The sequence below is a fragment of the Herpailurus yagouaroundi genome, unplaced genomic scaffold (genome assembly GCF_014898765.1).
Source record: "Herpailurus yagouaroundi ecotype Mexico unplaced genomic scaffold, PumYag 28, whole genome shotgun sequence".
Taxonomy (NCBI): domain Eukaryota; kingdom Metazoa; phylum Chordata; class Mammalia; order Carnivora; family Felidae; genus Herpailurus; species Herpailurus yagouaroundi.
The window spans coordinates 80,253,537-80,325,625 of record NW_024412376.1 but is presented as its reverse complement, the minus strand read 5'-3'; positions in this window follow the sequence as shown (position 1 = coordinate 80,325,625).

Here is a 72,089-nt window from a genome sequence, read left to right as displayed (position 1 = left end):
AATAAGCAACATCTAACAAAGATCCAACTATCAGGCTAGGTTCCAAATTCGTTGGAAAATTTTGGTATAGTGATGTTTAGAAAACGGCCCCATTAGAATTTGGAGAACACATGAAAAGGCAATTTGCATTTAAAATTACAAGAGGGGTGCCTGGGTAGTTCAGTCAGTCAAATGTCTGACTCTTGATTTCAACTCAGGTCATGATCTCAGGGTTGTGAGATGGAGCCCTGTGTCAGGGAGCCTGCTTAAGATTTTCTCTCTTTCCCTCTTTCTCTGCCCCTCCCCTGTTCGCATGCATGTGTGCAAGCACTCTCTCAAAAAACAAGATAAAATATAAATAAATAAATAAATAAATAAATAAATAAATAAATAAGTGAAATTACAAGATAGATGATTTCTGTGTTTGCAAACATGTTATTTGTTCTCATGTTTAACTTAGTCTACCCCACATCACTAAAATGTAAACTCCTTGAGGACAAGGATTTTATACTCTTGTTACCACTCTAAATTCAGCATGTGGAATAGCCCACAAAACAGTGTAAGACTCAATAAGTATGTATGCACTGGATGACTGTGCATTGTGTATGATTGAGATCATGATTAGAGGAATCCTCATAGTTTACGTCACATCTTCAGTGAAGTGTTCATGCAATATTTTACTTCTGAGCCTGTCAGATCAATAAAATTGAAGTCATTTCTAACATTCTGAGAAGACAGAAATGAGAAATATGATGACAAACTCTCTGAACTCTGGCTCTACCTTCTTCCTCTAAACAATGAGCACAAAATTAATTTTCATATTGGCCACTCTTAAAATTCCCTGCAAAATCAATACTACAGAGTGAGAAGACTAAGGTTAGATGATTGATTTATCAACTTATTTTAATTTTTCTGGCAAGAAATGGTCTTTTTCAAGGCCAGTGATGACTACCTAATCTCTAACTCCTTTCCTTAATCTTTATTCTCCCTCTTGCTTCATTTAACCTCAAGGACCACCCAGTATTGCTGGATTAAAAGCCTTGAGCCAACTGAACTCCGTCAGTTCTTTTTTTTTTTTTATTTTTTATTTTTCAACGTTTATTTATTTTTGGGACAGAGAGAGACAGAGCATGAACGGGGGAGGGGCAGAGAGAGAGGGAGACACAGAATCGGAAACAGGCTCCAGGCTCCGAGCCATCAGCCCAGAGCCTGACGCGGGGCTCGAACTCACGGACCGCGAGATCGTGACCTGGCTGAAGTCGGACGCTTAACCGACTGCGCCACCCAGGCGCCCCTGAACTCCGTCAGTTCTAATGAGATAGAAATGAGGGCAGAGATGATACCAGGAGCATTGAGTCTAGGACCTTTGAGGAACAGAGGTAGTAAACAAGAACAAGTTCAGAGACATAGAAAATCCAAACATGGTTATAAATCCAAAGTCAGAATACTATAGAGAGAATCAGAAGTTTGGTTCAGAGGCCAGAAATGTAAGGGAGAAGATCATGGAAGGAGAGAGAGGATGTTCCTGGTTCATGTTCACCTGACTCAGAGCCTCACCCTTTCTTTTCCTCAGGTCCATCTCAGAGGGATCGTCTAGAAAGGTGTTTCTGTGCACACCCTTTCTCTCTGCCTCCAGGTTTTCTTATTCTGTTCCTGATCTTTCATAGTTCTCTAAGGTTTATTTTCATCCCCTGTACTGCACCCCACTGAAAAACCTTATATCCTAACAGTTGCAGGTATTCCCATAATGCTAATTATAGCAAAGTGCCTCTTTCTATCCATGCTGATTGTTTCTTCAATCTGTTTCATAGCATTAACTGCATATAAAACATCTCCAGTTAGAAATACTATTGAATTTCAAATACAATAATATTACAAAATATATTTGCACTGTTTGTTGTTGTTGTTGTTGTTATTTTACCTATTTCCAGTGTTGTTACCTGCATCTGAGTTATCCTCACCTTGTGTTCAGATTATTGCAAAGCATCCTCATCTGCTAATTCCTCTTTCAATCTCTTCCACTTCAAATCCAATTTATACCTAACTTTGAATCAAAGAGAACTCAAGTTCCATTTTTATTATTCTGCTGACTTAAAAGAAAAAAAAAACCTAATTAGCCTTCCATTACAGTGGTTTCTTAACCTATTTTGTATAGGAACTCTCGCTTTTTTGAGTTTTCAAAAGCACTAATCAGAGACTGTGTGATAACTAGACCCTGTTAACAGAAGCCCGATCATGGATTCTGCACTTGGAGGACCCACTGAGCCCTCATCTGACCATGACTCCCTCCAACCTCCCACCTTCTACCTCTGACAAGCAATCTATAGGCCAGGGTAGTTACCCACCGAGAGGTTTTTGTTCCCTAAGTGGAACTATGCTCTAGATACCTGCCTGGGTTCTGCCTGTGTGAGCCTCTTTCCTGACTCCATCCTTCTAATAATGAGTCATGAGGCAAATCTGTGCATATCTAGGTCCAAAGAGTGGCCAAGAAATAGCTGTTTTCAGAAGGTGTAGATAAAGTTGAAATGTGTATGGTTAAGTCTCTCAACCTATATGAAGAATGGGGTTAAGTGTAGGATGAAAAGGGGTATGGTTTGTAAGTCCCTTACTATCTTTTCCTGAGATAAACTCTAAGGGTATTGTAGTAGATTTCTATGACTGCATAAACAAATTACCACAAACTTACTAACTTAAAACAGCACCAATTTATCATCTCAGTTCTGTAGGTCAGAAATCCAAATGGGCTCAGACAGGTTCTCTGCTTGGGGTCTCATATGGCTAAAGTTATGGTGTCAGCTGGGCTATGGTCTTATGGAGGATCTGGGGAAGAATCTGCTTCCAAGCTCAGTTATGTTTTGGCAGAATTCAGTCAGACTGAGTTCCCTTTCCCTTCTCGCCATCATCCGCTGGCCTTTCTCTCATTTTCTGAAGGCCACTTGCATTTCTTCTCACAAGGCCCCTCCCTCTTCAGAATGGCAACAGTTCATGGACTCTTCATCCTTATGACTTTCTCTTCAGCTAGCAGAGAAAGCGCTGTAATTTTAATGGCTCATATGATTACTTTGGTCTACCAAGAAAATCTAGGATGAAAGCTGTGCCATGCAAAATTACCTAATGAGCAGCATCTCCTCACATTTACAGGTTCTGGGGATTAGGGCTGGATGTGTTTGGGAGCTGTATCAGAGGACCCTGGACAGAGAAGTGAGAAGTCTGATAGGAAATGAACAGAGCCTGAGGCTATCTTTCTATTGTAAGCAATTTTGGTGGCAGCAGCCGCACTGGAGTCTATGAGGTGAAGTCTACTGATCTACTGATACATCTAAGCCTAGTGATTGAGGAATAAAGCCTGTTTTCCTTAAACTGTAATTACTAAGCATGAATACAGTCAATCAGACATTCTTGGCTTATCCTTGGGAGATGGAATATCATGCTTAGCTTCCTTCCCTTCTCCCATTCTCCAATCCACACAATTTGACCATGCCCCATACAATTTGACTGTTTTGCCCCTTTCTGCATCGCTTGAGACTACCCAATTGTCTTAGTCCATCTGGGCTGCTATAATGGGTAGCTTATAAACAAACCACCAAGACTGGGTGGCTTACAAATAATGATGGGGCGCCTGGGTGGCGCAGTTGGTTAAGCGTCCGACTTCAGCCAGGTCACGATCTCGCGGTCCGTGAGTTCGAGCCCCGCGTCGGGCTCTGAGCTGATGGCTCAGAGCCTGGAGGATGTTTCCGATTCTGTGTCTCCCTTTCTCTGCCCCTCCCCCGTTCATGCTCTGTCTCTCTCTGTCCCAAAAATAAATAAAAACGTTGAAAAAAATTTTTTTAAAACAAATAGTGAAATACACTCTCTCTCTCTCTCATGATTCTGGAGACCAGACATTCTAAGATCAAGATGCTGGTAGATTCAGTGTCTGACAAAAGCCTGTTTCCTGGTTCATAGATAGCTGTCTTTTCTCTGTGTCCTCACGTGGTGGAAGAGTCCAGGGTGCTCTCTGGGGTCTTTTATAAGGGTAATAGTTACATTCATGAGTGTCTACCCATATGATCTAGTCACGACCCAAAGTCCCCACCTCCAAGTACCATTGTATTGGGGATCAGCTTTCAACATACACATTTAGGGGAACACAAACATTCAGTCGATGGCACCAACCTTTCATAAAATCCTTCTCCCTGTATTACACCTCTTGGCTTACACATCTCCCCTCATCCCTCATATAGAAGGAATGTGCTGAACTTGTTAAATATTCAGATGAAATGAATTAAGGTTATTTTCTCAGTGTTTTTTATTTTCCCAATGCTACATGAAAAATGTTTTGGCATTAAAATAAGTTCAGGCAATTTTTGCAAGATTAAAATATGTTTCTTTAAGATGTCTCAGAGTCTTTAGAATAGGACTACATATGGTTAATATCTAAAAGGGAATAATAATGAAAAGTTCATCAAATTTATTGGCCTTTTATTTCAAGAGTATCTTATGCAACTAGTGTTCCAGAATATATATTTCTTAAAAGCCTGGCTTAAGAGCTAGTATTCACCCAACTCTCTTTTAATATAAATATGTATTATTTATATGAAGCATATAAAGTAATCCCACATATCCATATGTATTTAAAAGGCTAGTCTTTGTCATGACGATCCCCACTGCAACTATGAGCAAATGATCAGGCTATATTAAAACTCCTTTCTGATATGCCAATTTCCCACTCACCTAAGGCCTTCAGAAAAAAACAAAAACAAAAACAAAAACTTTAAGTCCTTTTCACAAAGTTTTATGATGGGCTGAACTCCATGTCTGTTAAGAAAAGATCTGGAGTAAGCAGCTTTATATCAAAACATAAAGTATTAAGATTTCAATTATTAACTGAAATCTACTGAGGGAGAACACAGACTCTTTTTGGCTCTGGAGGGCATTTAATTCTTCATTGCTATAAATGGTTTTGATATCTGTGATGTTGATCTTATCAGGTCTTCCTAGCTTGTAACTTCCATGCAGATGGACACAACAGCTTTCTTAAGTCTTTTTTTTTTTCTCAACTTTTTTTTTTTTTTTATTTATTTTTGGGACAGAGAGAGACAGAGCATGAACGGGGGAGGGGCAGAGAGAGAGGGAGACACAGAATCGGAAACAGGCTCCAGGCTCCGAGCCATCAGCCCAGAGCCTGACGCGGGGCTCGAACTCGCGAACCGCGAGATCGTGACCTGGCTGAAGTCGGACGCTTAACCAACTGCGCCACCCAGGCGCCCCGAGCTTTCTTAAGTCTTACAGAGTATCTTAAGTATATAATATCTAAAAATGTTGATGATAACAATGAACAGAATGACTTTTGCTCCATCACAAAGATGCTGTGAAAATTAATGACAGGCAGTTTGATAAATGCTTCTGAGTTCCTTTGGGGACGACCATACAAAAAATACTTTAGATAGATAGATAGATAGATAGATAGATAGATAGATAGATAGATATAGAGATATAGAAATACTTTATATATATAAAAGCATTTGTCTTAGTACCTAAGCACTTGTATATTAGATGATCTTAAAATAGATAGTCAGTGAGGCATTTACCTCTGAGATGTAGGCAGATAAAGTTTCTGATAGGTCTGAACAGCTGAACATTAAGCTATCAGGCTGGGTCCAGTGGGTAAATCCTGGACTTAGTCATCTTGTTTTTTCATTGTTTACAAATGTCAAAGTGATCTAAGTTCCAAGATGTAACCTATGGAAAGTTAATGAGAATTGAGAGTTCCAGAACCCACTCCTCTTATTATTTTAGCTGACCTGCAGGTAACTATGTTGCAGAAAACTTTATCTAATTTGTAATAATGCCATGGAACTGAATTTTCCATTAGTACTCTCATACATTGTATTGTCCTCAAATACTTTTGCTTTTTTTTCTAATTGAATTTCTCACTTCTGAAGCCAGAGTTTCTTTTATCAATACTGTTATTAGCATTTGCATTCCTATTTTTAACTCCCATTTCAAGGCATGCCTTGAAAACATTTTGTTGAAAGCAGTTATTTGCCATGTTAAGAGTGTTGTAGTTCAGCAAAATTGAAAAATACATCTACTGCATTAGTAACATAAGAACAAAAATGTATTTTATCACTTTGAGTATGTAAACACACAGGGAACAGAAAATCAAATAATAGAACTAAGAGGAGACACAGTCTAATGGACTCGGCAGAGAATTAGAAGCCAAAAATATCTGAGCTTCAACCCCGGCTCCAATACAGGGTTCTATGTCCTTGAGTATGTTCCTGTCTCTTAGTGTGTGTGGGGTGGGGGGCAGAAAAACAGAAAAAAAAAACCAAAAGCCTAATTGTAGTAGAAACAGGGGAGGGTTGTCAGAAATAAGGCAGATATTTCAGTATTATCTAAAGCAAGATTTCCACTTCAGCTATGACTGTTTTTTTTTTCCCATGTTTTTGTCACAAACTTGATACTGTCTCCATTTATGCTTCTGTAATTCAAATTGTTTGTCTCCATACCTTTTGAACTTGAATGCTTCCCTGGGCATAAGTAAGTCATTTGAAAGCCCTGAATCAAACAGCCTTACTCTTCATTCTTGTACTACACCAGCATGCAGTGTATATATTCTTTAAAGAGACAAGGAGTTCGGGAACCGGAATATGTGTGCCTTGTGGTCTCAAGTTTCTCTAAGGGTTTAACCGGTTTGAATATATTCTATTACATGAAATCACCTTCTGTGATGTTTGGACAGGAAACAGAATGCATGGCCCCTCATCAGCAACCTGTATAAACTTGTCATTTTAACTAGTTAGGGACCATTTGTGTGAGGGCTTATACATCACCTCACGAAAAACAATAATCTTCTCACATGAGCAAAACATCCGAAAATATATCTTGAAGGCAGAATCGTGTACTATGCCTCTGTATTTCCAGAGTCTAGCAAAGTGTTTGATATGTAGAGAGGGCCAAATAAGTGCCTGTTAAATTGACCTGAATATGTTTCTCTTCATAACTGTGCAAATAATAATATTTCCCCAGGAACCAGTAAGGGGAAAATGAATGGGTAAAGACCATAATTCTGCTTCTTTACCATCCTCTTTCATAGATGTGGCAGCTGCAGCAATATCAGCCACCATCCCATGCAGGGACTGCCACCATAGTCTGGACTCTATCGCAAGGGAATCCTTGTCCAGATGCTGTATCTTGGGATCCCAGACAGACCGCTGTGTGTATCACCTCCTCTTCGGTCCCCTTCTACTCTTCCTATAGGCTCATCTTACATAGGAAGGTCTCCTCTTCTCGTCCCACAATGGGCTTCTTAGAATTTCTTTGGGCGGTAGTGGAAAACTTCCCTCAACTATTCCAACCTCTCTCTACCTTGTGAGTTAACACTACCAACCCTTCACTGTCCTCTTTGTTAAATGGACAGATTGCTAACTCTGCCAGAGTCCTCCTGTGGCCGCTTCAACCCTTTTTGTTGTGGAGGCTTGCTGCAGCATGGAAGATACAATTTCAGTAAATCACTACAGCTACTGCCCTACAAGTATCCTCCTATTTGAGTTTTTGCATAAAGACGCCACCACATCTCTAGAAGATAAAATATGTACATACTTCTAAATTAAATCCTTTTTAAAATTCATGATGTTCTTGAGGTTCTATATATAAACTGGAACTATTAGGGAATAGACTTTCTTCCCAGAATATTCCTTTGTTGGACCTCTTTCCTTCCCTGTCTCACCCAAATGAGACAAAGGCAAAATGGTACTGTCTCCCAGGGAGTTCGGTTTTATCAAATGTGCAAATGGAAAAGCCCCACATAAAACTTCCTTTCCTAGACAGAAAGGTGAGTGTGATACCTGTTACTTGTAACAGGAAGTAAGTCTGTTTGGGGAGTCAACTGCTGTGTACAGGCAATGAAAATATGGAGGTTCCATATTTTCCTGGCAGTCCAGCCAGGTCAACTCCTTAGACTTTAGTCAAGTCTAAGTCTCTCAGCGCATGGTAAGCTCAGTGGGATGGAGGGACAGAAGAACTCCAGAGAATCCTAACGATGCCAGGCTGCCATCGGGTACAGTTAGAGCTCTGCCCCCTCCCCCCAATCTAGCTCTGCAGCTAGGTGTTGGCTTGGGTGATAAGAAGTTATGGGTATAAGAAACAAGAGTAGACAGTATCTCTAAGCTTGGTAGGCAAAAAGGAATAGATTAAAAGAGACAGCATTTCACTTTGAAAAACATTGATATAATGGACTCTAGCCACAAATTCTCTTTAGAAGAGCTTTGACATTTTCCCTTACATTCTATACTTTGATAAGGGAAGTCCTTTTTTATTTACAGGCTGGGACCTAAGATAGGGAGATAGCTATGTAAGAAAAAAAACAAAAACAAATGGAATACATATGGCATATTGGCTTTTTCCTGAGTCTGGGACAATTGATTACTGAAGCATTCTACAAGTAAGGATATGAATGATTTAGGTATGGGTCCAGCCTAAGACTGTGTTAATACAGATAGAGAAGTAAATGTGTGTAAAAGCTACAGAGAGTAAAACCCCAAATGCTCACAAGCTGTGAAGCATATTCTGGATTAACGTGTGGCCCCAAAATTCATACGTTGAAATCTTACCCCTCAATGTGATGGTATTAGGTGGGGCCTATGGAGCATGATTAGATCATTAGTGTGGAGCTCTCATGATTGGGATTAGTGGCCTAATAAAAGAGACCCCACAGAGCTGCCTTGCCCCTTCTGCCATATGAAGACACAGCCAAAAGACTATGAACAGGAAGCCAGCTCTGAGCGGATATAGACTCTGCCAGCACCTTGTTCTTGGACTTCTTAGCCTCCAGAACTATGAGAAATAAATATTTACTGTTTAAGCTACTTAGTCTATGCTATTTTGGTTATAGAAGCCCCAATAGACTAAGACAGTTTATATGGACTAAGGGAGAGGTCTAGAGCCAAAAGGAAACAGAAATTCAAAACCAATGCTTCAATGTCATCTAAAACATTCTAAACAAAGAGTGACATAAAACTAGTACAAATCTGACAAAAATTAGCAAAGGACACTAATCACAGTACAATGGGCCACTGAAACACTGTGCAAGGCTTCAAGTATATTATTGCCAGAAAAAGTATCAAAGACTTGAAGAAATACAGAAACAGTAACAAAATGATAAGTGGTACCCGGGTTCATAACTGCAAAGAAAGGGGAGAAAAATTAGCTTTATGTTCATTAGAAAGGAAGAGATTAGGAGGGATAATTATTGAGGTGTCTGAAACTCTGAAGAGTATTGAGAAGGGAGAAGCAGGAAATGGCTCACAAACTAAAGAGGACGTCAACAGAAAGGAACAAAGAACTGTGCATTAAAGGGAATTCAGAAGCAACGTATTTACAGAGTAATTGGTCTGCAGAAAAGGCTACAGATATCAGAAGGGCAACATCTAAACCCTGAGTGTATTTTTACAATGAGTCGGATGAGTGCTTTTGGGGGATAAGTTGGGGGTGGGGGACACTCTACAGACACAGGACCTGCATGAAGGGATTGGTGTATTTGTCAGGACAACGTGGCTGTTTTCCTTCCTGAAAAAGGGAGCTGCTTTCCCTCATTAAGTTAACACACTGATCTGGCAGAGTCACCTACTGGAATCCCAAAGACATCAGCTTCCATCTACACTTTTCATTCCTAATATGCTTAATTTGGCTTAGTCCACTTCATGGCAAGTTTATAATATCATCGATATGTGGATGGCCTGGTGTCTGTATGTCAGATCCCGAGTCACTTGCCTACCAGAAAAAGCATAAACCAGATAGGATGTCAGCTGGACAAACCTCCAGGTCTGAAATTCAGGTTCAGTCCTGATAAACACCATATTGTACTGAGAATTTATCTCAGCTGGTCAGTCCCATAGAGCCGCTGACTTTTTTCCAATCACCTGGCTAGCTCTTATTCTCTAGAAGCAGGGTAAAAATTCAAAACGTAATCCATACAAACGAATTTTTCCATAATTTGATTTATTATTGTTACAAAATATTTTGATAAAATGTCTGAGTTCAGGGCAAACCAGTACTTGTTCTTCTCTAGGAGGATGTATGCCCTAGATTCCACTTTCCCTGAACATTGAAAGGTGTCCAATCCCAGAGAACATGCCCACCATGGTGACTACTCGAGTCACCTCCATCCCTTTGTAGGGTGGAAGGTCAGCCTCACTGAACATCATTCTCCTTTCAAACTAATACAACATTCCTGCATCCAGGAGATCTTATTGTGTTAAATTTCTCTTCTAAAATGTCAGTCGTGGGGCACCTGGTTGGCTCAGCTGGTTAAGCGCCCGACTTGATTTCAGCTCAGATCATGATCTCAGGGGTCTTATGAGTTTGAGCCCCACTGACAGTGCAGAGCCTGTTTGGGATTCTCTCTCTCCCTCTCTCTCTGCCCCTCCCCCACTTGCACTCGCTTGCTCTCTCTCAAGGTAAATAAACTTTAAAAAAGAAAGTAAAAGAAAAAAGAAAAGATTTTCTTAAAAAAGAAAATAAAATAGTCTCATTCTTTCCCTTCAACGCATAAATATGTCTGAATACCTCCCCCCAAAGTGCCCCCTCTAGCTACAACTGTGGTCCAGCTCTTTATAAAGAAAATTCTCTCTGGAAAAAAAAAAAAAAGACACAAACTCATGGTCCCTGCTTCTGCACGGTCCCCAGCACCCACTAATTCCCCAGCCTCTACAATTTGGCTGCTGGCCTCAACACTAAACCTGTTTTGGTAAAGGTCACTCATGCCCACCTAATAACAAAATCAATGAACATTTTGTAGTCTGGGGTGTTCTTGTAGAATTTACATTCTCCTTCACACTCTCGCTTTCTTTGGCGTCGAAAACATCAATGCAGGGTGCCTGGGCGGCTATAGGTAGGGCATTCAACTCTTGATCTCAGGGGCCTGAGTTCAAGCCCCATATTGGGTGTGGAGCCTACTTTTAAAAAAACAAAACAACATCAAAAATAACCGTCAAGGCCTCTCACTGTCTTTCTGCCTTTCTGTTTGTTCCTCCTTGTTTTTTCCCATGATTCCTCTTACTCTATGTGCTCCTTCAAGTTGGTGTTTTGCAAGATTATCTCACTGTTCTTTGTCTTCACTCTCTTATTTCCTCTAATCTTCCTTATCTGATATCTAAATATCATCCACATTCCAAACATCCCAAGTCTCTTATTTCCATTCCAAACCTTCCTTGGGTTCTAAACCTCAAGTGAAACTGTCCACAAGACATTTTCTGACTGTCCTTCACATACCCCAAGCCTATTACTTGTAACCCTGTAACTCATTGACCATCATTCCCTTTGCTAACCTTCCCCTCGTCCTTCTACTTGCCTCTGTTAATGAAAACTCATAAATGGAGAGAGAATTCTAGGTTATTCTTTTTTATTCAACATCCTTACCCAAGTGGCCAAAAGTTCTATGCATTTTATTTTAAACATTTTTTTAGATTCAGTTTCTATTTTGGCATCCCAGCCTTAGTTCCTATTTCAGTTGGATTTCACTTGACCCATTGAAACAGCTTCCTCACTGGTATCTCAGACTCCAGTCCTGCTCCTCTCCAGTCTGTCCATTAGAAAAGTTTTGCATAAATCAAATCTGATCACATAGTGTCCTGCTTAGACCAGGCTGCTTACTGCATCAACACTGGAAAAAAAAGTTCTCTAAACTCAGCTTACATATTCAGTCGCATCCCTCGTGTGCTCCATCCAACCTTCTCTGAGTCTTTAAATGTCCTTGAGAACAAAACACTCTCTTGTGCCTTTATGACACTGCAAAAGTCCTCTTCTACTGGAATACCTTTCTGTCACTCCAATTATTTACCTGGGGAAAGTTTTGCTTAGGCTTGAAGGCATAGTTTAAACATCATTTGTGGCATTCTCTTTGATATTCCTCACCCAACACCAGTCAGAGTTAGGCATCCTTTGATCCTCCCAAAGCACTTTGTGGAAGTCTGTAAGCTTATGACATGTGGTCTCTGCATGGTTTGCAACACCCTATTCCCCATTGGATTCTAAGTTCCCTGAGGTCAGGGATGTTGTCTTATCTTTTTTGGCCTACCCCAGTGGAGTAACTGGTTCAGACAGATACCCAGGAATTACTTAGTGAAATCAATAAAGGGCTTTGTTAACTTTGGTTGTGGGATGTTCGAGTTCCCACGGTAACAATGGTTGGGAAAGCATTCCAGGTGGTTTCTTCTACCATAAAAAGTCAAGAAGGTGGGACTGGACACCTTTTTCTAAGCTAGCCAGAAAACTCCCCATGAATTTAAGACACTAGGAAAGTTTTTAAATCTACACTCACCCTTCCCCCAGAAAAGTGCAAAGAATTCAAGTTTTTGAGCAAATGCTTACTAACCAACCCCAGAAGGTATTTTAGAGGTGTCTAGATCTGAATTTTCTTAGAGAAGTTTAATAGTAGCAACACATGTGGTATATGTAGCATTTTTTCCTAAATGTTTCCATCTTTATCTTGGCATATATTTTCACAGATCTAGCCAGCAGATATGAGAATATACTGAGATTTCATTTAGCATATGAAGAAACCAAGGACTCAAGATGTTAGGCAATTTTCTCAGAATTACACAATGTGTCACCAACTGATTGGTATCCAGTCTCCTAAATCCATGTTTCATGTTCTAGCAACCTAAATTTGTTGTCTCCTGTCTAAAGGATCCTCCTCTCTCATGTCATTTCTTTTATTAATGCATACATACACATATCTTACAAAGGTTTTAAGGGTCATAAGAGAAAATTAACCACTTTAGAGTGAGGGAGACTGACCATGAGTTCTTCTCAGACACATGCAAATAGTCACATGCAGGAACACATAATAACATGAGTACTGGGGCCTGGAAGATCTGGGCTGAGTCCCAGCACCACTGCTTTCCAGCTTGGTCACTTTACTTCTCTGAACCTCAACCCCCTTGTTTACAAAAATGGGAATAACAACAATTACACAATTTACTATGTAAGTCTTGTGAGACAACGGAGCACGTGGAACCATTTTGCCAAGTATAAACATCATACGATGATGCTGAAAACTTAGTGAGTGTTCACGGTGTGCAAGGTGGTGCTCTAAGTGTATTTTACTGATATGGACTCATTTTAATCTTCACAATGATTCTACAAAGTAGATACTATTATTTTTCACACTTTATGATGAGAAATTCAAGGCATGCAGGACTGAAGTGACTTCTCCCAAATGACACAAGAAATGGAGCTGGAATTGGACACAGACAGTAACATGGCCAAGCTCATCTCTGGCTCCCAAGCTAACACACTGAAGACTCCCAAGTTCTGGGATCCTCAGGTGTATGAACTCACTTCATTGCTTTTTCTGTGTATCATCTCACTCAATCCCTCTACATCCTTCTAAGTTTATCCAGGCAGGAAATAAGCATAACAGAGCTCCATGCTTGGTCTTCCACTCTATTCTGAGCCCAGCAGTCAGAGCAAGCTCTATTCGCTCAAAACCCACTAATGCTTCCCATTTCATTCAAAGTAGAATCTCAAATCTTGGCCATGGCCTACAAGGCCCTATATATAGGGTCCTTGACTGCTTGTTTTACCATGTCCTCCTTCCTCTCTTCCAGCCACAGTGGACTCTCTGCTGTTGCTGAAAAGTGCCACACATGCTCCTACTCCACAGCCACTGTCTCTGTTTTTCCCTCTGCTGGGAATGTTCTTACTCAGATGACTACAGGGCTCATCCCTTCACTTCATTCTGGTGTTTGCTCAAAACATAAACTCTCAGAATCTTCCTTGACTATTCAGTATAAGATAGGAAGTACCATTCTCCCCAGCCACTCTCTAACTTCTTACCCTGGTTTTATTTTTCTTTGTGGCACCTAGCATCACTGGCCTCCATTTATGGCACCTGAAACATTTATCTTTTTTATTATCAGTTTCCTTCCATACACACACACACACACACACACACACACACACACACGCATATAAACACCCTCTCAACACCCCCCATACACACACACACACACACACACACACACACACACACACACACACACATTAGAATACTAGCTACTTATCAAAAGTCCTTGGTTTTGTTTCCTGCCATTATCCCCCTAGTACCTAGAACAATGCCTGAAATATAGCAAAAACCTTAAAACAGACAAGTTATGAGAATAAATTACTCTTTGCCCTCACAGAGTTTAAAATCTGGTAAAGAGGCAAAGGAAGATTATTAAAGAAATAGCTGACAGTGACAGGAAAATCTTGGATGGTATATTTTTTACTGCATTTCCTTAGAAATTTTTTGAAGCCCCAAACACAGTTCTAAGGCTGAGTAAATATTACCAAATAAATATATAAATTAGCTCTCTCCTACAGAAGTGCCTACCTTTTGCTTCCAGCCAGATAATGGTTTACTTTATTGCTAGTGGCAAATAAGGATTAAAATTCATTTGACTCAAGCCAACTGTGGACCACGAAGTAGAGTTGAGGCAAGGGCAAAATGATTCTTTTCATTCCTGATCTATTTGTTTAATTAGAAGTTACAATGCACTCCTATTATCATACTTCCTCACTCATCATTTTTAATCCAGGAGAATGTGTGATTGACCAACTGACCTACTATTCTTTCCTTTTTCTCTGAAACCTTTATCTACTTCGCTATTTCAAACTCCCATTAGGCAAATAAGGTAGGAAAATAGGTGTTTTGATAAGGAAATGCTAACACAGAGCAATGCATGTGTGGAAGGTCGGAGAAATCTCTTCAGAGAGACTGTATACAGAAGTTTCAGGTTTGTGACTAGACAAGAGGGAGAGATACTAAGTTTTGTACTGGTCCCAATTAAAAATTTACCAGTATTCACTATTTTTGACAATGCTGAAACGTAATATGGTGGTGCTATCACCATTTCATGGAGAAATTGCTCAGAAACCAGGGAACTGAAACATACCGCCTTGCAGTTCTCTGGCTAGGTCAGGTACCTCAATTTCTTTACTTTCTATGAGGCTTTAGGAGTCAGTAGAAAAAGCATGGGTTTTGGAATCAGACAAAACTGATTTTAAATTTGGGATCTACTACATATTAAACACTGTGTGATTTCAACATGTCACCTAACCTCCCTGGGCAAGTTCCCGCCCATCTAAAATTGCATTTATAATACCTAATCACTAGGAATTTGGGAGAAATTTGGTTAAATTATGTAGCAACATATCCAAGTGGTTTTGGGACACAACAAGCTATTACCTTTCTCTCTGTCTTAATAGGAAAAACAACAACAAAATACTTCCAGCTAATTCTTGATAAAGAATGCAACAAGGAAAATCTCACTTGATCATTTGCTTTTTAAATGACAATTTCAAATGCTTCTTCTGAAATGTCTAGGGATTTGGGGATCTCGGGACTCTAATAAAAAGGGGTTCCAATTCCTACCCCCAAATGGCAGTGTACCGAAGCCACACTTAGCCTTCATGCAAGATTCATGACAATCTGGGGACTGGCTGGGCTCTGACACCGTATTAGATATGTGAAGATCCAAGCTGCTCTCTACATAACTCAGGGCAGAATAGGGATTGCTTTGTAGGTACCCTGGCTGTTTTAAAGTTTTCTTTTAACCCAGTGACTTTGAAATTTCTCAGTATTTTTTTTTTTTTTGTGTGTGTGTGTGAGTGAAAAGAGAGTCAGACAGAGGAGAGCTGACATTCCCTAGGGACAAATCGTGTTTTCGGCTCCTCTTTATACCAAAGTTCTTCTTGCATTTTATCTTATATCTCCTCCTACAAGCTAAAGATATGAGCAGTTCTTCTTTTCTTACCAAATTTAAGGGATGGATGCTGCAAGGACACCCATCGTCCATTGGATCTTAAATGCTTTACTCGATGTATAGAAGGTAAGTGCAGGAGTTTTCATTAACCCCTAACCCTGAATTTAGCCCTGTGTTCTGCTCATGTCTCAAGAGGGTGGGAGCCCCTGAATGAGCTCCTTTGATTGCCCAGGATAATACTCCCAGAATTCAGTTGTGAAATCTATACCAGGAGCTAGCAAAAATTGAGACTGTGATTCTAAGAGGAAAAAATAAAATGGATGTAATTCTACAAGGAAGGAGAACACCACCACCTGTAAGGATGGGCCCAGTACCCAACCCAAATTATTCGGGGTTTTTCTGAAACCACTGTGTCCCACGTCTATGGATCTCTTATATGAGCAATTGTCTTTCTTGCTTTCTACTATAAAAATAACATACTTCCCAAATTTATGATTTTATGATTCAAAGACAAAAGTAGAAATGTTTACTGGAAGGGAATTCGATAAGATTGTTTTAAAATCATTATGTAAACATCTTATAGCTTCTAATATTTATAGTTTTATTGGATTTTATGTTTAAAAAAGAAACTATTTTAGGCGATACTTTTAAAATATACATTGAGTGTATTTCTTCACAGAAGATGGTAAGTTTCGTTTTTTGAAAGTTACCTCTGAATCCATATGACAATTTCTATAATTTTTCTCAGTGTCATTTGTATTGCTAGAAAGTTAATTTTTTTAATTTCATTACAAATAATCAGAATAACAAAATGTAAGAAACTCAATTTTTCAATTTATGTTATGTGGGGAACGGGGCATCTGGTTGTCTTACAGACTTGTGCTCTGGAAATTAAAATTATAAACTCACAGAAAATTTTTTTCAAAATATGAGTTTATTTCATATTAAGCAGGAGCCTACTCATAGAAAGAAAACAAAATCAGAGGTTGTCTACCTAGAAAATCAAGCATTCCATGAAGGATCAGGTAAAAGTAGGATCCAGACTTCTTTTATTTTTAAATTTTTGGTAACTAGGGGGTTTCAAAAAGAAACATTTCCTTTCAGTTATTTAATTTTGGGGGGTAACCATGTAGCTGACCCCCATCACTTGCACACAGAATCCACACAAGGTGATTTGTGCAAATGTTAACCTGCTTTCCCCAACCTGCCCTTTATAGAAGGTTAGAGAGATCAGGGGTGACAAGTCAGAGCTCCAGCGCTGCTATGAAGAAGGAAAACTCTAATAGAAGTGAGGAAGAAGAAAAAGTCATTAGAAAACTCTGTGAAGATCTATTTCAAAATACTGTACTTGCTACTGATCAGGACTCAAAATATGGAAGAGGTATCCTCAAAACTGCCACTCGAGAACTTTTTAATAAAAGTTGTCTTGATCATTAGTAAACCTCCCAGGTTTTTATCTACTCTTTCAGTGTCTACTATGGTTAACCAGGTGCTAACCACACAGAAGTGAAGTTGGCTCATTGGCCTTCCTCGAGAAGCTCACAGTCCACATATAACACAGTACTCTGAAAAAAGTACTGTGCCAGACACTGGGTGGAAGAAAGCCTCTTAATCCAGCCTCAGGAGAGAGGGAAGATTTATAACTAGATTACTAGCTCTCTATAAACATAGACCATGCCTCCATACTTCAACAACTTCAGTACCAAGCTTTCTATACGACCTCTAAAAGCTTCTCAAAGACTTTGGTGACAATCTCAGCTGAGTCTCACAGAATGAGCAGGAGTTATACAGGTGATGACAACAGCAATTTCTTTTCCAGCATGTCCAAGAGTAGAGGCTGCAGGGTAAGGTAAATTCTTAGAACAGTAAAACAAGTTTTAGATGTGGGTGAAATGCTGAGTGTTGGTGGGAAGAGTGATGAGGCTAGATGGATACGTGGGATCATATCTTGAAAGACTTTTTGGTAGACCATGATAAGAAATACAGATACCTTATAGAAAAATATCAAACTTCTTATTTTAAGAGGTTGAATGCAGCAATAACACAGTACAATGTGTGCCTAGATTACTGCTATAAGAGCACAGTGGAGAGTCAATGTAATCAAAGCTGGCTGTCCAAGAGACCTTATCAAAAATGCGATCCTTGAGTTTGGGATGAGCAAAGTGAAGAGAGATCATACTGTAGGAAGAGCAAAATGCACATCTTAAGATGGGGAGGCATAAAGTAGCACAGTATTTAAACAGTGCAATATACCTGCAGTCATTAGTGATGAAACCAGAGAAATGAGAATAAGCAGACAATGGTGGTTTCTGTAGGCTAAACTAACACATTGCCCTTTACGCTGAAGGGAATGGGGAAACATCGAAAGATTTCAAGCAAGGGAATTCCATGAGAAAGTTTCCATTTCAGAAAGATCTGCATATGATATGGCTGAGAAGTAAGAAAACCAGTGAAAACGGTTCTCAAAATGCCTACCACCCTAGAAGACGTTTTGGAAATTTGAGGTTTTTGTTATCATGGCAGTTCAGAGGCATTATGGCATTTAGAAGATGAAAGTACAGGGATGCTAGAGACTTTGCAGTGCCTATTGTCCTGAATAAGGGAGATGGTTCCTGTACCTGACACTACTTTCTAATGACCTATTAAACATTCAAGTGTGTGAAAAACCTTTTACTGATTATCTGAATTAGAATCTAACATCATTTCACATATTAAAATAAGTTGATTTTTACTATTTTAATATACACTGAATTTTACATGGCAGCAGAAGCCATCCAAATAGAGGTACAATTTTATTCTATTTTCCTTGGAACTTTGTCAATATTTGTTCACCATTTCAGAAACAACAACAGTGACAATAACAACTGCCTGTCACCAATGTGACACACCGGAATCAGTCAGTTATTACAGCTGCTGTATTCCCTAGGCTTCCATGGGCACAAGCTTCCAGGCTTGGACTTCAGCATCTTTTCTTCCCCAACAGCCTTCCCTATGGCCCTAATTCCAGCCATAAGTCCAACTAATGACACCTCACCAGGTCACGACCCTGCTTCAAGAAGATGTCTTAGAGAAGAGCTAGAAGTCACAAGAGACAATGTAGTAGACAGTTCTGAATTGGAAAGGAAATTAGATTTGAATGGTGGCTTCCAAACTAGACAGTACTGCAGGATCAGAACTACCCAGAAAGTTGAATTCAAAATGATGATTTCAAGTTCTACCCTCTGACAATCTGGGTTGACTTGTCTGGAGTAAGGCTAAGGAGTGAAAAATCTATGTTTTTTCATTAATTTATTTATTTGGAGAGAGAGAGAGAGAGCAAGCATAAGTGAGCATGAGTGGGGGAAGGATAGAGAGAGAAGGAGAGAGAGAGAATCTCAAGCAGGCTCAGCACTGCCAGCACAGAGCCCAAATGCTGGGCCCAAACTCACACAAATGGTGACATCATGACCTAAGCCAAGATCAAGAGTTGGATGCTTAACCAACAAAACTACTCAGGAGCCCCAAGGAGTATAAATTTTTAACAAGTTCCCCAGGGGACTCTGTTGTAGATGTTCAGACTTTGGGACACCCTTGAAAGACCACTGTACAGGATACCATCTAAAGCCTCCTCTAATATTCTATGACTTTCTGAAAGCTATGACAATGGGGGTGAAAGTCTTCTCTCCATTCCCTGACTAGGACCACCAAAACTCTAAGCACCGCTATCCTGACCCTGACAGCAGCATAACTGACCACATGAATCACATGTGTTAGTGACCACACAACGTATGCTCTCAGCAACCAACAAAGTAACCACACTATTGTTACGTACACAAAGTACATCTTTAGTATTCACACGTCTATAAGAAGGTAAATGGTCAAAAAAAAAAAAAACACCCCAAAATGTGTAATGTACACATAGCAGGTGTATAAGAAATAAAGTTTTGCCAAACCGCACTAAAATTTACTCCATGACAAGAGCAGTGCATTTTCTCCATGGCTGTCATAGATTTCATGGATCCTGAGAAATCCAGCCATTTTTAGAAATCCCATGAAATTTACCTTTTCACTCGAATCCACATGAAATCAAAATTTTTCCCTATGAGTCCCCATAAAATTGGCACATTTCCTCAGAAGACCCCATGAAATTATAAAGAATATTGCAGATTCTTTGCTCCTGGCCCTTGCTGCACATCTTAAAGAGACAGGTTAGATTGCAGAATTATTCCATTTTTCTGTTGATATTTACCTAAAATAATGATAAAGAACAAGGTATCAGTTGTTAAATAGATCATGTCCAAATGAAAATAGAACTCGAACATACTTTGGATAACCAGAAAACATAAAAGAGAAAATCTCTTCAAATTAAAAATAAGTAATATCCCAAGAAACTGATAAAAATATGAAGTTGCCCCAATTTTCCCCTAAATAAAATTATCATTGTAACTCATTTTTAAAACACCCTTTAAAAATACCTAAAATTTCCCTAGAATCCATCTAAACTTTGACAGTATAAACATTTCTGGAAAACCACCTGAAGTTAGGAAGTTACGAATGAAAGAACTATTCCAGTTTTTCTCACGTTCACAAATGAGGTAATACTCAAGCCAAAAATAAAATTTCCCCCAAAGCAAAAAAGCCAGATTTTCATATATGGGTTTGCAATGGCAAACAGTGTCTTTTATAAAGTTCTACTTCATAAGATGTTGCAAAAATCAAATGAGGTCGTGGATGTGCAAGAGCAGACTGGTGCTTTAGAAACAGAATAGTAAGGTGGGATGGTTTCAGATTTAATGAGAAAATATTGATTATAATGAGAAATATAGGTATTTATGCTAAAAGTAGCACATGCATTCAAATTAACACAAAATGAATACTCAGCCTTTTCTCTTTACAGAGAAAAATGGAACATGAAAAAAAAATTAAAACAGCATTACAGCAACACAAAATTGCAACAGATATATGAGTTTAAAATATGACTATTTATTTGTTATGAAAATGAAAATAACACACATATTTCATATTTGTACAGAGGTCATAAAATCTGACCCTCTTGGTTTTAACTGGATCTTGATTCCCTCGGGGTTGTTAAAACGAAACAAGCTCTCCATGCAAGTAGAAGGCCACACTCAAAACGCTGTTTCTTGAATGTGAGCCAGTAGTCCACTCAAAGGAGGAAGTTTTGCTTTAGAAATATCCTCCTGAGTGGTAATTGATCTAACAGAAATTCTAAGCTGCCTTCACACTTTTATTCTGAATCACGTGAATATTTATTCTTTTCTTAGATTAATCATCCACAACCACAAATCCAGAAAGATGCTGGGGAGGACCACAAAGACTAGTATAACAGAGTTAACTCCAAGCTGCCCGCTAAAAATTTTAACAATATCAATTGTAAGTACCACCCCAAAACAGACAGAGAGGAAAGAGTGATTTAACTTGTTCTGATATTTGGAATTCTGATTTTGATCCAGACGGGAGAGATTATACTGTCCTGGTAAAAGCATCAGCGTAGAAAGAAAAGTACTTCTTCTGGCTCTTCAACACTGAAAGGATTCCCCTTCAGGTTAATCAATCTGCTGAATTAACTTTCATTCTGTTGTCATGAGATAACCTTTCCAGCTCCCTGCCAACTCACAGCAGATAGAACACGGGGTTGAAAATCAGGAACAGGGTTCTAATCCTAACTTTGCTATTCAATAGGTGTGTGGACCTTACACACTTCAGTTAACCTCTGGGAGCTTCATTTTCCTTATCTGTAAAATGGGGACAGTAATCCCTGTTCTGACAATTTTTCAGAGTTTTAGTAAAGTTCATAGCACATCTTCAAGGGAAAAGTGCTGTACAACTGTAAAAGCCCTTCTCAGAAGGAAACTCAGCAAGCAGAGGACCTCCAGGAGTACCCTTCGAAACCACCCCCAGAGCATGACTCTCAAGCACTTCCTGCATTCACGATGTTTGGACTGAGCAGAGGAGGCACAAATATTTGTCAGCAAATCACTCTTTATGCTTCAGGTTTCTAATCTAGAGACAACCTGGGTCATGAAATTAAAACTGATCTTTCTCGTGTTATAAGAGGTTTTGAGCAATCAGTGCTTAAAGCAAACACACATCTTTGGTAAAATGTCAACGTTTTATCTATTGATAAATGAGTTTCGTTCGTGGCTCTGTTTAATGGTAGGTTGTATTATTTTCTTCACTTTGTTGATGAGGAAGCCAAGATACAAAGAGTTTTAGCTACTGTCCTAGGGTCCCCAGTTATGAAACTGGGACTTGATTCCACATCATCTTAATTACCGGGTCACAGGTCCAATGAGGCCTTTGTCTTTGTTTCCACTGATATTTGAGAGTGGCTTCTAGAAAGCTTTGTTAACAAATAGGATTGTCTGGAATTTTTTTTTGTGAGAGAATGTGGAGATGGAGACTGAAATGTAGGGATTGTTAAGGAAAAGTTATAGAAAGGTAAACAAAAATGCTAAGTTAGGAAATGCAGTTTTACATTTTTCATGTTCATTAAAAATCAGAATAAACAAATATGGTTAAAATTATGTAATAAAAAATTGTTGTCACTGATCAAAAATGAAACTGCTACTACTATATGTTTTCCGTATGGCCTTGCCTAGACAAAACAAACACACACAGGAAAACCCCCACAGTCTGACCTGAAGGCCCAGATGCTTACTATGAAACCATGTTCACAGAACTAAGGAGGTGAAATGGAGTGTGGAGAAACTGACCCACAGAAATGCTACTCATCTTGATGCCAAGGACAGTTTGCTTCTCCCAAGCTGTGGGGCTACTTCTGACTTGAGACATTTAAATGAAGTGATTACTTGGCTGAGTTGTCCCAAAGTCTGTCTATCACACAGACTCCACAATGCAGGTTTTCCCAAGATGTGCTGAGTATTAGAAAAAATGAGTGTAAATATGTCACAAATGATGATTAATTCATCTGAGGTATCATAGGATATGTGGAATTTTAAAAATAAAGAGTAGGAAAAGAGTCGGTTAATATACTTCAATAAACGATTATATTTTATGTTTTCTTTATAATATCAATATCCTGTGATTTTTTTATTATAAAAAATGCATTTGTTAATTCCTCTGTTCACTAATTTCAGTTACTTAACAAACTCATACTTTGTGCCACGCACAAATTCACAAATGACCATGATCCTCTCCATCTCTTGTCCTCAAGGTCGTTTCAGGGCAATGAAGTAGAAGTCAGCCGTCAGCAACTGAAATAGGGTTTGTAATTAGAATGTTGCATTGTGCTATACTAGTTGCCTTAGAAGTGGATTAGCAAGAATTGATGCCTTTCCTATGGTCGAAGCAGCAGCTAGGCTTAAATCAGTATGTTGATATCACACCTAAGAAGGCTAGCAACTGGGCAGCGATATCCAGGCATCTGGAGGCTGTGGAGTGAGGGTGGGAGGTTCATCAAGGAGGAGCTGAGGAGCGTTCAGAAGAATTCAAGCAAGAATAGATTCTCACGTCAGAACACTGTGTAATGAGGCTCCTGAAGAGTCCACATGTGAACCTCAAATAAGTGCTCTCATTTAGGTACTGTGCCACCCAGATAGTATCTATGACCAGTTGAAGATCGCCAGGGAAGAGCAATGACTGACAGGAGTCTGCAGCAGCATCCGCAAAAGACACACAACTAAAACCCCATGACAGATCCTTCCTGCTTATTTCAACACAAAACCAAATTGTGAGAGGAGGAGTTAAGTAGCAGATAAGCTCCGCCCCAAACTTCAATTATTGGTCAAACCTGGGCTGGAGAGAAGGGGGCATTACACTGGATGTAAGATTGTAATTTTAAGTTTCACTGGATTGATCTTCTTTATAATATCTGAAAGTGATCAGGCAGCCATGAATTCACCTGTTATTAGATGGGAAAACCATTTGAAGGTGGTCATTTGAGAAAAAAAAAAAAACTGTATCTTCTTTGTAAGTGTGGTGGAGTTGAGACTATTCAAAATTATAGTTACGGATGTTATAAATAAGATATAGGTGGAAGCAAACGTATGGTGAGAACACACAGAAGAGACAAGAGACAAAATATTAGGATGCCAAAGAAGTCTCAGCAATAGTTATAGTTATGAGCAGACGATCACCTCTGTTAACCTCTTAAACTTCCTCTTTTCTTTTGTAAAATTACTTGCCACTCGCTGAGCCATGTTTATTTTCACCTTAATTCTGGATCACTGGCTTTAAAAATAGCCAAGGATTAGCTTTACATAATGTATAGACTAGTCCATTATTTTTTTTAAATAAGTGAGTTCCACTTTGAACAGTGGTGATTTCATTGCTTTAACTGGCTGACTCACCTTACAGCATTTTAAGGATGGAGAACTTTGTTCTCTGGTTGTAAAGAGAAACATGAGTGTCTCATGGAAGCACAGATTTCAAAAACCCTATCATTTGTGTTACTTATATTTCTCAGGAAGAGAACAAGACAAGGAAAACACAAGCATAAATAAAAGACATTCTCAGGAACACCAGTGCCAGGACTTTGGCCAAGTCAGTGCAGAGATGCTGTGTAGTCTCATACACATCAAGGTGGAAGCTGGGACCCAGGAGGGTGATGTTAAACCAGGTGGCCTCATCCTTAGGAACCACTGGGGTGACTCCACCCTACCTACCACCTGCCTCTCCCCTTCCCATTGTAGAGAGTGCTTTAAAGAGCCAAGTCCAGGAACTAAAACAAAGAAGCCATTTCCTTTTCTTCTTTTTCGTTTCTTGTGCCTGATGTTTATCTTCAACCCTTTTTGTCTCATACCATGTGTACTATGACTATAAGAAATGAAATGCAAACCCTGTGCAACTAGAGTGATTTAAGAGAATAGATTCTCAAGCCAAAGCAGCAATTTTATTCAGGAAGCTTTTAACGTGCCTTTCTCTGACAATGCTTTTCCTTTCATGTAATTAAGAGATTTCAAAACCTGGAAAACATGAATGGTTCTTGCTCATATGTATGCTCATATGTATGCCCAGATATACACAGGGCTGATAAGGAATCATGTGCTCTTTTGTGTAACTAACCAAAAAGTATTCTTTTGCAGTTTGGAGTTAATCATGGTCATCTTCACTTGTGGCTGAGCCTGGCCCAAGTTGTATAATGAATGTTCAAAAGTGACTTTATGCTACAATGTTTAAAACTGAAAAGAGAGACTTTTTAAGTGGGAATAATAAAATTGTCTAGTTTCACAAACTGAAACTTATTCTACCAATAAAATGCTGTTCTGTTTTTCAGCATTTCCTATACATTATTACTTGCAATATAGGAAAGTGATAGCATTTAGCACTTGGTTATATGGACTAGAAGTAATGATTTTTCTCCATCACAGACATTTAGAATTTATTATGAATTAGATTATATAATCACATATCCCCTTTATCAAAAATTATGACAATTCAAGTGTGTAATTTAAATGTACAGTGTGAATAACATAAATATTTGAAATTTTATATATATATATATATATATGGAAGGATATATGAGATATATATACAAACAAGGTATATTTTGTATCACAATTCTCAGATTTATTAAATGAAAACAGACTCTGGTTTTCAAGTTTGCACACTTCCAGCTTTTATGTTCTTGCTCTTGGGTTTTGTCTTGCTTTGATTTGCTTGGCAATAAAATAAAACAAAACAAAAAATAAATAAAATTTAAAAATAAGATAAAATAAGATAAGATAAGATAAAATAAAATAAGACTAAACAAAATAAGATAATAGAATAAAACATAGTGACTCTCCCATCTCCATTTACAAATTTGGGGAAAGTGGCTTGGTTGACCCTAGATAAGTTTAATTACTTAACACCAATACCTATGAAAGAAAACAACTTCAGTAAAAACTATCAACAACAACAAAATAAACCTAAGTTTAGATGCAGTTTTGCACTTTGGAAAGTAGATTCGTGTTTCCTAAAAGGTTGAATGAGTGTTTACTATATGACCAAGCAAATCTACTCCACAGAATCTGCCCACATTCCCCAAAATAAAAGTATATTGTCATGAAAAAATTTAAAGTGAATGTTGTTCATAGGAGCACTGTTCATAATTAAAAAATAATGGAGACACTTCAAATGTCCATCCAGAGTAACTGGCAAAGCTAACTGTGGTATGTCCGTTCAAGAGAATACTACTCAATAAGGAAAAGGGAAGGAATCCTGGGTAGTGTAGTCTGAAACCCCAGAAACAGCACATTGAGTGACATGGGCCACACCCAAAGGACTATGTACAGTGGGAGTGCATTTATGTGGAGCTTCTAGAAACTACAAAACTACAGAGGCAAAGAGCAGACCAGTGTTAGCCTCAGGCTGTGATAACAATGGGAACTTGCTGAAATGGGCATTAGGGAACTTTTGATGGGTAATGAAATGTTGTACAACTAGACTGTGTTGCTGACTGAACAACTGTAAATTTAATAAAACTCCATCAAAGTGTACATATAATATCAGTAGATTTAATGGTAAATGACACGTACATAGAGCTTCTAAAAATCTAGGCTTGTTCTATTCTTCTCCTGCTAATACTTCATATATTTCTCTGCTTTTTATTCATGATCAGAGTAGAACATTTTTCATTCTGTGATCTTCTACTGAAAACTCACCAAATATAGCAGCTCTTCATATCTCCCTCCTTCTGTCTGCCTGGCTTGTTCATTCACTCACTCATTCAATTATTCAACAAAACTATATTGAGCATCTACCAAGTATCAAACTCTGCTCTAGGTGCTGAAAATGCAAGATGAATAAGTCATCTCCTAATGCTCCTCTTTTCTTCTCATGATAAACTCTGTCCTCATTTTAGAGCCACTCTTACCCCATCTTCCCTATTTATTCTTATGATCCTCTGTAGGTCAGCAGTTTGCAAGTTGGTTCAGTGTTTTGCAGAAGTGCTACCTTGAAGTGTCAATCTTTTATACTTTCATGAATGTATCTTTAAAAGACTTAACCAACTCAAAATTAAGTAATCCACCACAATATTTATTCTGTGGTTTCTTCCAAAGACAAATATACCAGACAACACAACTGGTTTGGAAGAAAGGACTTTTACTTATCCCAGTAATATCAACTTTATTGTCCCAATGAGGGACAGCTAAGGCAATTCTGGATTTGTGAAAGCTGGCTTTCCATTCTGAAGAACAGAATTCCAAGCTTTCTTTGGAGAGATCCCTAAATCCAAAGCTGCCCTTTGGGCTGGGATCCATTTTCCAAACTAAGTGAGCTGGATTTAACTAGTATCCAGAAAATACTTATTACTTACCTGTATTTCCTAGATTCATCCATTCACTATTCCCACAAGAATTTCTGTCCTGTAACTCCTGTGCATTAAATATCAAGCTATATACTGGTGGGCAGGTTGAAAAAGGTCTAGAGTTTGCCCTCAAACTGCTTACAGTGTGAGAGATAAACAAGTAAAATGACAAACTTACAGGAGAAAAATAAGGAAAACATATACAGAGAATAGAAACAATGTAAATAGGATTATATCCATATAGTTTTGTCTGTAGGTGATAGTTGATTTTCAAAAATAAGTAGGAGTCTGATAGACATAGAAACAGTAGGATGCTAAGGCATCCAAGCTAAGGGAACAATGTATGCAAAAGTCATCATGTTCAGGGAATTATATATAATACAGACAGTTGCAGTGCATGGTTTAACTGGGGAAGTGGCTTGACAAAACTGAATATTTATTTCAAGAGTTGAAAGATGAAAAAACTTCTATACTATTCAAGAAATTATACTTTATCTGATAAAGGGTTTTAAGTAGGCAAGTAACACGAAATGGACAAACTTTATGGCAGTATAAGACATGGGGGATGACTGGTTTAAATTTTTTAGGTGATAAAGGGGATCAGGATAATTTCTCACTTTCTCCCCACCCCCCCCCTTTTTTTTCCAGAATTGATCATGACCTAGTGGTCAAGAAATAATTCTGCTGTGTCTTACAACTTGAAAAGTAAGTGTCCCTCAGATTTTTATTATGTAATGCCCAGAAGCTTCTCATTAAACATTAGTATGCTAGCTTTCCAAGTCTAGATCAGCAATTCAAGTCTATTGCCTCTATGCATAATTTTGGGTTTCCCCCCCGCCAGTTCTGATTTCATTCATGGTTAACAAAGACATAACCATCTTCAGTCTTCTTCTACATCTGGAGAAATCACTTGGTAACCAACACTGCTATAAGCAAAAACACAAGTATTATACAGTGCCATCAATGAAAATAGTTCTCTCCCTTGTGCTTTATCAATGGTTTTTTCAATACTCTGGGCCTCTCCATATAAAAGATAAATATTTTAATTTAAAATTTAAGGCTTTAGGGGCGCCTGGGTGGCGCAGTCGGTTAAGCGTCCGACTTCAGCCAGGTCACGATCTCGCGGTCCGTGAGTTCGAGCCCCGCGTCACGCTCTGGGCTGATGGCTCAGAGCCTGGAGCCTGTTTCTGATTCTGTGTCTCCCTCTCTCTCTGCCCCTCCCCCATTCATGCTCTGTCTCTCTCTGTCCCAAAAATAAATAAAACGTTGAAAAAAAATTAAAATTTAAGGCTTTAAAATTTTAAACATATTTTTTAAAACTTCATTTGTGCAGAGACCTTACACACTATGCTTCCTCACCACCAATTCCAGCATTCTGAAGAATGAGGAAGAAACCTTGGCCAAAGGTTGTGTACTCCAAAAAATTGGCACATGAGAAGTTGCTGATGCATGCAACAGTATTCCTCCTTGTAAACATTAGGCTTTACCTGATCCAGTTCTTTTAACATTTTTTTAATTTTTACTTATTTTTGGGAGAGAGAGAGAAATAGAGGAAGAGGGAGGGGCCAAGGGAGAGGGAGACACAGAATCTGAAGCAGGCTCCAGGCTCTTAGCTGTCAGCACAGAGCCCGACGCAGGACTCAAACTCACTAACTGAACCATGAGATCATGACCTGAACCCAAGTTGGAAGTTTAACCGACTGAGCCACCCAGGAGTCCTATACCTGATCCAATTTTAATGCTTGCCTTTACCTTGCTACTCAATGACAAAAGTGGAGATTATGTTGATTTGAGAAACATTATAGCACCCAAAAGTAATTCACCTAGAGTTACTTATAATAAATCTGTTACCTTCTTACTAGTCAGGTTTGTTTTGTTTTGTTTTGTTTTCCTTTTCCTGAAACTGCTCCTATCTCATCTCTCAGTGTTATACCTTTGTGGTATTCAGTTTGGCTTTTGATAGGGCACACACTGTAAACCCATCATCTGTATACACTAATATTTTCACTTTACATAGTATACAGCCCTTTGACTTCATCCTCAAACCTGGTCAGAAGTGGTAGAAGGATTCTCATTCAGGGTCACTGATCAAAGTAAAAGTCTTACATAAATCAGTCTCACTGAAAAAAAAAACTGTGAAATTTGGTGTCATCTGTGAAAATTGTCTGTTTGGTTTGAATTTGTATGGAAATATCTTAAATTCAGGTACTAGAATGATATTTTGTTTCCATCAGCTTTAAAGCACCTGAAGGTGTGGGCGCTGGGAAAGATTTCCATTAACAGAAAGACTTCAGTATTTGTTGCTGTGACCAAACACTTCATTTAAAAACAGTTCTGACATGTTATGTTCAAAATATGTCTAAATGTAAGAAGTAAAAGAACTCAGATTTAAAACTAGGAGTGGGATGAGGAAAACTGGACTTTCTTAAAAGCACAAAGAAAATATAGCATCAGAGTTGTATTTTCTAAGCAACGCTAATTAGTAGTCATTAATAAGGAAAGAAAGAAGTGATAGCAGTGAGTTTTAGAAAGATAAATATTAGGAAATTTTCTTTTCATCAGCAATAACATTATAAAGCAGCCATCTTTTAAATGAAGGTAAGTTATCATGGGCTTTTTGATAAAGGAAGAAATAGCAGAAAGATACTACTTTGTCTATATATTTCTATTCTGAGATGGCAATGGGAAAGATAAGAATATAAGGTGATTTAGAAACACAGCAGGTACATAGAAGCCTTGAGATGAGTTGCCCTTTCACAAGTACTAACTGGATAGGGAGACCCAGGTAAGAGGTCAGTGCCTTTTCTCTAATAAGGAGCTAAAAAGAATAATGAGGTGATGCTTGAAGCAAAAGCTATAGAAGCAAGGCTCTGCATGTCACAGAAATATTAGCATTTGAGAGCAGAGCAACGGATAGGTTCAATGCAACGCAAAGAAGGACAATAGATCAACATTTCAGGTTCCACTGAAACAGAAATTAAAAATAGATTAAAAACAAACTTATGTATAGGTATTGGTATTTATTTCAGCCATGACTCTCAAATCTAAGACACGAACTCTTAAATGTAATTGCAAAATAGAAATTAAATTCTTGTCATCTAGGGGCGCCTGGGTGGCGCAGTCGGTTAAGCGTCCGACTTCAGCCAGATCTCACGGTCCGTGAGTTCGAGCCCCGCGTCACGCTCTGGGCTGATGGCTCAGAGCCTGGAGCCTGTTTCTGATTCTGTGTCTCCCTCTCTCTCTGCCCCTCCCCCGTTCATGCTCTGTCTCTCTCTGTCCCAAAAATAAATAAACGTTGAAAAAAAAAATTAAAAAAAAAAATAAATAAATAAATTCTTGTCATCTAAATCAAAATTAAAAGTGAAAGGTGACATCAAAATATGTATTTCACCTGTATATATATTACGTGTGTATATATATCTATACATATATATGTACATATATATACATATATATCTATTTTAAAAGATTTCATTCTAGTAGGGAAGTGTGAATTTTTTCAAGTAATCGTACTAGTTCCACAACCTATGGCCAATCCTGTATACTTAGGATTGGCTACCTACATTGCAGGAATTATGCCTAGAAGGAACTGATGAGCCTGCATGGAAAACATCCTATTTTTGTAATGACATTTACAAAATGTTGTTTTTGAAACTTAGAATTAGGTTTTAAAACTTTTAACACTTGTATGCTGTATTTTTAAAGAAAGGCCATATTCTGATGAGGTGGTGGGAAGAGCCTCTATTAGCAAGAGGAAAAGTCATTCTGATAAATGTTCTTAATGTTAACTATCAAACTGGAAGTGACCTCCAGCCATACAACATGCAGTCACAGCAAGCCATAGGTCAGATCTTCCCAGTGTCCTATGGTAAATAGGTCTGTTCAGAGGGATTGCATTCCCTCCAGCCTGACTTAATCTACAACTACTCCCCAAGGACTGAATTTGACCTAGAAACTTTTGCAAAACATATGGTTAGTAAGTTAAGTATATCGTTAAGGTGAGTGGACCTTTCTGTTCATGATAGCATTCAGCATGCTACTTCTGGCCAAAAGAATCATGTCTAAGACTCCACAGACTGGTCCTTTCCTCTCAGTAAACTGTCCCATATGTATTGGGCTTTACTATGTTCTAGAGTCCTCTCCTTCTGGAAGCACGGACTAAAGCATGGCCACATACTGCATATGCTGGCCACACTACCTGGGAGGGTGAGGGAGGTAATGGCATGGGATACACTTTGAACAGAAAACAGAAAGATCCAGAAGATAATTTCCTCTCCATCCCTCCCCTTTGCAAATTGTACAAAAAAAAAAAAAAAGGTCTTTATAGTTCTCCAGAGACATCCCAAAAGCTAAGTAAATGTCTGTATTTTCTTTTGAAGCTGTGGCCACTTCAACACATCACATTACATTACATTTCCCTTTGTCCCTTCCTCATTTCTTGTTTCCCTTTATTCTTGCTGCCCCTGAATTATATTCTACAATAAAGCATTAGCATATAAATTTTGCCTCAGATTCATTCTGTTTTCTAAGGCTAAGAGAGAATGCCTGATAAATTTCATTATTTTGATTGAATGCCGTCATGAGCAGAAATTATTGGCCCATAATAATGTCCAATCAAAAGTCTTTAACCCATTTAGAATACCACAGAACAAGTGTATCACTATTCTTTTGTAGAAACATAAAAAGAGAAAGAAGCCCGAGCGAAAGGTTTTCCGTGGGGGATTTACAGATGGCACAGATGCTATACTGACTTTCTGAAGGAAAGGACAAGAAGACTTTGACATATCCTAATTTAGGGAAATAGCCATTGCTTATTAATTCTACATGTTTATGTAAGTTGGGGGAGAGAAGTCATTACGTTGTGGTCCTAGAAGCATTAGGCACCATAAGAGATTTTCCTACAGGTCCCCTTTAATACTTCTACACATAAATTCTGGATATATCAAAGCTCTTCAAACAATTCTATCAAGCTCTCAGAATTCCATGTCTCTGCACAGGCTATTCATTCCACCTGAATGCCCCCTCACTCCCAAAACACATACACTTTCTGCTTTGAATAACTGATGATTCAGATAAAGGCCTTGGTTTTTCTAAGCTTTCCCAATTTTCCCTTCTTATTACAAAATTAAAAGCTCCTGCCCCCATGTTCATAATTTCCAATTTATATTGCTATTCTGATACCTTAGCTCACAGACAGCAGCTATCTACTTGTTTTTTTTTTTTAACTCTATTGAGGATTTCCTAAATTTTCAGATTGTGTTACTTTCATTTTTTATAGCCCCAGTATGTCTCATGACTCTTGACACAGGATAAAGATTCAGTAAAAAGGAACAAAGGGAATGGGGTGAAGAAGGCCAAAAGGAGAAAAAGGGAAAGAACAGAAGAATGTATATGATTCATTGTACAGTGAATGTACAATAGTCTCCTTCCATTTTTTCCTTCCTTCCCAGATTTTGGGTTTGAGGAAGAGAGTCCAAAGTTAAAATAATCTAAACAGCTTTGAAAGTTCTAGAAAACATCCCAGTACTTCAATGCTCTATACCACAAAATACTGTAAGTGAATTTCTGGAGATTTATTTTTTTCTGAATGAAACATGGTTTCAATAGCACAATAAAAATCAGTAAAGAAAAGTTTTGCTTTCCAGAAATTTGTTTTGAGGAAAATTGTCCTGAAGTGCTTTAGATCTATAAATTAACAAATACTTGTACTTAAATTCTGAAGCTTGAGATGGGGAAAAGGGACACTATGAATTAGAATGGATCACTGTGTAACTAACAGCAAGCCTGCTCATCCTTCAAAAGAGATAAAAACTTGTAAATACAGTGCTTTTAAGAGCATATTTTATTGAACCCCAACAGATAAATATTTTCTTTATCTTGACCCTATCTATTGAGTTGAATCCAGATGTGTGAAATTCCTTCCTAAGCAAAATAGTTACGTCATACCCATGCTTTCAAACACCATGAGATAAGCAGTTATTTCCAGAATGGGATTGCAGTCCCCTGACATAGTCTAAAGACTGAGGAGGCAATTACTATTTTTGATTGTGTTAACCTGTGTATAATTATGTAATTACCTACTAAAATTTAGGCAGAGTGTTGCATATCTAAATCATTAACTTTAACAATTGACAAGCTGCTTTGATTAGTATTTTCATAGTGTAAGATAACATACTTTTGTCAGCTACCATATGATTAGTTATGATTGGGAGTTTGTTTATGCAAAATGTTTTCACTGCCTGTTTGGAGAAACAGAAAGGGAGAGTGAGGGCAGGGGAGTCATGTGCCTCCCTCATGGTTCAACTCAGGAAATTTCAGTGACGAGAAAATACTGAGAGATACACGTTATCATTCCCCAAATGGCATATAATTTTAGTGTCAATTTAGAAGAGTATCTAGAGAATTTGACTTGGAAAAATTGGGCTCTCCTCTGGCAAATCAGACTAACAAGGACATCAGTGTATGTGGCGTCAGCTCAGACTGTCATAGGCAACTCCCGACTTGGCCAGGCAGCCCTCTAACAGCATTGATCAGAGCTGCTGCTCTTCTAAGGAAAATGCATGTCAATATATTTGTTATTTACTTTCTAGCAGAAACCCAGCAGCTGCAGCAATTTTTGAGAGAATTCTCTGACACATCTCATTTCCTATCAGTCTTAGGTGCTATTGACTGTACACACACATTCCTAATAGGCTAACATCACTGAATTCAGCTAGCTATTGGAATAGAAAATCCTTTAATTTCTTGGCTATGATGGGGCTACGTGATGCCAAATTTCAGCTCTCTATGGAAGACAGAAAGTCCTCAGGACACGAAGCATTTCTTGTCTCCCCAGGCAAATTGGCTGTGCTCATTTGTTTGAAGTAAGCGATTACAAAAAGTGGCTTAGAGAAATTATAAAGTAAAATTAAAAATAAAAGACTCCACTGGCTACTATGCATGTATTGTCTTTTCCTTTTGAGGGAAAGTGTTTTGGATGGAGATATAAGTGATCAAAAGAGGCTAACATAGATGACACATTCTTAATTTAGAATGGGGGGGGGGGAAGTGTGTGATTTACCATTGCGATCCGAAGGTGAGACCATCCTTCCAAAAGAATTTGCAGAGCAAAATGGACCCTTAGCTCTCATTATTCTTTTCTTTTCCTCTGCAATTTTATGACTTTCTAGTCTAGTGAAAATGCCTAGAAAGGAATAGTTTCGTATGACTGTCATTTATTGTCTGCCTAACTAAAAGAGAAATAACATTCTAAATGCACTGTATTTTTCAAGAGGGGCAGAACAGTCTGTACCATGTGAGAGTTTTCTCTTTATCAGATTAGTAATGTCAAACTCCACAATCATAAAGTATTGATCTCTCCAAATCAGACATCTCTGTCACCGTGTCTCACAAGCATGAACATCTGCTCCATCTCTCACAATGAGACTCTTCCCCACAATCAGACACGCTACTGTCTTTGAGATCGCAAGCTTAATTATACTGTTTTTAAACCTTCATGATTGAGCACACATGCAGTAATACCACTCCCTGACTGTCTCTAATCTTGTCTTTCATGTCTCTATATACAATTTAAATGTAAAATTGTTTTTAAAAAACTTAAATCATCGTCCAGCTTTGTAATCTTTCTTCTACTATGTACTCATTCTATCTTTCTTGACCATGACTAATAGTTCTCACCGATTTAAGAAATATCTACCTTTCTGAAAATTCAGAGACTGAATCCTACTCCTCTTTTTTGACAACAATATAAGTTACCTACTCTGTTATGCAGAAAAGAAGTGGTATGTGATGCTTTGTCATATTCTTTTCCTTTTTAAATAAAATGGTCACCTATAGCTTTTATTATTGATTATTTTTGTATCTCCTTTCCATGGCCAATATGGACTGTTTGTAGCAAATTTGTGGACAGCAATAGGCATTTCTTCTGTTAGAGGATGCTTTCTCCATAATGCAAAATACCACTAATGAAAAGGAGTCAGAATTCACCTGAGTATTGTAGGCAAAATGTGTTGAAGACTCCTCCTGTGTGGGCACATCATATTCTATGAAGCCATTCTGCAGCCTAAAGAAATATAACATTTGTCTTTTTTTCCCTTAAACTACAACATCTTTGAATCCAATCCCTCAGTTGAAACTGAGGTATGAGACGATGCTTGGGGATGGGGTCAGGAATAGGATATGAAGGGTGTCTGGAATGGGGAGAGATTTGAGGATATTATGAGAAATGGTGTGAGGCTTAGCAAAGAAGGGAGGAAGAGGATAAACTCTGGAATGGTACAAAGTTTGGCACATATTGGAAACAATAAGCCGTATTTACATTTTGATATTGCTGTTTGACACATTCAAATGACTATGTCAAAGACAAAAGAAACCAAAACAAAGATGTTTAGCAAAACCCGTAGCCTCTGCCCATCAGATATTGGTAGGCTTTTAACCACTTGTGACAACCAAAAAATGTCCCCAGGCACAGTTTAGTGTCCCCTGTCTGGAAGGCAAAGCTTCCCCCATTTGAGAGCCACCATTTAAAACAATCTTAAGATGTCTCACTTTACTCTTGATTTCATAAGCATTACCTGTGATATGATTTTCAGTGCAAAGGCAATGGTCCTTGGAGTTTAAGCACTCCACACTCTTGACCCATGACCCATGAGTAATGGCTAAGTAGTGTTCAGTTAGCCACACAATCAGAAAAGGATTTTGGTGACCCATCCCATCATAGATTTATAAAACCCTAGTCACAGCTCTGTTCTCCACAATGAAATCTAGAAACAAGCAAGTAAAGCAGACCAGGTGTCTCCATATCCTACTTTTGGAACACTCTTGTCACAGGTGCATGATATTCTGCCTACAGAACATGTCTCTACATTTAACACCCCATTGACAAAAATCTCAAGAATGGTTGAAGTTGGAACCCAGAAGAGGGAAGACAGTCTTTGGAGATATTCTCTCAAAGCCTACCAATTTCCCTCACAGAAAAACAAAGTTGTCTTATCTTTGAGTGAAAATATTATTTCCATTTTAGCAAATTCTGTAGTCTATAAGTTTCTGCTTATTTTGAAATCCCCACCATGAGCCCCTTCAATATTTCTACAAATTATAACAATATGACCTTTGCTTAAGGAGTCCAAACAGAATTGTATAGAGACAGCAAAACCTACCTAATAGAATTTGATTAGAATTTTGTAGACAGTAGACTAGCTTTTAAATTTGAAAGGTATATTACCAGCTAGTTATGGAAACAATTATTATACATTTTACATAATTTTACATCTCTAAGGATATTCTGGCCTTTCTTTTTCTGATCTCATAAACTTTTCTAAATTTCTTAGGAAATGAAAGATTCTAAAAATCATAAAAGTTCCTGTTATTTCCTAAACAGCATGCAGAGCTGTTGCATAATCTTAGAAAAAGATAGACAGGACAGACCTTACAAATATATTTTAAAGCTCTGAAATGTAGACAAGAATATGTAAATTGAAAGTAAATTTATTTTAGTGAACTGGCAAGAAGGGAAAAAATATAGGGCCATATGTTACCATCAGTTTTGCTATGCATATTTGGGGGGAAAGAAGTTTCTTAAGCCAGGCATTTTCAGTCCATAAAATGCCTTCCCATAGGTAACTACATGCTGGCAAAAGCAGCAGGCAAGTGTTGAAAGTTAGAAATGAGGACAGTGCTTTTATTGGTGGCTGAGAAGAACAGGGAAGTTGGTCCCTGTAAGAGGAACAGAGAAGAGGGGATGATAATTTGACTTAAGTGAAAATGTTATCAGTGAGTAACAACACTCTCAGCTGGAGGCAGTTCCTTGTTTCACCTTCTTTTCTCCTGTTGGTCTCTGTCCTCACAGAGGAACAATTTTGAAAATAACCTACAATGTAAAGAATGTGCATTCCAGCTCACCTCTCTGAGGCACTAAGTGCTTTCTTCGTTCATGGTTTGCTTCAGTAAAAATACCACAAGAGGTCAGTTTGAGTTCCAGCCATGAGCACAATAAATTATGTGGACTTTGATATGAATAATGTGGTGAATGAAAGCAAGGCTTTGTATGTTCTGACTATAATCTGCAGGGCTGTAACGACGCCTGGCCTGTAATAAGTGACTAATATTTTTTAAATGAATGAATAAATACCATAAACAACAATTATTTTGCACATGACACCAAGAGCTTATATGTTTGAAGTTAGTAAATCTTCTCTGTGTGTTTGTGTGAGAGAGAGAGAGATGCTTTGACTTCGCACATGTCCATGAAAGACTGAAGATTCCACAATAATGACATGATTTTTGTATGTGTGTACTCCTTCAGCGTTTATTTTTTTTTTCAACGTTTATTTATTTTTGGGACAGAGAGAGAGACAGAGCATGAACGGGCGAGGGGCAGAGAGAGAGGAAGACACAGAATCGGAAACAGGCTCCAGGCTCTGAGCCATCAGCCCAGAGCGTGACGCGGGGCTCGAACTCACGGACCGTGAGATCGTGACCTGGTTGAAGTCGGACGCTTAACCGACTGCGCCACCCAGGCGCCCCTCCTTCAGCGTTTATAAAGCATTTCCCCATGGCTTTAATAAATGAATTCAGAAGACAGAACTCTAACTATTTTAGAAGACAGAATTCTATTTTCTGAGACCATAGGCAGACAAGTGACTGAATCCCTAAACTTCTATTTCTTAATCTATGGAGTGACAATAACAAAGCTCTCACAGGGTTCCTATGAGGATTAAATGGGCTGATGTGCATGAAATTGCTTGGCAGAATGTGAAGTACTGGATAAATATAAGTAGCATTACTAAAGATATTCTCAGAGAACAAAGAACACAGGTGGAAGTAAAGATTATTCCCATATTAGCAGTGATATGACTTCCTGGACTCCAGAGGTTGAAAGTTTCAAGGCACCAAATGAAGGTAACCCAGAGTCCTTGGTTCTAGGTCTAACTGTGGCCCTGAGCCTTTTTGTACCTCAGTATTATCATCTGTGCAATGGGGCCTTCATAAAGTTCCCTGAAGTTCCTTTCTGCTCTAATGGTTTATGGTTCCATGACAGAAACAGATTAATGGGGCACCTGGAACAGATCCAAAATGTAAGATCAGACAGGTGGAAAGTGCTATAAAAAAGAAAAGAGTATTGTTGGTCACTTCTTATGCCCAATTTATAGCCTCTTGGCCCAGCTCTCACTCCAGTCCTCACTGCAAGGGAAACAACTGGTTTCCCTCAGTTGTAATCTCATCACACAATATGGATGCTTCAGGAAACCCATCAGGCACTTACATATGTGCAGCCTGAGACTGCAAGGAAGTTAAAGCCCAATGAGGGAAACTTTCATCACTACAGGACAAGAGTCAGTGGACAAAACTCCTCTTTTTTATCCCTCAAGTAGACATTTCTGAGGTGATTCTACATAGCTTCTCCAAGGATCCTGGTAGGATGAAATCCCATTTCCCCTCAGTGATGATCAACTCAAAATTACATCTTTATTGGCTTTCCCACTCCCTGTTTAATGTTTTCTAATCCACCATTCCTGTGCCTTGGAATCACTTCCCAAAATATACTGCTTGAATACTAGTCCTTATCTCAAACTATGTTTTGTTGGTGGATCACAGACTAGGAAGCAAGTGGCCTTGGAAAGCAGGCCCTCTATGTGGGATTTGGGAACTGGATGATTCAACAAGTGCACTGAGATAAAGACCCCATCACTGTAGTAGCAGGTGAGGTCCTGATAACTCCTGACATGCTGTACCACAACACTGAGAACCAGAGTTTAGTTCCCAACTATATAAGTCATAAGGATCCCAAGAAAACATTCAGAGAGGGTCTTGTCTCCTGTATCTACAGGACAGACTTTATTGAAATTTAAGCCTCAGATTTAATTATAAGAACAGGATTACAAAAGAGATCGAATGCATGGGTTAGATAACTTTTATATCTCAACTTCAAAGACTGGATGGGAAAACAAATGGCATTCCAAGTCTTGATATGGGGACATTTTGTAGCAGGTGGTTAGTCTGTAAAACTGCACAAGAGAAAATCTATTGACACAAAGCATTAATGTTTAAGAATTTAACATTCTAGTGAAGAAACCTAGAACCAGTCTCAATATGCTGTTAGGATGGCACATTGAAGCTTGGTCTACGATAAATAATACAGAGATGTGAGAACTGCCTTAGCAAAGGATTGAGAAAGGAGTCATAACCTCAGAAAAAAGAAATAGGAGAATGTTTAAATGTGAAGCTAGAGCATCTATGCCTATAAGCTGCCACATCAGTAAAATTCTAGGGGTCAAAGGTCCAGAGCAAGCCAAGATATCCCAAAACCCTAACCTAACCCTGTAAGACAAAAGACAAGATGTCAGACCTTGTATTCTCACTACTAAGATAGAAGTATAGCATGTAGTAAACCTATTTGAATTTTGGTGACAGTGTATGTTATGCTTGGGAATATTTCTCAAACCCATTTATCTGATGACACAGAAAGTTGCCAATTTTGAGTGTGTTTCAGAGCAAGAGATGGCATTTCAGCAGTTCCTAAATCCAGTGCAAGCTCCCCTGACCAATGGGCCATAGGACGTAACAGATTCAATGGCTCTAGAAGTGTCTGTGGTGGGTTCTGATGCTGAGTATAATGTATAGCAAATTCCAATAGGAGAGTATTAGCATAGAGAACCATTCTCCATTTGAAAAGCAGTTCCTGGCTTACTAAGCCTTAGTAGAGAAAGAATACCTTGACTGTGGGGTTTAAAGAATATGCCACCAAAGCTGAATATTACCCCAACCATTGAGGTATAAATTTGGGTAAATGAGACAGTGACCCATTGTATGATGGATTGTATGCAAGCACGTTCAGAGAATACACGAAAATTCTAGGAATATGTGGCCAAGAATCTCATTTCTTCTACCTTTTTATCACCAATGCCTTCTTTTAACTAACACCTAATGTGTCACAGATGTTGCCAATGGTATAACTCAAATGGCAGAAGAGAAAAAATGTAGACTCAGTTCACCAATAGATTATGTTGGTATGTTGTTACAACTAGTCACTATGGACTACCAATGTACTACAGCCCCAATCTGAGACAGTGGTGAAGGAAAATCCCTGAAGTTCTTTACTGCTCTGATATTCCATGACAGAACAGTTATAGTAGAGCACTTGCAGCATCATCTAAATAGAGGGCTCTACTTAAGAAGCATTTGGGAAGAAGATATACTGGACTTCTTCTGTGCTCCTCCCTTGGCTTACCTTGTATGTTAGCCTCTGCTGCAGTAACCAGAAATACAGGATGAATCTTGACAGCACTTTGGCTAAGCTACTCCAAATATCACTGATTTTATTCCGTGGGGTTTCAATGACTCCACAACAGTTTGGGACATTAGGAACTGTCAGCCACTCAGATGTGAACAGCCTGGAAGTGAAAGGGAGATAATGTCCCATTAACAAGCCCTTGGTTAACTTCTTAACTTTGAAAAAAGAGAAGACAACCTCAGATTAGCCAATTATCAACTCAAGTCCTGCTGTGCAGGTCAGAAGGCTTCCAAGGTAGGGTTTACCCACCAGGTATGAATGTGAGCACTCTTGGAAGTAGGAGAATGTTACCACCCCCAAGAAATCACTTCCCAAAACAAACCATCTTCAACCAAGCTGTGTTGCAGATTCTTTTCCTGCTGGGAAAGCTAGGTTAGAAGAGAGGTAAGAATAGGCCTCTACTACAAAACTGCAATCATGAAGACAGTATGGTATTGGCACAAAACAGACACATAGACCAATGGAATAGAGACTCCAGAATCGGACACAAATGTATGGCCAACTAGTCTTTGACAAAGCAGGAAAGAATATCCAGTGGAAAAAAGACAGTCTCTTTAACAAATGGTGATAGGAGAACTGGACAGCAACATGCAGAAGAATAAAATTAGATCACTTTCTTACACCATTCACAAAAATAAACTCAAAATGAATGAAGGACCTGAATGCAAAACAGGAAACCATCAAAACCCTAGAGGAGAAAGCAGGAAAAAACCTCTTTGACCTCAGCTGCAGCAATTTCTTACTCGACACATCTCCAAAGGCAAGGGAGTTAAAGCAAAATTGAACTATTGGGACCTCATGAAGATAAAAAGCTTCTTCACTGCAAAGGAAACAATCAACAAAACTAAAAGACAACCGATGGAATGGGAAAAGATACTTGTATGCAAATGACATATCAGACACAGTGCTAGCTAGTATCCAAAATCTATAAAGAACTCACCAAACTCCACACCAGAAAAACAAATAATCCAGTGAAGAAATGGGCAGAAGACATGAATAGACACTTCTCTAAAGAAGACATCCAGATGGCCAACAGGCACATGAAAAGATGCTGAACGTCACTCCTCATCAGGGAAATACAAATCAAAACCACACTGAGCTACAAGCTCGCCGGTCAGAGTGGCTAAAATGAACAAATCAGGAGACTATAGATGCTGGAGAGGATGTGGAGAAATGGGAACCCTCCTGCATTGCTGGTGGGAATGCAAACTGGTGCAGCCAGTCTAGAAGACAGTGTGGAGGTTCCTCAAAAAATTAAAAAGAGATCTACCCTATCACTCAGCAATAACACTGCTAGGAATTTACCCAAGGGATACAGGAGTGCTGAAGCACAGGGGCACTTGTACCCCAATGTTTATAGCAGCACTCTCAACAATAGCCAAATTATGGAAAGAGCCTAAATGTCCATCAACTGATGAATGGATAAAGAAGACATGGTTTATATATACAATGCAATACTACTTGACAATGAGAAAGAATGAGATCTGGCCATTTGTAGCAATGTGGATGGAACTTGACAGTATTATGTTAAGTGAAATAAGTCAGGCAGAGAAAGACAGATATCATATATTTTCCCTCATATGTGGATCCTGAGAAACTTGACAGAAGTCCATCAGGGAAGGGTAGTGGGGAAAAAAAGTTATAGAGAGGGAAGGAGGCAAACCATAAGAGACTCTTAAATACTGAGAACAAACTGAGGGTTGATGGGGGGTGGGGAAGAGGGGAAAGTGGGTGATGGGCATTGAGGAGGGCACCTGTTGGGATGAGCACTTGGTGATGTATGGAAACCAATTTAACAATAAATTATATTTAATTTAAAAAAAGGATAGGAAGTATACTTCCTTACCTGGAGATCCGGCTCTGATATTTGGTAATTCCAGAATGTATAGCTATCACACAGAAACTATATTAAACTCAAAGATCATCCCCTCTTGCTGATATCTTGCACTTTAGCCAAGAGCTTTTGCTTTGTTAGCTTTGTAGTGATGATGGGAAGGGGAAATTCCTCAGGGATATCTTGACAGCTTCTGTGTTAATTCAGGAATCCCCATCTTTTGATACCACCTTGGTATTTCCTATATTGAATTTGAAGACAGAATCAACAGCTGGGGATAGTTAGCCATCTTATCAGGAACATAATTTTCAAATCAAAAATAGATTTCAACCATGTATTACCTATATGATCTTGAGAAACCTATCTTAACGTGTTCATCTGTAAAAGAGAGGGCTGATGTAAAGATTACGTGGTGTATCTGGAGTTGTGTCTGATACATAGTCATACTCCATAAATATTAGCTGCTATTACTTATATGAACTAAGTTATACAATATGTGTAATATGTTATATATAAGTATATCATGTATATTATATGTAAATATATGTAACATATTATATATAAATACATGTAATATATATAAACATTTACATATTTAGTTGTTGTATAATGGATAAAAGGTATTTTCTGGTGACTGGGCATTATAGGGATCTACTCCATAATTGAGTACCTCTCACTGTAGCCCTGCCATTGGCACTAACAGTGGAAACCCATGCAGAACAGGGGAGCCCCAGAATGGAAGAAGAATTACATCAAATGCCTAAGACATGCTTCAAAAGGGTACAAGTTCTGTATAAACTTTTCTGTGTGAGAGGAAATAAAGTTAAACACACCATGTAAGCCCTGAAAGAGGCAAGGAGAGACTCAAGACCAACAAATGCCTTCAGTTTTAGAATTAAATTGTTAGAAACAGAAACTTCAGCTTTGGAAACGTCAATTTTTTTTCTTACTTTCCTATTTTCTGAAGTTTTCTTTTTCCTTCTCCTTTATCACTTAAACATTTTGTCTGCCTTAACACCCTTTCAAAGAAAATAGTGTCACCGTTTGAGCAGACATGTAAATAAGACAGCAGTGTATCCCCAAAGGCCAAGATTGGTAGAGGCAGCTCATCAGGGTGAGGGACCCCCAAAAGGAAGATCAGTTTCAGGGTACACAGTTAGGAGGTGTGGTCCAGCTAAATGTCTTGTGTAAGGCCACACAGAAAGCTCTCCAGAGAGATCTTAAATTAAGCCTTGGAGATTTCTGTGAGGGTTTTTATAAAGGAGCCCAACCTCTTTTTTGTTATTTTGTTTTTAATTTTATTTTTAAAATAGTATTTGTCTTATTATATGTAAGGTCGCATGGTGATTTGACATATACATAGTGAGATGATCACTGCAAGCCAATTAATATATCTTCTCCTCACATTGTTACCAATTTTTGTGCATGGTAAAAGCACCTGAAATCTACTCTCTTAGCAAATCTACAGTATTCAATGCAGTATTATTGGCTATAGTCATCGTACTGTCCACTAGATCTCTGGACTTATTCATCCTACATAACTCTGTACCCCCTTGACCAACATCTCCCCATTTCCCCAACCCCCTCATCCCTGGTAACCACTGTTTTACTCTCTGCTTCTCTGTACTCAAGTATTTTTAGATTCTACATATAAGTGAGATTATGCAGCTTTAATTTTTCTGTGTCTGGCTTATTTTATTCACTTCACTGTCCTCCAGGTTCATTCACTGTTGCAAACAGCAGGGTCTTAAAGGACGCCAACCTTTAAAAACAGCATCAGAATTGGGCATCTGTTGTAACCGCCAAGGGCAAAGAGGAGTCAACACTTCCAAAATACACCCAGAAATGTTAGACCCTGCAGCTACTCCATATTATCCTAAAATTGCACAGCATTTTATTTAAGGATCATGTCTAATACTTACCTGTCCATTCGTTTTGGCATAACTACTAACATTAGTATTAACCTATGTCAGTAATGTCAATAAACAAGAAAAAGTTAAAAAATAAAATCCATCTTAGATTATCCTCCATAAACATTACCGGTTCGTTCATGCAGTTACTTGCTCTACATTTATTCTTCAACCTCACAGGAAGCTCCTGACTCAGGATCCCTTTATTTCTTCCTTACGGAAACCCTCCTGTCTTAACCTCCTTTCTTATTAAGCCTACACCTCTTAATCCATCACTCAAATCCTTCTATTGTTTAAGTCTCTTTCTCTGTTTTCCTTCTGAGAGAGTAACAACAAAACCCTGAGCTCGGACGAATCCAACTATCCATCCTTTCCAGTTCTGTAACAGGACTGCTGAGTGCCACATACACCCATTCTGCAAGCTCTTGCTGTACAAACCTGACATTTCCAACTTCCGCCAAGTCCTCAGTGCTGCCCGACCACAGTGTACCTCAGGGCTTCTCAACCCTGACTACACATTAGAATCCTGCAGCACTGTTTACAAATCCTGATATGTGGGCCTAATCCGCGACCCATAAAATCAGATTTTCTGGTGGTGGGATCTAGACATGGGTAATTTTCAAAGCTCTCCGAAATGATTCTAATTCAGGGCCCATAGTTAGGACAGCGTTCTCAGCCTTGATAGCAGATAAAAATCACCTGAGAAGTTACTCAAAGTACTGATTCTAGGTTCTGCCCTCTCATATTCTAATTTAATTTGCCTGAGGTACCAGCATGGGAATTTTGACAACTCTGCAAGTGATTCCAATGAGCAGACAAGGGTAAGAGCCACTGATTAAAACCACTGTTCCTCAGGCCTTCAACTTTTCCTTCTCAACTCACAGCAGCTGATGACCTTCCCTCCACCTTCACAGAGAAAATAGAATCTGATCATCATCTTAACAAAACTCTCTTATCATTCCTTTTTGCATCCAAAATTGTAGACAGACCTCCTCTCATCTATAGTTAATGCCTGCAATTTTTGTCTGTCTATATCCCAGGGATTTCTAGATTTGGATGTATAATAATGATGGGATTTTAACATCCACATTCATGAGTATTATATATATTATATATATAATACATATTACATGATTATATAATATATAATATTACATCGTTATAAAATATATAACGTTATACTATATAATATTCACATATTATATATATTATACAATATGTAGATGCTACATATAAAATATCTATAATTTTATATATGATTATATAAAATGAGACAGTTTTGCCATTTTATATTTTCTAGAAGAATTTTTTTTTGTATTTGGAATGATCATATCCTTAAATGTTTGGCAGAACTTACCTAAAAATTAGTTGGCCTTTGTGTTTCCTTGGTGGAAAGATTTAAAAATATTGATCTAATTTCTGGACCAGTTAGAGTTATTTGGTATTCTCATTCTTCCTGAATCACTTCTAGTGTGTCATTTTTCTAGTAATGTTATCCATTTCATCTAAGTTTTCATATATATTATCATTCACATTGTTCATGTTATTCTTTTATCATTTTATAAATGATAAACAAGCCTAATGCAGGGCTTGTACTCATGAACTGCAAGAGCATGACCTGAGCCGAAGTCAGATGCCAAACAGACTGAGCCACCCAGGTGCCTCTCCCATAGATATATATTTTAATTTATGTCACATTAACAATATACTGCTATCTTTATCATTTCCTTGTTCCTATTTTCTTTGGACTTCATTCTACTGACTTTTTGTCTTTTTAGGGTGAACATAAAGCTTATTAAATTTTATTCTAACAGGAATACTTACTTATATTTCCCTCTAATTCTACTCCAGAAGTATAGGTTTGTATGTTTTGTATTCTGGTGGCCATGAAGGTGTGCTGTTATCTCCTTCAAAAGGATGTGCTCTGGGGACACCAGTGAATGACAGCTCCAGCTGCTGCAACTTGTGATCTACTATGGCGTTCACCAAGACCACACTTTTCCAGGCTGCTTCTGGCCAGAGACTGAGTATAGCGAGGGTACCAGAGCAGGGCTGTGTTTGCTGGATGTGGGACTCCTCCAATGGACAGATCTGACATGGGGACTCCCATCAGCTTGGTGGAGGATTTCTAGGAACTATGCCACTGTCTGAAGTTTTTCCTCCTATTTTGTTCCTTTCACAGATTATCAGTCCTGCAATACAGTTTAAAGGTTCCTACAACCTGTTCCTGCTTCCTCCCACTTCATCCTTCAAAGGCATTTCCACAGTGCATCTCTTGTACATCTAATTCTGTATTCCATCTCAGAGGACTTGAATGGACAAACTGACACATTTTTGTTACCCAATTCTGAGTGTTTCCAAATTTGTATTAAGATTACTTTATTTTTTAAGTGGGCTTCATGCCCAGCATGAAGTCCAATGCAGGGGTTGAACTCACAACCCTGAGATTACGACCTGAGCTGAGATGAAGAGTTGGGCACTTAACCAACTGAGCCACTCAGGCACCCCAAGATTTCTTCTTGACTCATATGCTATTTATAAGTTTATTTCCCCTAAATGTTTGAAAAGTCTTCTATCTCTTCACTTAATTTCATTGTCTTGTGTCCACAGAATGTGTCCTTTGAAATCTCTATTTCTTCATGGCACTTGAAGAAGAGTGGGTTTTCTATAATTGTTGAGTGCAGAGTTCCTTAGAAGTTCACTGAAACAGTTGTTCATTGAGTTGTTCCGATTAAATAATATCACAAAGCGTGAGAGGTGTTTAAATCTCCCATTCTAATAGATTTATTCATTTCTCCTTTTAGTTTTGTCAAGTGTTGCCTTTTATATTCAATATTTCATCAAGTATATACAGGTTTACGATCGTTATATGTTCTCAGTGAGTTGGAATTTTATCAGTGTCTAGTGATTCTCTTCATCCTTCGTATTACTTTTTATTTAAATGTCAGAAATGATTATTCATATCTATCATTTTCAGGCTTATTTGCCTGGTATATTTTTCCCATTTATTACCCTAAAATATGTGCTTACCTTTGTTTTAGGTGAGTCCTTGGCAAATAGCTTTTACTGGATGTTGGTATTTTATGCAATCAAGAAATATCAGTATTTTAATTGGTTTAATAGGTTATTCACTTATATTTTTGTGATTGCTGATATATTTGTACTTTTCTTTCTTATTTTCTGTTTTCTATCTGTCCCACTTTTTATGCAACCTTTTTCTCATTTCTTCTTTCTTTTGCATTGATTGCATTGATTTTTTAAAATTACTATTTCATGACAACATTTGGCTCTATATCAAAGTAATATATTCTCGGTGGTTATCTTCGAAGTTCCATCTTCCATTCTTAACATTAAAAAAAATCCCTTTTTTATCCCTTCTACAAAACAGTATAAAAATCTTACAATATTTCTACTTCAGTACTTTAAATTTGATGGCCTCCATCCACAATTACTTTATATTATTGTCTAATATTTTAGTTCCCTTGGTTTCTATTTGATTCTGAGCCTCACACTTTAGACACGATCATTATTTTTTTATACAGCGTATGCCTATATTTGTTGACATGCTTACCAATATCTTTGTCATTATTTCTTGCATTTTGGATCTTCTAAAATCATTTTTCTTTTTTTGAACATCTTTTAGGAGTTCTTTTTAAGGATGATAAGTTTGTAACACTGTTATTTCTGGAAAATATCTTCCTATTGTCTGTATTATTTAAATATTTTTTTTTCTAGATTTATACTTATTGATGGGGAGAACCCTTTGGGAATCTTTAAAATTCTCCCGAGTTCTTGAACATATTCCAAAGTACGTTTATTTAAAATCTAAATTGATTCAGGCACCTAGGGGGCTGTCAGTTAAGTGTTGGACTTCGGCTCAGGTCATCTCACTGTTCATGGGTTTGAGCCCTGCTTTGGGTTCTGGGAGTGCAGAGCCTGCTTCAGAACATCTGTCTCCCTCTATCTGCCCCACCTCTCTGCCTCTCTCTCTGTCTCTGTCTCTCAAAAGTAAATAAAGCATTAAAAAAAAATTATATCTAAATTGACTTGCTAAAAGTCTTCTAGAATCATCTAGTCTACTATAATTCTGGAAGCAGCAGTCTGTTTCCATTATATTTCCTATAAACATAATTAAACTTTACCAATATTCAACATATAGATTGATGGATGTACCATCACTCTGTCTAGATTCTAAGTTCAACAGAATGTGAGGCCTTGACAACATGTCAATTGAGTAGCTTTATGGATTGTATTATGTAGTTTCAGGAAAACAGACCTCACACAAGGGAGGAGCCTAAAAAATTATCCTGTGGAGGAATCACAGATGGATGTAACACTGACAACAGAAGCATAGAAACTAATCTTAAGTAGCAGAGCTGGTGACTCTCCTATGCCTAGTAGGAGTGCTTTAGTTAAAATAAATAAATAGCAATAAAATACCATGGTACAAGGTAAAAATAATGACAGTCTAACCAAATGTAACAAGAAGTCAGTCGAACTTTAAAATTAGCTAGAAGATGGTTTGACATAGACAATAACACTTAGCCTGGTTAAAGATGAAACTTGCCTAACTGGTTATTGTAGGTTTAAATAATAAGCTAATGATAGATGAAGGTATCATAAGTAGCAAAATATTCTTGAAATAAAATTTCATCTTCATCTCATCCTTTTAATTTATTTACATTTGTTCTGTAATGTGTATGTTTTACATCCATACATTAATATATTTTTATTATGGTTGGGCACTGAAAATAAAGGTTCCTAATAAGGATATATAATAAAAAATCTGAGAGTACCAATTTGTCAGGAAATAAGCAACTTGAGGACTTGAGCCATTTGAAATTCATCTATTTTTCCTCCATAGAGACTAGCTTTGAATTTTGTATGTGGTAGAAAATGAACAACTATTTGTAGAATATTTTGTTCTCACGCATTTTAAAAACTACACTTTTCCAATGAGTCTATTTTTGTACATTGTGGGGATTTTGAGAAGTATTCCCACTTGGATCATCTAATCTATTCCCAGAATGTTGGTAGAATTGATTTTTATTATTCCTAACTTATCCCTGATGGATGAGTGTCAAGCGCTACTGTGAATATTATTAGTAGAGGTGAATTCATTATTTCCCTTGACAATTTGCACCGTCGCTTAATTGTTCTCATGGTTAAAAAGTTTTCTTATGTTTAACTTACACTTCCCAGCTGCAGTTGAAGCTCATTACTTCCTGTTCTGCTCTCATTGACTAATGAGAATGGGTCCCTGTCCTCCTGATAATATCCCTTAACGTATTTTCAGAAACTATCATGTCACCCTTAGCTTTCTTCTCTCCAGATTTGGAAATTCCCAGCTCTACTAACCTTTTATCATATATCCAATCCTTCCTGGATTTCTTATATTTTGTGGCTTTCCTCTGAATTACATTAATTTGTCCACAGAGAGAAAAAATGCATTCAAAATTCAGTAATTTCCTGAAAATGAGAAAAAATAAAGAGTGCTATATATAATTTATGTAATTTTTTGGAAAGTAAGCATGAAATTCTATTTGGGAAATAGGTTTGCTTAAAATTAATTCTTATTCACAGTTTCATAACTACCATGTAGTATTATCCTTTTGTTTCTGCTTTCATTAGAGAAAGAGATTTCAAAGGTCTGAAATTTTATGCACTTGTATATTTGCACCAATATGCATAAGATGACAAGTGAAAAGTGCACTTTTTTCTGGAAAAAGCAGCCATACTTTTCATGATGGACTTCTGTCTCCCCTGAAAAGGTAGAATTTGCCTGGGTTCTAGTCCTGAGATAAAACTAAAGTGAACAGAAAACCAACCTGTTTAACTGTTACTCAGTTTTCCTTTCTGAAAATAGTATAATCACACAGCAATATACTTTAAGGAAATAATGTCTATGTCTGAAAGTTCTTAAAGAAATTTGAAATCAATATTGACTCATGAACCAGGACTTGTTTCTAAGAATTATTTTCAGCATGTCGTTAACCCCTTTAGAGGTTTCCGCACATCCTCACTTGGGCGGAATGATCCTCATTCAAAGCATCATCTTTCTGTCAGTTACAGTGTTGGCAGCAAGATGACCAGCTGTTCTTTGCCACTCTGAAGTGTGCAATGTACAGCCTTCCATTTGTGAGTTCTCCTTGTAACAAAGCAGAAATTCTCCATAAAGATTACTCCCAAAAAAAGCAACCAAAAGAGAAAAATTGTACTTCCAACCATGCTCTTACATTTTTCTCTCTACAGGTAGGGACCACAAGACTCTCCATCTACTTTAGAATGTCCCCCATGCATCAGCCTTTGGTAGCAGAAATCCCACCAGCCACATCCAATAAAGAGATACTTCCAATAAGAAAGAAGTATGCAGTGCAGAGACTGGGCTTACAAGGTTTCAGGTCCACAAAGATATGGCTATACCATATATGTCTGCAGAAAGAAATAAAGACTTTTTGGATCAGATACCAATTATCCTTCTCTTCAGATCTTCTTGGCATCTTTGTTGCAGATTTCCACATTTTCTGACCAAAGCTCACACAGATGCAACTGGATAATGCCCCGTCTTCGGCCCCTATCGTGTATCTCTGATTTCCCACCCCAGGGCTGCCTTGCTGATGATACCATAGGACTCTGATCGGTTCCCATACCCTGCACATACAACCTGGAAGTATGGGAAAGCTAATATGCCGTGAGGTAGACTTTGCCAATAGCTTTTAAGAGCCAGTGGATACATTATTTCTGCTTTATTCCTTCTTTCCCCAGGAATGGTCATCCAGAGATGTGATTTGTAGGCATCCCCACGTTATGGTGCTGCAGTCAGCTCAATAGTACTGCCGCTTTTTGGCCCTGCTTCTTTCCCTGAATTACTCCTTTTGTTCCTCACTCTTCCCTTTTTGGAATTTTCCCCCCTATAACATAATGGCACATTAGCCTTTTGCTTTCGTTCTGATTTCTGGGGAAATCAGGCTAAGAGACTCTGTTATCTCTTTTGACCATTAATGCATGATACAAATGCCCAAGTGCTTGCCATAATTTTCCCCATATGCAACACAAACCTCTCATTCAAATTAGAGATAGGGCAAAAAAAAAAAAAAAAAACATTAAAAAAATTATTTAAAAAAAAAGGGGGCACCTGGATGGCTCAGTCAGTTAAGCATCCTACTTAGGCTCAGGTCATGATCTCACAGTTTGTGAGTTCAAACCCTGCGTCGGGCTCTGTGCTGACAGCTTGGAGCCTGAAGCCTGCTTCAGAGTCTCTGCCCCTCCCCTGCTTGCTCTCTGTCTCTCTCTCACACACACAAATTTAAAAAAAAAATTAAAAAAATTAAACATTTAAAAAATTATTCAAATTAGAGACAGGGCATCCTCTATCCTTACCAATAAAGGTAACATATTGAACATGGTGAAAATATCTAATGACAATTCACAAATATTAATGAGATCCTATGTCTCAGATACCATGCTGTAATTTGGCTTTCTGTCCACAAGCTGGGGATGGAGAAATAGTCACATAACACAAAATGTTATGTAACTAATCTTAAGAACTTCTCCCAGCTTCAGTAGCTATGGTCTTTATAAACAGCAGGCAGAATGAGCTTTACTGATCAGAAATAACAGAACCAAGAAGAATAAAATGTAACTGAACATCAACTCTGAACCCCAATAATCTTGTTAAGGATGTAGTTTCCTCAGAACATCTTCAGGCCCCATGTGACACTAAAACCAGAATTAATGAGGAGAGAAATTCTAATGAAAACAAATCCATAAGGAAAAAAAAAAAAAAAAAGGAAAACAAACAAACTACAAGTTCCTCAGAGAGTAGTGACACAAAGAGGGAACATTGGCTGTCTTTGCAAAGAAACGAAAATGTAGAAGTGAAGACTAACATTATTTTTCTCATCTCCTTATATTATTAGTATAAAGAGAAAGGTATTAGGACAAGGTTAAAGCTGTTCCTAAATGCTTTTAACTACAATTATGAATGTGTCAAGTATAGTAAGGAGAAATTGTTTCAACTTATTATTTTCTGTTTTGGAGTGGATGTATATGTAAAGTCTAGAAAATGTGATCACGGTAATCACTGTGTAAATATGGGGAACTGAAGTTTTCAAGGAAGAAGCAAATTTGCCTCCCAGTAAACCAGATTACATGAGTGGTTGTCAGAGGATTTCAAGAGCAGCAAGGTGAGGTTGAGGGCAATGAATACTGAAGAAACAAAAAGATTAACGACATCTACTCTGGAACCTAGAAGGAACAGAAGGTATAAATAGGTGGTGGAAAGGTGGGGGCACATGGAAAGGAGCAGCAGAGGGGAGAGAGGACAGAGGTATGTAGTGGTTCTTTAACTTTTTGTCATTCTGCATAGTATTTGCTTACTATAATATAGGGATACAAGCCAAGCATACTAGGCAAATGAGAGTTGATGCTAGAACAATATCGGGCTTGTAGAAAAGACCCAGATGTGGGTCTTTGGAAATACTGTGTGTGATCATGGGAGATTCTGTTCCATATGAATTACCTTTCAGACATTAAGAAGTTACTGAAAAGTGAGAAAGAGTTGTTAGTAAAAGTGGAAAAGAAGTGCTGCTCCCTTGACTGATAGGACAAGGGAATGTAAAGTGACCATTTGTCTTGAGTATGGAAGTACAGGGGGGAACAACGGGAGAGAAATGGTGATTCCTGGGAAGCTTAAGTCCCAGGAGACACCATCAAAGAAGTAGGATCATTTAGATCAATTCACTAATGGGTCTTGGAGCATTAGGACAAAAACACAGGCTCTAAAACCTACGCCCAAAGGCTCTGCATTGCCAGCAGATATAAGTAGAGACTTGCTTGCTGGTCCTACAGTAATTCCCAGTTCATACCACCAACTTCATCCACAGCTTCCCATGCCAAACCCCCTACTGTCCTCTTCATCACTACTCATCTTGTGGGAGACAACTGTCTCTACACATATTCATTCAAGTTATTGAAACTGAATTTCTAATCTGAAGAACATTGACAAGCTTAGCCTGCTAATGCTTTTTCAAAGAATGTGTGTATGTACCTTTTAAAACTATATGTGGTCAATTAATATTTGACAAAACAGGAATATCCATTGGAAAAATGATAGTATCTTCAACAAACAATGTCGGAAAAACTGGACCGCAATATGGAGAAGAATGAAACTAGACCACTTTCTTACACCATACAAAAAAAATAAATTCAAAATAGATGAAAGACCTAAATGTGAGACAGAAAACCATCAAAATCCCAGAGGAGAACACAGGCAGTAATCTCTTTGAGTTGGCTATAGCAAATTTTTTTTCTTTTAATTTTTTTTAACAATTATTTTTGAGACAGAGAGAAAGCATGAATAGGGGAGGGTCAGAGAAAAAGGGAGACACAGAATCTGAAACAGGCTCCAGGCTCTGAGCTGTCAGCAAAGAGCCCGACATGGGGCTCGAACCCATGGACTGCGGGATCATGACCTGAGCCGAAGTCGGATGCTTAACCGACTGAGCCACCCAGGCACCCTGGCTATAGCAACTTCTTACTAATATGTCATCTGAGGCAAGGGAAACAAAAGCAAAAATAAGCTTTTGGGACTTCACCAAAATAAAAAGCTTATGCACAGCAAAGGAAACAATCAACAAAACTAAAAGGCAACTTAAATAATGGGAAAATATATTTGCAAATTACATATCTTATATAGGATTATTATACAAAATACATTAAAAAACTTATACAACTCAACACCTCCCAAAAATAATAATCCAGTTAAAAAGTGGGCAGAAAACATGAATAGATATTTTCCCAAAGAAAACATCCAAATGGCTAACAGACACATGAAAAGATAGTATCACTCATTATCAGGGAAATACAAATAAAAACTACAATGAGATATCATCTCACACCTGTCAAAATGGCTAAAATTAACAACACAGGAAACAACAGGTGTTGGCTTGACAAGGATGTGAAGAAAGGGGAACGCTCTTGCACTGTTGGTGAGATGCAAACAGGTGCAGCCACTCTGGAAAACAGTATGGAGATTCCTTGAAAAGTTAAAAATAGAACTACCCTATGATCCTGCACTATGAGGTATTTACCCCCAAAATACAAAAATCCTAATTCAAAGGGATACATGCACCTCAATGTTTGTAGCAGCATTATCAACAATAGCCAAATTATGGAAAGAGCCCAAATGTTCAGTAACTGTTGAATGGATAAAGAAGTGGTTTACACACACACACACACACACACACACACACACACACACACACACACAGAGGAATATTACTCAGCCATAAAAAAGAATGAAATGTTGCCATTTGCAATGACATGGATGGAGGTAGAGAGTATTATGCTAAGTGAATAAGTCAGTCAAAGAAGGACAAATACCAGATGATTTTATTCGTATGTGGATAAAACAAATGGACATATGGGAAATAAAAAAAAAAGTAAAAAACCAAGGAACAGAATCTTAGCTATAGAAAGCAAACTGACAGTTATTAGAAAGGAGGCGGGTTAACCAATGGATTAAATAGGGGATGGGTATTAAGGAAGGCACTTATTGTGGTGAGTACCAGGTGTTGTACGTAAGTGGTGAATCATTGAATTCTACACCTGAAACTAATATTACACTGTATGTTAACTAAAATTTATATAAAAGCTTGGAGGGGCACCTGAGTGACTCAGTCGGTTAAGCATCGACTTCAGCTCAGGTCTGATCTCACAGAACTGATCTCACAGTTCATTGATTCAAGCCTCGTGTGGGGCTCTGCACGGACAGCCTGGAGCCTGCTTTGGATTCTGTGTCTCCTTCTCTCTCTCTGCCCCTCCCACACTTGGGCTCTTTCTCTCAAAAATAAACCAAAACTTTAAAAATAAATAAAAACTTGGAAGAAAAATCTATGTATATGTTTTAATAAAGGCATATTTTTAATAGCCCATAGGAATAAATCATATTTATTGTTATCAGGGTCTGTAACCAATCTTTTTTTAAAATTTTTTTTTCGACGTTTAGTTATTTTTTTGGGGACAGAGAGAGACAGAGCATGAACGGGGAAGGGGCAGAGAGAGAGGGAGACACAGAACCGGAAACAGGCTCCAGGCTCTGAGCCATCAGCCCAGAGCCTGACGCGGGGCTCAAACTCACGGACCGTGAGATCATGACCTGGCTGAAGTCGGACACTTAACCGACTGCGCCACCCAGGCGCCCCGGGTCTGTAACCAATCCTAATGAGAAAATGTCCTTATGCATTATTGGAATAAAATAGAAAAGATAGCTCTGACCACTTTAATACTCTTACTTCAATTTCTCAGATTGGTAAAAGTTCTATAAAAAACATCTACATTTAGGTGTGGTTTAAATACAATAAACTGAACCCACCTAAGTGTACATGTGAATTTTGACAAATGTATGCACTGAAACTATCACCAAAATAATAGTGATCTAAAACAGTTTTATTACCTCAGAAATTTTCCTAGTACTCCTGGGAATTAGTCCCCATCCTAACCTGGGCCACAGACAATCACTGATATGCTGTCACAATTGTCTCTGTTTATCTGTTTCATGAAATGAAATCATAAAGTATGTACTATTTTGGACTGGCTCTGTGACTCAGCATAATGTTTTTGAGTTTCATCCATGGTGTTGGGTACACCAGTTCATTTCTTTCTTATAATTAAATAGTACAGTTATAGTATATTACATACAAATAGCATAAAACAGTATTCTATTACATGGATATAACACTATTTGTCAATTAACCTGCTGATATACATTTGGGTTTTATCCCATCTGGAGCCACTATGAATAAGGTTGCTAAGAGCATTACTGTATAGGTGTTTGTGTTGACCCGTGTTTTTATTTCTCTTGTGTGGATGTCTGCTATTTGGGAAAGTAGTTTAAGATCTTGGTTACCCACAAGCAATGTGTGGAAGTTCCACGTGCATTGAATCTTCTACAAGACTTGACATTGTCACATTAATTTTACCCATTCTAATGGAAATATTGGTGTAACTTATTTTTTTAATTACATTGCCTTGATATTAATGATATTAAACCTATGTTCATGGGCTTTCTAGCCATTTATATATCCTTTATTTTAAGTGACTGTTAAACTATATTGTTCATTATTATTGGATTTTCTATTATTGAACTATGAGTTCCTTACCTGTTGTGGAAGCAAGTACTTTGTAGTTTTATGTATTACAAATATTTTCGCCCCATATATGAATTGCCTTTTCTGAAGTTTTCAATTTTCATGTAGTTTCATTTCAGTTTTCTTTTTCACATCATTGCATTTCCCCAAGGTCAATACCACAACTAATCAAGTTAAGTTGAGGTCGTTAGGGAAGGCCCAAATCCAACAGGCCTACTATTCTTTAAGAAGAAGGAATAGGGAGAATGCCATATGACAATGAGAGGTAGAGATTGAGTACTGCAGCTGAAAGCCAAGTAATGCCCAGAGCTACCAGTTGCTGAGAGTCGAGGAAGAATCCTTCCCTAGAGACTTTGGAGAGGGCAATGTCCTGCCAACACCTTGATTTTAGACTTCTAGCTTCAATAATTGTGAGAGAGTAAGTCTCAGATGTTTCAACCCAACAAGTTTGTAGTACTTTGTTACAGCAGCCCCAGAAAACTAATACAATGTTTTGTGCAATTTGGGGGCCAAAGTAATGCTTGCTTTGTAAAGTCATTAGAAAAGTCTATCCTTCTGTATAGAAACAGAATTCCTCATAATGTCTTCTAAATGTTATAGCTGCTAGTAAAGTCATCTAAGTATGGAGGACTTTTGCGTGGGAATATAATTATAAATTTCTCTTGATACAGGACTGTTTAAGATTTCAATTTCTTCATCAGGTTTGGTCATTGGTGCTTTATGTGACATCTATGCATTTCACCTAGGTTTTCAAATCATTGTCATCAGATTATTTGTAATATCCATTTATTATACTTTTAATGTCTGTAGAATATTTGGGATGCTTATAGAACACAAACAGGTATACCAAATACTTGCTTCACTTTTTGTTGTAGAGGGTACAAGATACAACAATTTGTCTTTTATTTTGGAGGGTATATCATTGCACCCTGACCCCTGGACCCCTAAATTTTTCTCTGAAGCAGGTCCCTGAAACTACAGAGGATTTCTTTCCCAATCTCTGGTACACATGGGTCTTTCCAAAATCTCCAATTCACTAGCCACATCGTACTCATCTTATCTCATCAGCATCATGCAATAAATTTAACAGGCCAGTATGAAGACTGGTGGGATATCCAAAACTTCAGATTTCCTCAGCCTATACTAGAGTGTTAAAATTGTCCAGAAGCAAAATTGTAACTGAATGTTGTTATGAATCCTACATAAATGTAAACTGTTCAGATCCACTTTTTAACTTGAAAAATAATGAGTTTGCCAAATCAATGGCTACATACCATGTACTTAAGACCTTATTAATCTCCTCTAGCAAAAAAAAAAAAAATCACATAAGGAAGAATAGATGTTATGGGGGCCACCACTTGACTGAGATTGGTCTAATCTATAGTCATTTGCCAGGATTATCTAGTTTATATAGGAGCAAGACTGGAAATTTAAACAGGTAAGATAGGAACCCCTACTCTTTCTGCTATAGGTTTTTAATGGCCTCACTAATACCTGCCTTTCCTTGAAGGTGTCATATCACTTTTTGTTTACTATTTTACCTGGGAGGAGTGAGAGAGGAACAGCAAAGACATTTCAGAAGTTCCCACTTGATGTTCCCCATTATGATAACTCTTAGTCTACAGGCAATGTGACAATTGCTCCAACTACCAAGCATATCAATTCCAATTATACATTGATAAGGTGATGATTCTTAGGCCATCTAGGCGTCAATATCAATTCAGACCTAGTCCCAAAGGTCCTCAAAGGTCTTGGCGTTCTCCTGCGGTAAGTAGAATGGACTCAAAAGATAGCCATGCCCTCAGCCCTAAAAGCTGTGAATATATTTCATGACATGGCAAAGGGGACTTTGCAGACATAATTAAGGCTATAGGCTAAGTACAGAAATTAGTCTAGTTTATCTAAGCAGGCCCAGTCTAACCACATGAACTCTTAAAAGCAGAGAACTTTCTTCAACTAAAGTCAGAGACCCATTAGAAGTAAAATATTGTAATTGTGAGAAGAATTCAATGCACTGTTGCCAGTTTGAGAATAGAGAGGGCGATGTGACAGGGAATAAATGTGGCCTTAAAGAGCCAAGAGAGGCTCCTATCTAACAGCCATCAAGAAAAGGGACACCTCAGCATTATAACACTAAAAAACAGAATTTTACTCACAGCCTCAGTGACATGGAAGCATTTTTTTTTCCTAAGAAAGAAGCCTCCGGAAAGGAATGTGACACTACCCACCCCATGATTTTGGCCTTATGAAACCCTAAACAGAGTCAACTGAGCTACGCTCTTCTGACTTCTGATCTACAGAACTGTGAAATAATAAATGGGTATTGTTTTAAGCTACTAAAATTATTGTGGTGTGTTCTGGCTGCAAACAGGAAGAAATGCATCCCTTTTCCCTAACGTGTGGTCATTGAAATAAACGGTCATAGGTCTCTTTGGGGAAGGCAAATGAGAAGGCTACAGCATCCATGTGCTATGGTGTTACAGAGCATTTCCTCCTATGGACCCAGCTCCCGTTTTGGTCAGTAGGTTCTGGATCTGAAAACTGGCTGAGGTTCAGAAAATGAGTCATAGGTAATAACTTCTTATTGGGCTGACCACCCTCAACACCTCCATTCTTACAATTCTTTGGTCATAGATGTTACTGGTATGCTTGTTGGTTGCCACACCGTTTTGCCCCAAGAGATACCATGCTCTGTTAACCATCTCTATAATTTCCTCAGGGACAAGTCCTCTTGGCTGCCCCTTTGATCTTGCTGGTAATTAAAGCAATTTCAGCCTCCTCATTTATGATGGTTAAGTGCCACCTCCTGGCCTCCATTACTTCAGGGCCCCAACGTTCTCGTGTATGTTAACAAGCTGAGGTCTGTGACCAGGTCTGTGACTACCTCTCCTATCTTCAGCCCTGTCCTGCAAAGGACACCAATGAACTTAGTGATGATGGTGCCTCTCTTATCAGTGTTTTCTTAATGGCCTTAATAAACAGTATGTCCTCTGAGACTTCCTATGGAACCAGTGCTTAATGGGTCCTCCTATTTCACATGTCCATTCCAACTCCCTCAGTATCTTTTTAATATTTACTTAGTTATTCTTGAGAGAGAATGGAGAAGGGGCAGAAAGAGAGGGAGATAGAGAATCCCAAGCAGATTCCATGCTGTCAGCACAGAGCTCAATGTGGGGCTTGCACTCATAAATCACGATGAGATCATGATCTGAGCTGAAATCAAGAGTTGGACGTTTAACCAAGTTACCTAGGTGTCCTGTTCAGCATCTTTATTCATTCCTTTAAGTATGTCAGGACAATTCAGACATTTCTAACTTCGCTCAGCATTGACCATCACCATCTCCTTTTTTTAATGTTTATTTGGGAGAAACAGACAGAGGCTGAGCAGCAGAGGGGCAGAGGGCCAGAGACAGAGAATTCCAAGGAGGTTCCGAGCTGCCAACACAAAGCCCCACGTGGCACTTGAACTCACAAACTGTGAGATCATGACCTGAGCCAAAATCAAGAGCTGGACCCTTAACTCACTAAGCCACCTAGGTGCATCCACCATCACTTTTTTTTATTTAATTTTGTTTAATGTTTATTTTTGAGAGAGAGAGAGACAGAGTGCGAGCAGGAGAGGGAAAAGAGAGAGGGAGACACAGAATGCCAAGCATTCTCCAGGCTCTGAGCTGTCAGCACAGAGCCCAATGCAGGGCTTAAATTCACGAACTGTGAGATCTTGACCTGAGCTGAAGTCGGACTTAACTGACTGAGCCACCCAGGCACCCCCACCACCACTTTTCTCAAGGGCAACCATAATAACAACTTTGTCCCTTTCTCTAGGGTCCTTACCAGGATAATAAATCTCATGCTGAGGAAGTGCTTTGAATTAATTATTTTTTACTTATTCAATCTTTCCTTCCAGTCTTCTTGATCAAATATGAACCAATACGGCAAGCAAGAGACAAGTTGGGGCAACCTCTTTTAGGGGCATCTTCTGTCTTTTGGGAGAGACACCTCTGCAGTATTGTCTATCTGAGAAGTACTAACTCCTATAGAAACACAGCAGGTTCTCAAAGCTCTGAAGGTTTGAGAGAAGAGGGAGAGTACATAGTATTTCCTCAAAGGTATCCAACCATTTGCCCCCATTCCATGTTTGAGGGTCCTAAGCTTCCCCAGTCAGGGCCCTAACCTCAGCATAACAGATAAGCCATGGATGAGTATTCAAAGGACTCTGGAACTCTGCAATTATAACTATCAGATCATTAGTTCACTACTCAGTTATATCTGCCCTTGTACTGCAGGAGAAAAGGATCTTTATGAAAGCTACAAATGAGGCCTCCTGCTTTCACACTTAGTATTTACCTGTTAACAATCCTCAGTTTCTCATTATCCCTCTATGTAGCATAAATACAATATTTCAGTAAACAGTCAATTCCACTATCTTTGCAGTAATTTTTTTTTTGCCATTTCTTTCAAATGTCTCACTGAAACTTCAAGGGCATTTGGTTCAACTGCCACATTTACTTAGTTCAACAATGGTGAAATCTCAATCAATCATGCCACTACCATGTGCCAGGAACTCTCCATGTCCTACCTGCCATTCAGGATAGTTTCACCTTTGCCTGCCCTTGAGTGAATGAGCCAGTTCTATGTCCAATCTTAATGCCTATGCCTGTTTACTTGGTACAATTCCTGGTACCATTTGTCCAAGTTTGGGTTTACTGAGAATCAAACAGCATGATGGGATTTAGGTAGGCAACAGCTTAAATGGTGAAGGGAGCAATAGAAGGGATAGAGTATCTTTAGACCATGACACAGATCTTACATCTATAGAAGGAGAAATAAAGGAAAGAGAAAACTCTTGAGCTGTGGTATGTTTCTAAAACAATGATTGACATGGTCAACAGGGAGAGTTTCAGCCAAGGTCACCCATTAAAGGAGTCCCAGATCTTTCTGTAATAGGTCCACATTAGGGCCCTCACCATGCTAAGGCTTTGGCTGTGAACAACCTGAAGGCAGTATGCCCTCAGCACCAAACTATGAGTGAATCCAGAATGACAATAACTGGAGAGACCATTCAACCATGCTCTCCACTGCAGGTATATACTCACATACCGAGACATTTTTTATTGGTTATTGGACACTCCGAATTTTGCATCTTTGAAGACCCATTTTTGTTTTATTCCTTTAAGGAGTGTTAAATTTTTTTGGCAAGTAGTTCCCTTAGGTTCCTTTTCTGTGTAACTCCATAATCTCAAGTTCTCTGTCCCATGAATTCTAGCCAACTCAGTCCCCCTGAACATTGAACTCTGTCTGCTCAATTTATGAAATTACCAGACCACATTTGGGTTCCTCCTTCCTGCTCCACAGTCGGGAAATTACTAAAACTTCTAATATCTGGGTAGTTGTTGAGTCCACTTTGTTTCCCTTTTCTCAGTCCTGTGTTTCCTTTCATCCTGCTCCTGAAATACTTGTTTCTCCTATTTTTGTCCAGCTTTTACAATGATTTGTAGCAGGAGATTAATTTTATTACCATTTTACCCCCTCATGGCCAAATCAGATGTCTGAGTTTCTCAAAATTTTAAAAGCGGTATTGTATTTTTAATTTTATGCAAACATGTACTCAGTTTTATCATTCAGATTATTTTATCTGGTTGATTTTATTTCCTCCCTCCCATAGGGACCATTTTCCCCATGTTCCTTATTTCTCCTCATCTTACTTTCTCTCTCTGTGTGTGTGTGTGTGTGTGTGTGTGTGTGTGTGTGTGTGTGTGTGTGTTTTGTCTGTCATACAGTTGGGGTTTTAGGGCAGATATCTGTATGAATGTATGCCTGATGGAGGGGAGCCCCAAAAGTGAAGCTCGGGAAATTACAGAGGAAATAACTGGAATTAAAATATGTTTATTGAAACATCAGGTCCTCAAACATTTTCAAGGTGTTTTAGTATTTTAAATTCCTTGTAATGCACACATGAGAAAGCATGAAAGAGTTAAACAGCCAAACCACAGTGAAACAGAAAATGAATAGTATTTAACCTTAGCCACCAAAGGTGCTACAAAAACTGATAATATTACACAGGGAGTAAACATCATGTAAAGATCCTTTAAAAATGCAGGGAAAGATTCATGACAGCATCCATGTTCGAGGTATGTTGTTTCCCAAAAGCAGTGGGCTTTTTAAAACTGTCCCACTACAATAACACAGAGAAGTCATTTGCAAATTTTGCAGCAGGCATATTTCCAGAATTTGAAGATAATAAAACCATTAACAACCATTAATACATATAAGGATATGTATTGAAGGAAGTAAAAACTAGTAATAGTTCCGGTGAGCTGTAAATTCTTTAAGATCAGCAAATGTCTTATTCATTTGTGTATCTTGTAAATGTCCCACACTAGTTGGAAAACCAATAAATATTGATTGAATTAAATTGCAATGACTTAACTTGAGAATTTGTTTTTGAAATTAAAGGAAGCTTCCTGTTTAGGTGGAGTACTTGAGGAGTTCTTGGAAATCAGTGTTAGACTATAAATTCCCAAGTACAGGAGAGAAATAAATGAAAAAATAATAGACAGCATTAGTTTGTCACAATGACTGACTTCCTTTTCCTCCCAACAGAGAGAAGTAACTGCCATAGAATTTCTTAAAGGAGATATTTTGCTTCCTGAATTTCAAAAGAAAATTGAAGAAGTAATGTGAACTTTACTGAGAAATCTGAAAAATATAAATGGAAAAGAATATTCCTACAAGATGGAAAATTTGCAAAATGCCAAATTAGAAAATATTAACATATGTAAAATGAAAGCCAATATTTATGCCATTTTCACTTTGAATATTGTTCAATTTCAAGACATTATTCAATATTAGATTGGAAAAAGAAATTTGAGCAAGATAAAGTCAGTAGAAGTATATATCATGGATTAGGTGAGAGAATGAATTAACTGCCAATTAACACCATTTTTATTATGGTAGCCAACTTCCATACGGAAGCAGGATTATTCCCAGTCATCCCCAAGATGGATACTCTCAGTCTCAAAAGAGATTATAAAGCATTACCATCTAACCTCTGAGCTAATAAATTGGGGAAACAAGTATAAAATATTTTTATTCGGGTTATTTAATACTTCTATACCAACTTATTAGTTTTGTGGATTTACTGACATCACTAACATTTCTGAATGAGTTAGTGTGCTTGAATTCTTTTACTATTATTGAATTGTTCAGTAGCAAAGTCCAACTCATCAAATTTTCCTAAGAAAACAAGCAAAAGTAGTTGTCAACAAGGCCCAGAGATTTTCTGAGTCTGTTCATTTTCTATTATATATTTGTGTAGACATATATATGCACTAGTTATTAATTGCTATTTTTTCAGGAAAAGGAAAAATCTATAAAGTGAAGATGCATGACTGAAACTAATTGGGACTAGTCTTGAAGGCTTTTTAAGAAAGAATATGGAACTTAGGTAAAGGTCAAGCATTTAAGCTACCTGAAAAACATATGCAAGAGTACTTTGCATTTGCTATATTTTTAATTGTTTTAAGTTGGATGTTTTCTTTGAAAACACACTTATAGACAGATGTTTTAATAACTAGGGTTGGGGGTACCTGGATGGCTCAGTTGATTAAGTGTCTGACTTGGTTTCAGTTCAGGTCATGATCTGAATGAGTTCTCCCTGCTGACACTGCAGAGTCTGCTTGGCGTTCTCTGTCTCCCTCTCTCTGCTCCATTCATATTCTCTCTCTCTCTCTCTCTCTCTCTCTCTCTCTCACAAATAAAATAAATAAGCATTTAAAAAAACCAGGGTTGTATTCTATATCTCTTCTCTCACGCTTTCTTTGTGATGACGGGAGAAGGAGAGTCCACAACCACTCAGTCCACCAGTGACCCACACTGGAAATTGTTATATTATCTCAATAGAAGGATTCTTCTAGGCACTGTTTCTATCCTTAGCAAGTATCATTCCCATGACATAGGGATTATTTCTGAGAAGGGTCTTGATCCTTATAATCAAGATAGTCTTTGCCTCTTTTATTCTTTTCCTGAAATAAATCCAAGCCCACTTTCATGTTGGGTTGCCAAATAAATCTGAGCTGCTTGCCCCCTTCCCCCTCATGTGAGCCAGCATTACTACTGTATCCAGGATTTGTATGTGTGGTTAGGGTGGATATGTGTGTGATGAGTGAGAGGGACTGCCTTCTTGCTTTTTTTTCTTTATTGTGGATACATTTAGTTGCAACACCCCCTCATGTATGCATGGCTCAAATAATTATATCATACCAGAAATTTTTGCTTGAGAGCTGTGTTACTAAGCCACTCTGGAAGTACTATTGTGGAAGTCTATTTCCTGGAAAATTTTGCTGTACTGTTGCCTATGTCAAGATGCCAAATAGTTGCTTAAAAAAAACTCAGGCCATACTTTATAGTCACACATAAGAAAATGTGCAGGTTTTGTGAACCGTTATTTAGTTATTATGGCAGAAACTCACAGGTTGTTCATCAAACCCATTTCTCTTTCTGCCTGATATACACACTGACATTCCCTGGTCCCTTGCAGTTAGATGTGGTCATGTGATTATGCTCTGGCCTATGGAAAGTACATAACCAATAAAAATCTCCTGTATAATTCTCTTTCAATTCTACCATCCATAGGCTATATGACAAGGTCTAGGCCAATTTTGGAAGCATACATTGAAAATGGTACAGGTTCCTATAACTTCTGTTTCTACATATTTCCCTCTTTGCCCCTACATTATTCCTCACCATCAACCGAACTTTAGAGAAGCTAAATTTCTATTGTATTCAGTCACTGAATTAATAGGGTTTACTTATTACAGCAGCCAATCAAAGCTGATACAATGGCATAAATTTAGAATATCCTATATGTTGACTGCCTCTCACCATCTTCTCTCTACTAATATTGCTTTTATGTAGGTGACTGGTTCACTGTTTCTGAGAGTTACTACCAACAGAATTTTTTAATGAAATGTACCTCTTACACAAGGATGTTATAGGGATTATTGTAATATTTTCATAAATCTTTCAGGGGTCCTTGGAGCAAAGACTCCATATAAAGCAATGTAATGATGCTCATTTTATTATACACTATAATTTTAATGAATAATACTGCATAATATAAATATAAAACAACTATTTACAGAAACAATTGTTTCTCTGAAGTAAACACTCTGAATATATCAGAATAATTTCATGGAACAAATTAAGAAAGCACATGTACTATCTATCCATTCTGTTGTCTTCCATTTTCATAGTTACAAAGCTAAAATGCTTAGAAAGGACTAATAATTATTTCCAGTAACAAAGAAAAACTAATCCATTTCTTTTTTAATCCAACCAGCTTTATTTATAAAAATAGCAGAGAATTTCTGGTTGTGATTTGTACCTTCTGCCCATCCATTAAAAGTAGATAACTTCTTGCCCTGACCCTCTCATGTAGGTCTCCAAAATTGCTTCCCTTCACTGGAATATATTCTCCACGGGTCAAAAAACTCCCACATTCAGGATATCTATTTTCGTCACAATGCCATGATTCATAATTTTCCTCATAATATCATGAGGTGTATCATAGTAAGTTCTGTCTTCTGAACAGCTCTGAAAAGTACAGAATGTATTGTCTACACAAACAGAGCACTTTCTGGCTTTTAGGCCTTTGTTCCTGATGCTCTCTCCATTTGTGAAGTATCTTTCTGTGAATCAAAATGTTCCTCATATCTCAAGGGATCATTCCTAAACTCTGTAAAACGCATCTCTGATGGATTTTATTTCTTTTTTTGCTCTGTCCAGAGAGCCTCCAAACACATGGTGACCTGAGTTTCCTGCTCATGTAACTAAGAACCATATGGCAATCCCTATTACAAGGTTGCATGTGAACAAGGTTCACAGAAATAACACTCAGTCCAGGACCACCATGGGTGACCAAACTCATGTGTAGTGCATGCCTGCAGTGGGCACCGTCCATATGGATGATGATGTAGACTAGAATAGTGTAGTACACAGTTGAAGAAGTAGCCCTGCTCACCACCCATATTTTTTAGGTTTTTTTTTTTTTTTTATGTTGTTAGTTCCAATGCCCTTCACCCATTCCATGGCTGTAACTGAAACCTTTTTCTCTGTCATGTGCAAGTGCTACACCTCTAAAAATAATCCCAGTAATCCACTCTTTGCTACAATTCTTGTTGTTTTTCTAGTTTTCTCATTCCTTTATTCACACTAAATCTGTTCTCCAACCTTTCCAGATTTTTCTTTCCCCTGTTCCCAGCATTGTTACCCCTTTTACTCAGCCCCCTTCCTGGCCTCACTTTCTTCCTTACTCCACCTGGACTTCTTTGTCAATCTCCTTATGAGCACGGCCACAGATATTCCCCACCATCTAGTTCTAAATCAGAAAAATCTGAAATCCTTTGACTGTCTTTCATACACCCTACATCCTTCATCCTTTCTCAGTTTTCTTAAAAAATTGCCTCTGCTTTGTGGCCCACTTTTTTCTTAAGCCATGGTAACTGGTCTCATTTGTATGGAGTTTGTACTGCTGCCCTGGGCTGTTTGCCATCAGCTCAGCAGCACTACCCCTCCTATACAGGCTTGGGAAAGTCACTCCCCAGAACACCTCACTCTACATGGTTCTAGGTTAGAGGTTATCATCATGAGAAAGTCATGCTAGAATTAGGCTGAGGCAAAGCAGAAGTTACTATTCTCTGAAAGCAGGTGACATAAGAGCAAGGTAAAGAGGAGAGCCTCCATGGCTTTGGGGGAAGCTCTATTAGACCCATATGCTTTCCCACAAAACTAAGACAGTTACTAGGTACTTTCCACAGATTGTTCAGACATGTTACAGCTTCTGGAAAACTTTTTTAAAGTTTTTATTTTAATTCTAGTTAGTTAACATATAGTTGTTACATTAGTTTCCAGATAAAATATAATGATTCAACACTTCTATACATCACCTGGTGCTCATCATATAACAAGTCCTTAATCCCCATCACCTATTTCACCCATCTGGGGGGGGGGGGGCGGGGGGGTAACCATCAATTTGTTCTCTATAGTTGAGAGTCTGTTTCTTGGTTTGCCTCTCTCCTTTTCCTCTTCCCTCATTTGTTTTGTTTCTTAAATTTCACATAGGAGTAAAATCATATGGCATTTGCCTTTCTCTGACTTATTTCACTTAGCATTGCACTCTCTAGCTCATCCACATCATTGCAAAAGGTAAGATTTCATTCTTTTTGATGGCTGGGTAATATTCCATTACACACACACACACACACACACACACACACACAGACCATACATACCACTTCTTTATCCATTCATCAGTTGATGAGCACTTGGGCTGTTTACATTGTTTGGTTATTGTAGATAATGCTGCTATAAACATTGGGGTGCATGTATCCCTTTGAGTTAGTATTTTTATATTCTTTGGGTAAATACCCAGTAGTGCAATTGCTGGATCATAGATTAGTTCTATTTTTAACTTTGTGAGGAACATCCATTCTTTTTTCCAGAGTGGCTGCAGCAGTTTTCATTCCCACCAACAGTGCATGAGTGTTCCCTTTCTCCACATCCTTGGCAACACCTGTTGTTTCCTGTGTTGTTGATTTTAGCCATTCTGACAGCTATGAGGTGATATGTCATTGTAGTTTTGATCCCTGATGGATCAGTGATTTTGAACATCTTCTCATGTATCCATTGGAGTTTCTGGCAAACTTTTGAGAAAGATTTACATTAGTGGTCCATGCTGAAATATTGTGTGTACATTTCTCTGACCTTTGGGCAACAGCTCCCTTTGTCCTCTGTGACAGCTTCCCTGAGCTTCATTCCTTCAGTTCATCCAACAAGCTCTGTAAACCTTTAATTCTATATAAAACCCTTTCTGCACAGAATACATGGAATGGCATATGTTACCTGAGTGAATGCTGAAGAATTCACCCAAACACCCCCTGAATTTATTTTAGCAAATATCATCAATAATCTCCAAAGTTCCCAAACCCAGAATATTTTCATCTTTATTTGGTGTCTCTGAAACTGTTGCCAATGTGACAAATGCTTTCTTGGAACTTACTATCCTTATAGAACCTAGAGATTAGTAGAGGAGATATTTACATATATAATAATATGTATGTAATAAAATGTGCTATAAAAGGAAAAACCTTCCATGCATATAAAGAGGAAAAAAGCAACTGGATTTATCTTGGTAAATTATTATGAAGGATTCCCTCTGAAGTTTCCCAACTATACTGAACTTTCCTGGGGCCTCCACAGAGTACATGGGCCATCTTGGGTAGTATTAACATTCCTAAGGACTTTCTTCCTTTGTCCCTTTTATCTTTTATCCTCTACAATATAACTTCACTATGTCCACAAATATATGCTCTTGATTTTCTGTCCTGTACATTTTTGTTTCTAACTATGGCCAAAACTAAGGAACAAAGGAAACCATAAGCAAAATTGAAAGATTTCATGTGAGTAAAGAAAATCTATTTACAAAATTCTCTGCTCAGAGTTTACAGGCTTCAAAGATTAGATTTATTCAAATAAATACCTGATATTAACCCAAAAGCAAAGATCTTGAGGTTTTCTACCATTAGAGCCCCTTTGGAGAGTAATACCAATTGTATACAAATATACAGAATAGGCATTCACAGCTACTATCCACAACTATTTAATGAAAAAGCAATTAAGCAAAAAATGTATATACATGCAAAAAAACAATCTTATTAGATTGGGTTCTTTAGGAAATCAAGGGCGAGATCCTCAACTACTTCATAATGTAATATGTTAATAGATCTAACAGTAACAATCAATTTAGTGTGTGAAATTCACTCTTCTGTAATATTTTGACTACAATGATATTCCACAAGCTGTCAGCATGGATAGAAAATTTCCATAATTTTATAAAAACTAGGTCAACATCATATAGATATACTCTACATAATCCAGACTATTCTGTCGATATCTTAACTCTAGCAGAAATGTGAATTCCATAATACTGCGAAATCAAACAAGAATTTCTAAAATAGAAGCAATTGGAAAATGTACTATACCTCCAAGTTAAATTCAGATGTGGAAAATACATGTGTATCACAATAGATTTATATAAGGAATGCTGCAGATGAAATAAATAAGAATTTTGGTATGATAGTCATTTTAGTTGATTACATCATAGCCTGAATTTAGAAAATCTATGATGTTACCATGGAAACTGTTTTTGCTGAAATGTAGTTATAGATATCCTTTAAGTACAAATTAAATTAATTGAAGGCAGGGATACAATGTTGGAAACATTTAGAGGCTTAAAGAACAGTTTATTCTACTTACCTAGAAGAATTAAAAAGTGCTAGAAAAGGAATAAACTTGCCTCCCAAAATGAATTATACATACAAAATACTCTTCAAAGAAAACTGTGCACACTTTAAAATCCACTTAGAATAATATGAACTCTAAACACTAACACAACTTCAACATGATGTTTACAATCTAGTGGGAATAAAGCCATGAACTCTGATGACTATTTTAGTTTTCAAAGCCCAGGTGGAAGAATTAACGTTCCTAGAGATTACCTGGCATATAGTAGACACTTAATAAGTGTTTGTTGACTAAAAATGAATGGAGAAAATAGCCTAGAATGCAGAAATGGTACAGTGTCACTGCTGGGATTCAGTGAGGCTCAGTATATAGTACTTTATTTCCCTTTTTTTTTTTTTTTTTCCTGAGCCAGTTAAAAATAAAGAAAAGAAATGGAGGATTTTATGGACTGGATGCTTTTGTCCCCCCAAAATTCACATATTAAAGCCCTAGTCCCCAGTGAGATGGTATTTGGAGGTGGCGCTTTTGGGAGATCATTAGACCTAGCTGAGGTCATGAGGGTGGGGCCTCCATGATGGGATAAGTGTCCTTAAGAAAAGGAAAATATCAGAGTCCTTTTCCTCTCTCTTTCTGCCATATGAAGATTTAGCAACAAGGTGAACATCTGAAAATGAGGAAAAAGCTCTCACCAGTCACCACCAACTCTGCTGGTACCTGGATCTTGGACTTCCCAACCTCAAGAGCCATGAGAAATAAATGTCTGTTGTTCAAGTCATCCAGGCTATGAGTATAGTGTTGTAGCAGATGGAACAGACTAAGAGAGAAGACTTATTACAAACATTTCCTTTAATGCTGAATAATCTGATAAAAGATAATGGGGTTATAGCTACGGCAAGCAGATTTCCTAATTGTGAACTCAGATTTTAACAGACACCAGTTCGGGCACATGAAGCATTAAGGACACCACAGGCCTTCTCACATGGGAGCCTACATCCCTAAACCTTAACACATAGAGAAGCATACTTTCTCTGAACAATTTTGGACCCAGAGAGAAAGATAAAAAGAAATAACTAAGCAAGCATATTCAATTTATTCTTCAAAAATTTGTAGGTCACATAACCTATCCACTTCCCCCAAGAAAGAAGCATGTGAGGATGGAAGATAGGCCATAATTGTTATGTGAATGGATTACCCTTTATATGAAAAGAAGCATCTAGACTGAAAAAATGTGTTCTCTGCATATCGATTATGGGAAGCCTTTGATAATCAATTAAGCACGGGATAGGATCAATATAGGATCAAACAGGTTAAATCAGGGTACTTTCAGTCATTCATTTATTTAACAAGTGTTTGCTGATAGCTACTAGGTCCAGAAATTCTTAAAGACATCGGGGTTATGAGGAATAAGAGGTTAGACATGGTTTACATTCTTACGAGTTTTATAACCTACAAGGTAGATGTCTATTGAACAAGCAATTTTAATTTAGCATGGTATTAGGATAGAGGAAGGAAAGGGTAGTCTAGAAGCTCATCAGTGAGATATTTAACCTTGTGATGCTGAGGAATTCTACCTGAAGGTCTCAGTTTGAAACTTGAAGCAGAGAGCCAAAGCACTGGTAAGAATTAGCCAGGCAAAGAAAGTGTTTCTCAGGCAAACAGGCAAAGAGAATATGTAGTGAGCAAACCAAAAGAAATCCAAGAAGGCTAGAATGTAGTGTGAAGATCAGAAAAGAGACAGATTCTGCTAAAGAAGCAGGCAGAAGAGAGAAATGCCCAGTTTCACATTTTAATAAAATCATTTTAGCTCCCAAGGGGAGAAAGAGTTAAAAAATAAAGTTAGAGATACAATGAAATATTTTTTTTTTTAAGTGAAAGAAATTGGTGGTGTGAACAAGGAGACCAAACACAAAAGGAAATAGAAATATTTTGTACACAGAATAACCAAGATTTGGTGATCTTGGGTAAGTATCCAATATGAGGATGAAAGAAAGGGAGATTAATGTATTTCTGCCTTAACTAGCTAAGTGGATGCTGGTGTCATTCAATAAAATAGGAACCCAGGTAAAGGTAGTTTAGAAATGTTAAAGCTAAATGACAAGTACATTTTGGTACACTTTAGGTTCATCTTTCTATAGAATATCCAAATAGAAATACCCAGTAAACAGTTGGATATACAGGTCCAGAGATTAGGAAAACAAGTCGGATTGGAAATACAAAGTGTGGATCAATGACATATAAGTGATGCCTGAAGTTACAACATTTTATCAAGTGAATTGAACACAGTAGATACAATCAGCAAACAACATTATTTAACCAACACTTCCTTTAAATGCACTCTATGAGATTTCCCTTCTATTCCCCCAATATCCAACATCTAGGTCCTGTGGCTTTTAATCACCTTTCTGTAAGGAATTATATTCCTTTAAGTCACATATAAAGGTTCTACATAAATGGATTTTTTTCCCATAATACCTTAAGTATACTGTGTTATAGATGTGAACCGAACCTAAACAATATTTATGCTTCTTGTGACAGATGAGACAGGGAAACAGAGATCACTAAAGAACCAGTGAGGAAATCCATCTCAGATCTTGGAAAAGAGATGATTTAGCACATTCTTTAATTTTGTAGAAAAA